Consider the following 72,089-nt stretch of genomic DNA (forward strand, 5'->3'; position numbering starts at 1 on the left):
CAACATGAAAAAGAGGCAAATTATTGGAAATTAATATTCACCGGATAACGAATAATAGTTATGTGGATAATGGGGAAACAAGTGCATATCGTGGTGTGGATTGTTAGCATTAAAGTGTTCGCATCATTTTCTGGTGCATGAAATATTTCGATATTGCAATTTCAGTTTGTCTATAAATTAAGTGGTTTGTGCTTGGCCAGATGATTACTTATTGAAAAAAAAAACACTAAGTTGATCAATATAGTCTGACGGGACCGACCATATGACACTCGACACAACAACAACTGAACTTGAACTTTAAGCGGAATATCGTCATTCCGCAATATCGTCATTCTCATGTGGACAATATTAAACCATATAAATGTGAGTAGTGTCTCCCATGACATGATCGCCCTCTAACATCATTAGAATTGATATCCGATACAATTCCAACTATCCCTCATTCATACAATGTCATCTTTTTCCGGCCATGATTTTTGTTGATCAACTTCTCTACACCGTGTACGATGTCCTGATGATCGGGTCATAACTGTGGCATATAGAGTGACCAGAAAAACAGCATTGAATTGGCCAGACTTTTGTGCCGATTGGTCCATAACTGGCGGCCTGTATTTTGATTACGGATGAATGGATACACTGATCAATTTCGACTCAGCTCAGTCGAAATATGACGTTCGGTACACAAAAATAGCCCTGTTCAACCATGTATAAAAAAGTTCGTTCTCTGCGTTCCCTTTTAGTAAGTCATTTCATATGGCGGTTTCTCATTTGTTCTCTGAGAAAGTGGGCATAAATAATGTAAATTTAAAAAAATCCGTTTTCTGACATTGGATAAAAAAATTTCGACACTTTGTTGGGAGGTACCAGAAGGTTTTCGATATTCTCCATCTCCGAGCTAAGTTTGGATGAGATCGGTTACTTCTTTCGAAAGACATCGTGCGCACCGGATGACTGGACAGACAGACGGTTATTTGTAAATGGACTCCAAATTGTCGAATCGAATTCTGTCCAAAGACACATGGGGTCTAAACGAGTATTTCGTTCAGGGACTTTTGCCGCAATAAAGTACAAATTAAAAAAAGACATTAAAAAAAATATTTAAAAATAAAAATCAATATTGTTATTATTTTTTTTCATATTTCCATACTGCAGAACAGTACACTTTTCAGGATTTGAATAAAATGTAGAACAAAGAGGACCCCTTGCTTTTAATATTTAACGTCAGTGTATACTTTTTGAACTCTTGAATTTTTTCATGATGATCTCAGTTTCTCTTACCCACTTTTTTTTGAGAATTTTGAGTTCCCCTGGTTTAAGATTATTATTCCGTGGCATTGCAAACTCTTGGGGTCACACAAACCTATACATACCCGGAATTATTGACGTGCATAATGACCTACAAAGGCGTCCCTGGACTTATGATGAATTACAATAGACATCCAGTACGCTGGAAATATTGATAAATTATATATCTGTCCTGTTCTCTATTACCTCTCTCCCGCTCATAAATCCCACAAGTACAAATTGAATTCGCGTCCTGTCGATTGTAATGTCTCTAAATTATACTTGATCTGTGGTTTCTAGTCGTTGTACACTACACAACAACAACAGCGGATTAATCTACGGATAATTAATTGTCGAATTAACATGGCAAATGTCGGCTCAACCGCGGATGCAAAGTATGAAGGAATATTGCGGTATCATATGGATAAAAGAGAGCAGCAGAAAGGAGAGCCCTTCGTTAAAAAGGCATTACCATTTTCTAAAGTCAGTTTTGTAAATAATTCGTGATTGTTATTGTAAGGCCGCCAAGCAATGGGGGAGACACTGGCAGCGGCGCGGCAGCGACAAATTATCCACAAAGTAGTTCCGGCTGTGAGTAAAGAGGCATTCGGTTTATTGTTTGACGTTTATTGTCTGCGTGTGTGCGGCAAGTTGGGAATTGTGTTGAAATGAAATTGCTACAATGTTTTCCTCATTTTGGGAGGCGTGTCTCGCAACATGATCGCTGCTGTTGTTTGTCGCATAATGGATTGGCGTCTCTGCCCATAATCGTAGCCCATTGTACAAATCGACTCGCATCTTTGCGTAATTTGCGAAGAGGGTTGATTTTCTGAAGTCGATATGTACGTTAATGTGTTCATGTATGTGTGTGTGCTGTTCATTTTTGTGGTATCAGCGCTGATTCGGTATGGAGGCCACTCACTGGATTCGCTAACGAGGAAGGTTACAAAATATAGGAAGATGAACCGCCGTAAAGTGACGACAAACAGAATTTATGATTTAAATCGCAAAAAAAACAGCCAGGGGTCAGTGTTTATTTATATATTGTCGAAAACGACTCATATAAAAATAATTAAAGGTATGTGATTTTAACATTTTATCCTGACTGTACAGGAGGCCTAAGAATGTTTATAAATTTGTCTGTTAATTTTTGTACCCACATATATAATTTTTGTTTCCCTGCCGCTTTTTCATATATTTAGAAGAGCTTCTAGACTACGGGCAAATATAGGCGTTTTGATTTTGCAACCAAACAGCTGTGTAGCTATATTGAGGACCATTGACGATATGGCTGTAATTTAATTAATTTCCGAATTACAACACACGAAGTTGTAAGAATGGATACATGGCCGACCCACAATGTTCGTAATTGCGGATCTAGCGTCAAAATGTAATATATTGAAAGGTTTTTTTTCATTATATCGATTGTAGACACATTATGTTTTTCCTGTATTTGCACGGTTATTCCCATTTTGAGTATCCATTCCGCAGTTTGTAAGAAATAACGCCCCTGTGTTTACTTCGTTAATTAATCTCCTATTTTGTTTAGTGTACATTGCATATTTTCGGAACATATATGCTATGTTGATTCAGAAAACGATTCAATGTTTAATTTCATTGTAGTGGCAACTCACATTTGAAACTATTGCAATGAATCGTTTTGAGAAATCGCGACATCACTTCCCCTGACTCGCGTCATTCGATTAAACCGCCTGATTAATCTACCCGGGTTTCGTTATTATTATCGATATATATATATGTGTGTGTGTGAAAACAATTTGTCGCATTTACTTAAAAGTCACTTTGTCATCCAATGAACAACAACAAGAACAATGCAATGATTATTAATAGCCCTCCTCACAATGGCACTGTACTGATTCACACATTGGAAATTCAGATCCACAACTAAGAGTTAACTTATGATGTTGCTCACTTTGCGGCCTAGCTTGTGTTGCAGTTCCTGTCCCCGATGCTGTCACAGCTATTACGACAAATTCGAGTTTCCATTTTTCCTGGGGGAAAGAAACCGAGACAAAAGCTAATATGTGAGTGAAAAATGCTCGCAATACCCTAAATACCAGCGGAGTAAGGGTTGGTTTCCATCAAATCGCTGTGGACTAGAGTGCGTGTATGTGAATGGGAATGCCAATTTTCGCCTGTCAACCGACCGTAGGCAGAAAATCAGTTGAAGAGGCGTGACGCGTGATACACCTGGAAAGACTGTTTATATGTTTGTAGATGTTTAATAAATGGACTACGACTAGACTGCTGTGGGTTTCCTCGTTCACTCTCGCCATAAGTGCATGTGTTTGACACGTAAGGAAGGTCCTGGATAATCGCTGTTCAAATGACGGCCAAATCGTAGATTTAATGTCGTTTGATTGTCACAAATTGTACCATTAAATTGTTCCAATTTGACACAGCAACGGTAATGTTCGTATTAGCTTGTTTTCCATGAAGTGGAAGGGGTCGTTGAGAATGTAAAATATCCAACTAATTCGACACATGGTACTTGAAAAGAAAATCCTAAATAGTCTTAATTACAGCACATATCTTTGAAGATCGTAGAATACAAGGCAAAACATGTGAATCTAGAAGTTTGTACTCGTATGTTGTTCGCTATTCCGAATGAATTTGCTTTTTTCAATTATATTGTATTAACGCAAATCTTCTTTGAAATGCTGTCTAGTCTTCAGTGCAACAAACATGCATTCAATTATTTTGAATTAAATTTGTTAATGAAGTAAAACTTTTGTTTGCCAAATGACATTTTCAAATTGTTATTTTCGGACGTTTCCGTCAGTGTCAGCGAAAACAAGTACATAATTGTATTTATTTATTCCGGAGTATTTAGCTGTTTTGTTTAACGTTATATATTATTTGCATATGTATATATGGGAATATACAAACTTCTTTTAAAATTCCATACAAAATTTGAAAATTTTTTTGCGAGCTCATTTTTTCTATGGTTAAGGGAATACGGGTTTGCCTTAATCTTCTAAAATATGCGACACAATCTTTTTCAAATTCTTTTAGATGATTGTTAAATATCGGTAGATTCATCTGATAAGAGTTTCAACTTTAAATACATTGCACTTACAATGCACAGACATTAGCAATAAAAAATCATGGCATTCGCGTATTCGTTGAAATCAGTTTTTGCGCATGCGGTTTTCGTATAAACCGAATCAATCTCTTCCAATAATAATGAATGTTTCGATGTTTAATTTAGGGGACAAAGTGTGCCCCTCGATGCGCTTTACTATGCGAAAAACCTAAAATGGTTAAAAATGACGCAATGTGCATAAGATTTCAGTAATCCCCTATGAAAATACACAAAAGTACACCTATTTGAAAACAATTGATTGAGGGGATGTGCCGCCACAATCAACTTTGGATAAAACTATTTTCAAACAGAATCAGGAATATAATAATATGTACAAACATGACTGTATGGAAAAACAATTCGAAGTAAGACGCGATTATATACTCGAATTTGTCAAAATAAATAAGAATTGAACATGGCTGGACTAATTAGATTCGGCACGTAAAAAAACTAAAATCACGGGGGGTTCAAGCCATTTGTAATCCAATTGCAACGAAGCTACGGTGAGCACATTCATGATATATACACTAAACGAAGCAAAATCACGAGTTCTACAATCCTATTATAAGTTTATTCCATTATCCGGTTGCGCTTCCGGAATATAAGAAAAATTTCAAAAAACACCAATAACCCGGTTTCAAAATGTCAGTATCCTTTTAGGGTGGATGCAATGATTATATCGAAAAATCATATATTAGAACCACATTGTCCATGGGGTATTCTTCAACTCAGTCACTGGTCACATGTGTGTGCGTTGTGTAGTTTAGCCACAAATCATGAAAGAACCGAAAAAAAAAAACTTGTTGGCTTCAGCACATTTTCAACCATTTTTTTTACATTACCGCCATCACAGCTTCCACACAACTTATTATTTATTAACAGTATTTGAAGATTTTAATAATTTAATTTAAATTATATGTAATATGTTTATATTTCGAAAGTTATAAGCTTGCAAACCTCAATTTCAAGGAATTTAAACATTTTTGTAATTTCCCATATGTTTGCAATGAATAATTTTATTAAAATAGCCATTGAAATCAATTAAAAACCCCGATAATCGGGAAAATAGGTAATCCGTATTGCTGTCCACATCCATATGTTTCGATGTGGACAATAAAATCACGATAGCCAAAGTCATTCACAGTAACTATTAAAAAAAGAAAAAAACGATGACTGCATCCGCACCAAACAGTGACTCTTTATGGGGACATTTTCGACTTTTAAGACAATCGAAATGTCGATATATGCCAAATATCGTTTCAATTCCACTTTTCTGAAAAACGGATTTCGGTTATACTTTTACATACAAACGTACGAACAAAATTTAATATAAAAGCTGTATCTAAATCTTAACCGATTTGAACATAACCATATGCCAAAATTCGGTTAAATCGAACAAAAGTTGTTTTTTCAGTGTTGTCGAAAAATATGAAATCGTCGTACAATTAGCCTTCCTTCATGCTTGATTGTCGGAGTCAAGTTTAACAATAATCTATTTGGTTATTTTTTCCAATCATCATCAGCTTTCCATCCAATTTATGTTTCAATTTACGTTCTTACGCCAATGTTGAGTTCTCTGAATAAATGATTATTTCGATGATTAGTGTAATGGCCCTCATACTATTATTAAGTAGTGATAGGCAAATATTCATACATCGTTTTGTACAAATTTCGTTCAAATCATATCACAGTTGAAACTTTAAAGATGTTTAAAGAACAAAATCTACATTCTTTTTTTAAATATATTTATATCGATATGTTTGCAAATGAAGACTATTCACTGAATTTTTATACTGCCTCAATATTTAAATTTCACCCAGATATTAATAAATAATTGTTTTGAATAGATGTACAGAACAAGTTTTAGCAAGTATAGATGAAATTTACCGTGTCGCCAAATGAGTTAAAAATGCTGCACAGCATGTTCTTGGGCTATAGTGTATGGAGTGTATGAATATACGGGTTTTTCTCTTTAACAACTGGAGGCAGGTCCTCCTCCAGCTAGTCCACTTTCTATTACAATAGAAGATATAGGATCATACACCATATGTGACGATTTCCTTGTATTTTCCGTTTAGTTCGATAGATAAAACACGTGGCAAGTTAAGCGAAAGCTTAACACAGCGCCATTTGGTAATTTTTTTAGCCCCGTAGGCGTGATTTAACTCTTTGAATGCGTCTTTCTTGTTAGCCGTCCGAAGACGAACTGATACGGTTTTTTTTATGTTTGGAACTATATTTATAATAAATATTGGGGAACATAGTAATACAGCTATGAAAAATATTTAAGAAGTATTCCTCCACAGCTGTGCCTGCATTCCGTCAAATATTTTTATCTTATTTGGTTAATATTCGCACCGCATATTAGCATCGAACACGCTTTATATCATACTCATATGGCAATAGTATTAATATATATATCGCTCATTTGCCGCAAGACCGGCATAAATCAATAATCGCGATTTTTGAGTTAATGATGCTGAATTGTTCGCCATATCAGAATTCATATTGTGTACAAAAATCAGATGAATATCTGTTTCACACTCTGATTGAGAAGCTTATTGAAAACTTCTAAAGTCTAAAAATCTTTAAAAATAAGTTGATATTTTGTGTAGTGCATGCGTCACAAAAATCGACTAAAAGGTGTTTTATGAAAAGGTTTCGACCGCCAAATACTATTTAGGTTTCCTTCCGCCCATCAATATATTCAGACTTCAATGGCAAATAAGCCCATAACCTTACTTTTATATCCAAGTGATCGGTTTTTTTATTCTTTGTTTTTGATTGTTTTTTATTTATTATTTATTTACAAAAAATGAGGTCTATACTAGAGAAACACAGGGAGAACAAAAAAGGAAATATAATAGAGGAACATGCTTAGAAATCTACCGTGTACAACAAAACCGAGCAAAGATGGCTAATAAATACTACGTGCCAATGACAGGGTGCCCGTTAACGCTGTTAAATTGACGGCTCCGGTAGCGGCAGGTGTGTTTATCGCATTTGGCGGCAACAAAGGCGTACTGGGATTTGTGACATTGGAATTGAATTTCTCAAATCCGCTGTTGTCGGAGGTGATCTTTTTCCTTAAATCGGGTTTGGGACCACTTAGGCACATCTTTTCCATTTGTTGGTGTTGGGAACGGACTGCAAAACGATTTACGTGTACTGGTATGGGCACAACAATTTTCGTTCCAGAGGCACCGTTGCGTCCCAAACCGTGCGATGATAATCCAGCCTTGACGCGTTTCCATTTGGCCCTGCGATTTTGAAACCATATTTTAACCTGACAAACAAAACGAAAAATAAGTCGCTGACATTTTCACATAGCAAATCGCAATGGTGGACACTTACCTGAACTTCACTCAGTTTGAGACTGGTTGCTATTTGGCTTCTCTCCGTCAGACTTAAATACTTTTTGGCGTGGAACTCCCTTTCTAATTCCAAAAGCTGTTCCGATGTGAATGCCGTCCGTCGCCGCCTCGATTTGGAACTCTGGCCACCACTGTTATTGGAATCTTTCTGGCCATTTGAATTGACATCGTCATCAGAACAGTCTTCACTGTCTGTGTGGTTGTAAGCTGAAATTGAAAAAAGGAAGCATTTGTTGACCGAATGAGCTACTACTAATTATTGGCATTTAATTTATCATTTTTAATTAAGGTATATTCATATATCAACCGTGTGTCTTCGATGCCTGCCTATACGTACGCATATTAGCCAACATGTATGAAAGGAACATAGCTGAATACGAAGTTCACGCCTTCATAATTCAGAAATTGTTACGGAATGCCATCAATCAGCCAATATCAAATTTATTGGAATACTAAATTTACATTGATGGGATCTAAAATCCGACGTGCCGTACATAAAATATTGAACTTCCCCAATATGGGAACACACAGAAATGAAGGTGCAAAGCAACGAACAAATATCAGAAAGGGTTTTACATTTTAAAATCAAGAAACCGTAATAATATCTCTTCTTCCGTCTACTTCTATTGCTGACACATAGAGTCGGATAATTCAATCTTATGACCACGAATAAAAGTTCACCACTGTTCCGACTAAAATGCACAGTTATCGTGGCGACGTCTCTAGATATGTCATATTTAATTATGAACATTTCCAGAGGAGAACAAAAGCAATAAGCCATGGCTAAATTAGCATAAAGTAGCATTAAGAACCCAATGTCTGATGTCAATCAAAAAAGATTGAAAACACTGAAAATCAAGTCAAGTACAGGGTAAACGCTTTTAACACAAACCACTGACATGTTGACACACGTTTCACTCTGCCATCAGCAGCAGCAGCACCCCATCACCACCCCACTTTATCCCGTCGACAAACAACCACTTGCCAGGGAAAAACTCTTTCCGCAGCAAAAGTCAACAGCTCAATCTTGGACTGAAGCGCATAGTTCTTTTATTTGAACAGCTTCAGTCAAGCAGAACACAAGGCACGGACGACGGGCGATCTCTTCAATTGTCTGTGGACTGGATACATTAAAACATTTCTTTTCATATTTCAAAACAAGAAAATACAAGGCATAAAAAATTGTGGGTGAATTATAATTGCACAATGGGACCACACTACGTACGTTTTTATCACAAATTTGTATTTCATAATTTCTAAATACTTTAATTGAAATGTAAGGGCTATAATGTTGCAAATAACCCTGAAGTAACGCTACCCCTGTTCAAATAATATTGTTAGCTATCTTTGTAAAACTAAATGATTTCTTTCATCTCGTCTATTAAGTCGAAAATAATTTTATGATATGCAAAGTTGGGTCAATTCGCATTTTCAATTTTATGTTTTTAATTTTTATTAATATTGGCCGTTTGAGTTATGTTTGGTAAAAATACAAGGTTGGAATCAAATCGGATGACCCGTTCCCCAGATTTGATTATAAATTGATTATCCAGCAAATTGTTGACCATTTTGTGGGTGATGATGATGTACAAAAAAAGAAAAAAACAGAACAAAATAATAATTATAATAATAATAGTTTTAACCCACAGTGCGACAAACATAAATTACAGTTTTGTGTTCGAAGAAAAAAAGTAACATTTTCATTTTTGGCCATTTTCAACACAATTCAATGCTAAGCGTCGGGGTATCTTTTCACTGTAGTCTGCGGCAAACACCGAAGCAAATTGATTGAATTTGTTTGTGTATGGAAAATTAAATATTCATAACTGAATTAGAAATGACTGCGTGAAGTATTTATGGCATGGACATGTGTATGTTGGAGTGGGACCCCACCCCCTGAAGGATTCAACGAATATACATCAGTAAACAAACAATTTTCTTGGGATATCACAACAATGACAACACCGAAGAGTCGTCTCTGTGTCGTGCTTTCTGCCATTTGCAGTCCAGTGCTAACAGAAGCCTTCCTCCGGGAACGGGGGTGGATGTAACTTTCGCTGCCAACATCCTTATACAAACCAAGCCATATGGATGCTGTGAGCTGTGTTGAACTTTATTGACGGTGATTAGTGGTTGGATTATGACACAGCCGACAAGTCCACAGAAAACGACACAAACGACGAATATAAATCTCTGTCAGGACTAAGTCAACCGTGTAAGTGCGAACAGAGCAAATGATGTGCGGATACATTTAAACCCAAACTACTTAGGCGAGTTTACTGTTGTAGTTGTTGTTTGACGTTATCCACATCAATGCCCCATACTCATTATTCAGATTTAATAGAACGTTTGAGAATGTTCTGACTCAGGCAATAGGGCATTTGGTGATTGAAACGAATTTCTTTCAATTTTAGACGAACTTATTGCAATGACTTCTTACTATCAGGTGGTGCGATTCAATTAAAAACAGAACTATAAAGTCCTTATCATTAATTTTTAATACACTTTTTGTGTTTTAAAAAATAATGTACTTAATGTAATTAATGTACCAGTTTAGTAATTTATTTATTTTTGATTATGAAAGGATTGAAATGTGTGTGTGTGTTTTTATACCCTACACAACTATGTTGTCAGGGTATTATAGCTTTGTGCAGCCCCAAAAGTTTGTAACGCCGCGAAATATTGGTCCTACACCCACCTTTAAGTATACCGATCGTCATATCTCGACTAGCTGAGTCGATCTAGGCATGTGTGTCCGTCCGTCCGTCCGTCTGTCCATTATAATTTGTAAACACGATACAGGCCACAGTTATTGACCAATCTTCACGAAATTTTGCATGTAGGATAGGTTCCGGCCAATGAAGACCCCTACTGTTTGTGGGAAAGATCAGTTAATATTTAGAGGGTGAAATCGACCAAATACTAAATTTTTGTCGGTTTTTCTGGTCGCTCCAGAGGCCGCAATAATGGCCCGAACATCGTGAAATTTTCCATGGAGAAGGGGATCGGGCCAAAGAATAAGCATGCCTGTTTTTATAGAGATCGGTCAATATTTAGCGGGTCAAATGGACCCTGACTTTTGTGTGGAAAATTACAAAATTTGTATTCTATAGCGTATATATTTACCCCTGAAGGACATAGACCCGAGAAGTTTATATTATATCCAAGAGGAGTGGTTGACCTTTAAATTAATACCAATTATATTGTTGTATGTGCTCGGATGTGGGAGTTACACCTAAATATTTACAGTATTTTCGTATTCCCATTATCACTCTAGAGAGCGGAACTATAGCGCTGATCGCTTTGAAATGTTGCATGAGGTTCCATTTATGGTCAAGGACAACGCGTATAATTTTCGGTAATGATCAGATAATAATTTTGGAATGAAGTGGACCGAAAACTTAATTTTTATTTGTGTTATTTTCGAGTCGATCTGTAGACCAAAAATGAAAGCCGAACATCACAGCACAACGCACGGTGAAGGGAATCTGGACAATAGCTGTACTGAATACTCGTAATATTCGGAAAATATGTCAGTGTGAGGAAGATGTGCTATTTACCTCTAATCAGGCAAAAGGGTGCAAATATCACGAAATATTGCCCAGGCTCGGAATAAATATCCACAGAAAATTTAAGTTCCGTGGTAGTTGTGTAGGGTATCGTATGGTCGGCCCCGTCCGACTATACTGCTCCGCTCACTGTTTTTTTTGTTGTATGGGAAACCCATAGAGCAATCGAATCGAATAAATAAGAATACTCATTTTGTGTGAAATAAACCAGGACCTATCATAATTTGTAGACTTAAGTCAAAAATGTCATCATTTTCCGATTTTCCTTGTAGTTGTATAAATATCTAAGTAAAAATCCCACATGGTATCTGCATAATCGGTGTTTTTTTTAGTCTACATATGTTGCAGACAAATGTTAAATAAAATGTTTTTATTTATTAAATTTATACATCTTGCTGCCGATTTTAGGAAATTGTTATTCGATTCTCGACAAGTGTTAATGTACTCATGTAAACGATTAAAAGCGTTTGTTGTGTAACACGACGCTAAATTCATTTATCGGAGTTTATAGATCTTATTTTAAAATTGAAGTTGTACATTCAACCTCTACTTTACATAGCTTGATGAAATTTTACACACCCTCTAACTTATTTATTTGAAAATTCCAATAAAACTCCTTATGATTTTTTGTTTATTTTTTTTTAAAGGTGATCAATAATCAACGAATTATTGCGTATTCTGTAAAACTTATTATGTATTTTAATCCATTAAAAATGAACAAAATAAGAAAAAATATTTTTGAAATTTTTGTGAAAATGTGTTAGAAATTATTAATGATTATCATTTACATTCCCAAAGCCAAAACAATTATGTATTTCGGCGTTGTGCCAAAATGCAATGAAGTTTGCCGATGTTGTATGCAAGATATGGAATACAGACATATCGAAAATAAAGATATTAATGTGTGGATCATCAATGGATATAATCATTTAAAAAGGTATTGCATTTTATTTATGAACTTTTCTTTGATTGCAATGACGCTTTTTTGCAAAATATTCGGGCCCTGAAACAAACAGGCTATTTACTGAAAGTAGCAAAGAAATACGATTGACAAAAAATTGACAATTAATTAATTTACTCTCCAACGTAATAGTCGATGGATACTCCTCTGAAACAAAAGTAAATAATTGCCAGAGTATATTACCAGCATATTAACCAACAGTGATTTAGTCAATTTAATTTTACTAATATATTGTCACTTTTATATATTTCGTATTGAATATCAAAAATATCACTTTTTAGGTTTTTCCCTTATAATGGAAAAGTTTTTTGTTGTTACATTAAACATAAATTTAGAATTAAAAATATATGCTTTCCATTTGCCTTAACTTTATAGAAATATGGATCTTTTAATTTTATAAAATATGTGTGCTCATTATATCAACAACGCATTATATTTAATACAATTATTAGCTACTCATAAACCTGCTTGCTTTTATAGAATATTGTGTTGTGTCACGTTTTAAACATTTCCTGCTTAACACCTTTCAACATCAAAGTTGTTGTTGTTTTTTAATTTTTTATTGCAAAAAACAAAAAAAAAAAGATAGTCTATAGTTCAAAGAAATCTGACATTATTGTTGAAGATTATTCATGGTATTCTGATATTGGTTCCTGCCGACTTTAGGTGCACTTAACCTATATTGGAAACTCACTTTCGAAAAAAATTAGTTGAAATATAACAAAGGCAAACAAAACTAGTACTGACGATGGATTTCAAACTCATAAATGGAATTCCCGTTAGCAGTAGGGATACGTCCTCACATTAATTCTTTTTTATTCCTGATTTATATTCGACAATTCTACTTGAGTGTTTAGCTTTCTCTTCGCGATTCTTTTCTGTGAATATTAAATAGTTCACTGACAAATTATATCCCGAATAATATTACAATAAAATCTATTACGATGTTCAATGTTTGTATTAAATCGCTTACTTTTTGAGATTCGTAATTTTTCAAATTCCTATCCTACATTCTTATTATCGCCAATGTAAAAAGTGTGTGATATATACCTTTGCTCTTGTCCAGGTCATTTGTATAGTTTTGAGGCGACATGGTAAGACTGATGTCGCTGCACGAATCGCCACTGCAGTCATAATCATCATCAACAACATCTACGGACCCATCTTCAGATTGTTGTTGGCTATTAGCGCATGCACTATCTCGGCGGTCATTATAGGACGACGACATCGTCCTATTAGAGAAATTGCTTAAGACAGCGGTATCGTTGAAAACTTTGTTGACAAATCTCGAATTAATCGACAGATTTTGAATGCTGTCCGTCGTTAGGCCATTTGCCATTATATCCGCGAGTCTTTGGCGCGATGCCAAATCGGTGGCGAGATTTGCAGATTGCTGTAGTATACCTTCGTTTATAGCCACGGTGGGTGGTATCGCGCCTAAACCGAAAGCAGCTGCCGGTATTAGAAATCGTGCCTGTGGCAGTTGTGTTTCATAGTCCGACGAGGGTTTTACATTTGGTGTTGGTGAATTAGAGGATGTTGAGCCGGAGCCATTGGCGGCTAATAGCTGAGAGATTCTATCATGGTTTTGGGCAAAGTATCCATGCAACCAGGGGTTGTATAGTGGGAAATTGGTTAGTCCCAATGCGGATGATGCTACCATTGCTCTGGCACTAAGTTCATCCGATAATTCGGTGCTGTTGGTTAAGCTGGCATCGACGATCGGTTTGTTGCTGTTGTCTTGAGCGGCTTGATGTTGCGTTGCTATGAGGCTTTCAATCGAGAATGGAGTGGGGAATTTGCTAAGTTTTGTGGGTACATCCGATTCCATTTTATTGCAGTTATTCATTCAATATAATTTGTTCTGATTTTTGTTGTTCAGCCAATTGTTAGCTTATTATAAAAATTAACTCTTCATTTACTCATCACCACACACGCACACACACACTTACATAAATAAGCACCGGTTTACAGGCAGATTATTGATATTTCATCCCGGACTATTGATATGGAACTTTTTGTTGTTAACACATTTCCGGATTTTCAATTAAAGATGGATGTCGGTTTATTTGTTTAGTTCGATTTTCCACAAAGTAACTATCGACACACTCCCAAACACACACGAACTAGTGAACCGTTTAAAGGTCTTCGGCGTACTAAACGTATCCGTTGTTTGCACTGGCGTTGCTCACAACACCCGTCACGTTGCAAGTAGAAAATATATCTGTCGTGCTCACACCAATTGTCGAATGCCCCAATGGCAGAAGGTCTATTGGCTACTGGCTGCGACACAACAACCACCACCCGCCAACAGCCTAAAGCGCTGCACTGCTATCACACAAATCACTGACTCCGCCTCTCAATTACGAATCCAACATGGCGCATGCCAATGAATGAACGAGAATTCACTCTGTCGCCGTTCAATGGCAGTGCCCACGTTGGAAAAAGAGGGAGAGAGCGAGAGAGGCCACCTAAAACAATTGGTTGTTTGTTCTGTTTAGTTGCTGACTAATTATGTTTCTGTTACGCTATTGTATTCTCGTTGTTGTTGTTGTTATTGTTATTGTTGTATTTGCTATCATGAATCATTATTTGGCGTGTCATTTTCTGGTTGTTAGCTAGAACATCGAAGAGAGCTTGTAGCTTGTTTACTTAATTGATGTTCTGCATGATTCACCTCGTAATGGCACATCATTGAACACCGCACCCCTGTCATACAATCGGGTATCGTCCAATCGTCCGCTGCACCTAGTTGTGCTTCCTCTTCCACAATTGGTACCAAATTGCTGTATACAGCGGCAACTGGCACGCCCACTCATTATTAACGACTAAGACGAGCTGCATTAAGTGACCAATTTGTAAAGGAACCACAGCGACAACATCGGTTGTCACTGTGGTGGCACTTGTTTAGTCCATCGCATAGCCCCATTAGCAAACATTTGTTAATATTGATCTATACGCGTACATACACACAATGTCTTAATTGGCACAAAATGAAATAAATATGTATGCATGTGCATGTTTCTACATGCATATGCATGTGAGTTTTTCGTTCTGCTGAGAAATACGTTTTTTGGACCTTTCATCATCCGAAAAAGCGATTTACATGAGTAATGAGTCAGTCATAAGTCCGGATTTGCATTAGGCAATTGTAATGGAATCAAATCTGTACTCTGTTGGTGGGCGTTTTGAGGGGAATGACAACCCTTCACCTCTCTCGCCCTCAATCTGACAATTGCCTAATGTAATGTTGGTATAGCGAAAACATGCCTCTCATGAGGAGCAATTGTGTGAAAGTTGTTGGACCCCCATCATATTGATTTTGTGACTCCGTTAGTAACTCCATCTATTGTAATCTCGATATCGTCTAAAGAAATTGGTGGATAGACTGAAATGAAAGGGGCTTCTGTTAGTTCGAAGATGAACGACAACTTCCGAATTTATTGTAAATCGGAAGTCGTCGTTCACAGAATTTCGGAATTTTCATGATATAAATGATCACATTGACACGTTTAGGTAGGGTCCGTAATATTCCCAATTATACTGTTTATAAAACCAAATAAATTCTATTTCGGTATTATACAATGGCCAAGCCTACACTATTTGTGTGTAGATGATCTAGTTTGTAGTGTTTTTAATTGTCTTTTATTCTGCAGATTTATTATTACATACTACCGACAAATTTACATGCGCTTGTTGTTTCAGGCAGTTTTACACCAATACAGTAAAATCTCGCTAATTCGAAAATTTATTGCAGACGCCATCCGGATTGCCAAATTAAATGAGTTAACATTTTTCTTATACAACTACTACTTATAAAATTACTTATATTGCAAAAATACAACTAATATTGCAAAAGAGTTGTAAAATGCAGGCCAGAATTATCTAGATTTTACTGTACTTGCTGTTAGCATTTTTGATTATGCCATGGGGTCAGAAGAAATGTTCCCACCGGTCTTTTTAGTTGACATATACCTATTTTATGAATTTAAATAGTTTTAGTTTGGTACGGGAACACTATTCTATTGTAAAAAGTGTGGTCAAAATATCATTATTTAGTACATATTAGAAACATAATTCAAAATAGTGGCCATTAGCAATGATGGTATCAACATTCTAATTGTAGTTGCCGATTAGCCTAAATGGATTTGCATTTGTACATACGTTCGGTTATATGTGTGTATGCAGGAGTGTAATTTTGCCTACAGTCTTCTCTGCCTTTTAACTTTTTTTATTCATGTGACGTGGCTGACACTACAACTAAACAATTTCGTCTAAACTAAAATAAAAAAAAAACGCAGAAAACACTTCGTACATCTCATCACGAAAATGAACTATCCAGTCTGGCAGTCCTGCTTCTTTCAGATATTCAAAATTATTTCAAATATTCGAGACAATTTGTCAGTAAATAGCATGATGATGCTTTTTCTATCGCACAGTGGATCCCGAGTATATATGTAGGTCCATTGAATGTCTCTTCTCGTGCCAATTGAAATCAACATATGAAATAATAACATCCGTGTCTTTCATTATTAAAATTATGGTATACCATTAACACAGAGCCAGGGTGATTTCACGCATCGACACATTGCATATCGTCGCATTTGTTTCGGAAAATTGCCAGACATACGAATAACGCTGAGAGTTCGGAGTGCAGCCGTATTGGGACGTTTGCATTCATAGACGAATCAAGAAGAACCTGACAGAAGAAAGCCCAGCACGATAAACACTTGCAAATGGCATTACCGACAAACGAACTACATCTCCCAGCAAAGATGTATGGCTAGGGGCGAGACCCCTCTTGTCAACAGCGTTCTGATTTATTTGAGTATATGAAATGCTTCGTTGCCTCTGGTTAATTTGAACACATCCACATATCGGAATATACAGGCCGTAGGCCATATGTATCATCTTCATGCACGCATACATACACATGTGTGCCAGTCAGCCAGCCCCATCGAATTGACGGATCATAAAACTCTTGTTTCCTGCGTGTGATTTGGCATCCAATCTCTTCCTCTTTCTCCACACAAAACGATGCATGTTTTTGCAGATCTGTAAGGGTGATGATGCCAACACATAAACGAAATAAATATAGTCAAATATAGATTCGTGCGACTACTCCTTTGCTGATACATTCAATGTTATTGAAACCCTTTCCGTTCTACCCTACCGCCAAGATGTTTGCGCACTGAGGAAACAAAATACCACAACAACGAACACTTGGACTGGAAAATTCGGCTAGAACTATCAAATAACCTGAAAGAGCGATATCCATCATGAACTGATATGTCCCATTTTCAATACCGAACTGCATTAGCAACATACTTGCACAATTTTAGAGCTCAACCTTAAATATTGTGATTCCTATTGCGTCGAGAGTAGACAGGCTTCATTGAGACTTTACTTTCATGAATAATATAATGCATATATAGGGTCTAACATCGATATTTTGAGGTGTTGAAGACGGATTGTCAAATCTAATATACACTTAACTTTATTATGAATGTGGAGTGTGAGATTCAAACGTATTGAATCTCTTGTTTTGAACAGACCAATTGCTGGTTTCTATATTGATGATTATGTAATTTTTAGTTCAGGTCTTTTGAAGCTAAATCTTTTATGCTCAATATATTCTATCTATCCGTCTGTCTGGTCGGTCGGCTGGTGCGCACGATAACTCTTGAAGGGAGTAACCGATTTCATTCAAACATTGGACATTGTAATATTTATTTCAAACTTAGATCCAATTTTAAGATGGGGAATATCAGTCCACTTCTTCTGGTACCTCCCACACAAAATGGTCAACAGTTTGCCTCATCGAAATATTGATTTTATACCCCAGGTTTCTTTGCGCCAAATCCGTTTTAGACAATTTCGAGTCGATTTATATATGTCCGTAAGTTTGCCAGTGTGTCCCTCTGACTGGCTGGTGCTTACGATAACGCTCGAAGGAGTAACTTTGAACACCGTAATATTTATTTCAAACATAGATCAAGTTCGAAGATGTGGAATATCGATCCACTCCACTTGTGGCATCTCTCACAAAAAATTGTAAAAATGTAGCTGAACATTAATTTTGTAATTTCGTGCGAACGGACCATCCGATTTGAACAAAATTTGCACAACTTAATAATTTAACCATGTCTGTATAATGTTGTAAGATGGGACTTATCGGTCTTCTCCATCTAGTACCTCCTCCACAAAGGGTTAACATTTTGAACATTTTTAAATCTCATATGAGGCGAACAGAGAGAGGCTTTGCACTTCGTAATATGTTTACCTTATATAGATCAAGTTCGAAGGTGGGACCCGTCGATCCTATCCTTTGGGGGAATAGCGCAACCTCTTCTGGTACCTCTACACAGATGGTCAACTCTTTGATAAAAAATATATACCTTTTATAATTCTGTAGACCTCCGCAAACCATAGGCTGAGGGTATATATGTATTTGTTAGCAATACCGACTGATATTTCCATTCCATTGTTATTGAATTGAAAATTTGAAATTTCTTAGTGGGGCGACACGAAGTTTGCCGGGTCCACTGGTTTGTTATAATAAATAAAGCAAAACAGGAAAAAGAGAAGTGAAGTTTTTCTATTTGTTTGCACAGTACACATAACCCTATTGATGATGCATGCCAATTAGTCCACAATATTCCAACTGTTATTATTTGTTGACCTAATCAAATTATCGAAACGCAGTCTCAATGACTATTATGTCCTGAAGGTACACGACCATTGGACACGTTCGTATCCATTACATGCAGGTTCCTCCCTCTGTTGAGTTGGTTATTGAACAGTAAAATTATTGACGGTCATGTGAACGGTGCCATATGACCTTTGAGTGTGGCAAAAGAGTTGGTTGGGTCAACGAAATTTGTGTACGCTGCTGGGACAGTTTATAATTTGATATAATGTGTGTTTATTTGTATCCAATGTTTAACCAACAAACGACACGCCTCTTTTTCTTAGTGTTGGTAGCGATTACCGCAAGTGAACAATTATGAAAGTTTGGACCAGGGTATTTGTTTCAGTAACCACGCCAGTGCACGCTACATGTAGAGCGCGTTAGCCCGACACATTTTACTTACTGTCGTTAAAGGGTTAGTATCGACTCAACGACTCAAGAGTTGCACAGTAATTAGTGGGGTTACGAGGGTAATGTCAATTGTTTACGTAATTTAATTGCCTGTTAATTGAGTTTACATGCAATCATGATAATGTGTTTCTAGTTGTGTAAACCTGACGTATACTTAAGGAATTGACAATGCCACTATTCTGTTAACCAGACGTATCCATTTTTGGCGGGCTACTTTCTATTTTTCTTCTGAGCGCCTATTATTTTTGAAATCTGCCAAAAAATGCACACAACCAGGATTAATAACGATTGTGTCGCACGCGTAAGGGGCATGTATACTTACCGTATTTAAAATCCGCAAATAAAAAACCAATATTGTTCGTAAACTGTTTTTTTACTTTTATTAAATATTATATGTAAATAATATATACATACATTTAAAAAATATATAAATCGTAACGACATATCCGACTTATTTGGTTTCTATTGCAATCCTTCCTTGGTGAATTTTATGATTGAATGAACAGAATAATTCCAAAATATATAATTATCGTTTTAGGCGGGCCTACCATAATTTCAATTTATTTGTAGATAGTTTTTTGTAGTCGAGCCTTTGTTGGGGAGGTTTCAGAAGGAGAGGGCCCACGCGTCCCACCTTCGAACTTGATCTGTGTAAGGTAAATATATTACGATGTGTAAGGTCTCGATGAAACTGTACATTCCCATCGCTTCATATGAGATTTACAAGTTTTCAAAATGTTGACCCTTTGTGGCACTAGAAGCAACATTTTGTATGGGAGGTACCAGAAGGAGTGGATCGATATTCCTTATCTTCGAACTAGATTTAAGTTGGAAACATGATACATAATATATGTAGTAAATTTAGTGCAGGTCGATTTACTGTCAAAGTGCGCAATTTCTACTTGAATTCGTGCGCAATTTCTACTTGACCATGTGAAATATTACAAGGACAAATTTGACAGAGTTGCCATGTTATCAGAAAATTACAGTTTTCTGGTATTCTTTATAACTGCGGAACGCGTAGCGATATGCAGGGACACATCAAACGGTTCATGTCTTAACTAATAATATCTTCATTGTAAATGGGGTTTATTGAGGCTTACAGAAAAGTGAAAACCCATACGTCATCATCAGTCACATCAGTTTTTTAAGCCCAGCTTACATAGCATATAACTTTTGAGCAGATAATCATTTCTCCACGAAACTGGAGTCATATAACGAAAATATTACAGAGAGAAATTGAAAAAAACTTCCAAAAACAAAAAATATGTTTTTTTTGTTGTGTCACCAGAAATTTGTGTTTTATTTTTCATTTCAGGTTTTTATGAATTATATATGCTCGTATGATGACAATCGAAAACGATATACAAATTGTTTGAAAATATGGCAGAACCGCCGATAACGATCAATATATATTTTGGAATTATCCTCATATCTCAATCATAAAATTCCAGAAGGAAGGATTACATTAGAATATAGTCCAAATAAGTGGGCTAAGTTGTTAAGAAAATTATTTCTTAACCCTTTCAGTGTAAAAAAATATTTTGTCGGAATAAAAATTTAAAATTTTGTATTTAAAAGCATATAAGGGCACAGAGTTTAGAAAAAAAAAACAATTTTTATTTTAACCCTCGGACAGTTTTGTCTGTCTTTCAGCAAAAACATCAATTGTAACGGTACATAGGATAACCGAAAAATCGTAAAGAAATACAGTAATTTTAAATGTCGAATATATTCGACAAAAACACTGAAAGGGTTAAAATTTATATTTAATAAATTTTTTAAATGTATCTATTTATTACAACGAATTGTGAATAAAGAATAATGAATTTACTAAAAATACTATTTGTTTTTATTTACGGATATAACAAATATGGTAAGTATAAATGCCCCTACGCGTGCGACATAATTTGGGTGATGACGTCACAATTTTTCATTCACCTGGTTGTATGCATTTTTTGCGCAAATTTCACAAAAATACCAGGCGCTCAGAAGAAAATAGAAAGTAGCCCGCAAAAAAAAAAAATATATATATATATATAATTGCATCTGGCAATGCCGTACACAGAAATTACAAAATTTGTAGCATACTTTTAGGCACTCGATGTTTTTTCACGGGTTGGATGTTTCTAGACCAACATTTTTCGAAATTTTTATTTTTTTGGCGGACAACTTGCTACTTCATTCTGGACGCCTGGTATTTTTGTGAAATTTGCGCAAAATTTAACCAACATTTTGGGATTTTTTTAATTCATTGGGACATTAGGCGTTGTTACTAAGAAACTAATATTGTGAACCCCCACTAAGAGATTTTTTATACGTCCATAAATAGACACACATTTTTAGTATTTTTTAGATCTGTTTATTTGTTTTATTTCAATAAACAAAGAAGGTACATAAAGAAATAACTCAACACATACACTATTTACTTTATAGTACTTAATACAATGGTAGTGTAGAGGAACTAATTGATGAACATTGTCAGGTTCAGCTGGATATTTTCTTTCAGAAATTTCTCAAACCTACCAGGCATCCAGAACAGGTAGATAGAAAATATAACTAATTGAAAACTGCGGGCTTTTAGCTCTGTAACATGTACCAGGTTTGACATTCGGAACAACATTCTTGGGCTCATATATCAGGAAATAGATTTCAAAAAATTCAACATAACTGGTTTGGTAGTCCTTAAAGAAAGATGGTGGCTATAAAAATACACTAAGACTTCTTATTTATTATTTAAAGAAATGTTAAAAAACGGTGATGGTTAATGAAGTAAAAAATTGGTCGTTGGTAGGGAAACGGCAAATTTTATTTCGAAAACTTAGTTAAGGTTCTAAATATTTTTTTCACTGCTGTCGCTAAATTACCAGGTCGTTAAGGAAATTTAAATTGGTATATATTTATATTAATAAAAGAGTAAGCAATAGCCGCTGAAGTGGATCGATTATACAGCCATAACATTGAAGAAACGGACTGTGAACCATTTTAACAAAGCACGCACTTTTATAAAAAAATCAATGATTTGAAAGGGTTGTTTGTTTGTATGACTATTCATCGTTAAATTTTAGCCCGAACTGATGATGTTTGGCAGTGAAACAATACACGAAATATATGTTAACTGTTAAAAACAGAGCTTCCAAAAAGATAATAGCTAAAAGATCGCCCTTTATAACTGTAAAAATATGGAATGGCAGAGTGTAATAAAACTTCAAAATTTCCTCTAACCATATCTGGAAACTTTATAAAAATCGGTTTAATAGTTGCCGAGATATTTGTATTTCAATTCAACGATGGTCCGAAGTACACCTCCTGCTCGATTCTGGTCGCCTATTACCTGAAAATAAAAACCCACACAAAAATCGGTCTTTTAAAAAAGGCAAAATTTTTTTTCATAATGTCTGCTGTTGGATGACAATTATAGCATACTTGTAGGGGCAAAGGGCAGTTCGAGGTGCAATTTCTTGTTGCTTGATATGTAGGTGTGATTGTATGTGATTTATGCACATATGCAATGTAAAATATATTTACTTACACATACACACACTGCAAAAATCCATTTTTGCAAGATCGATTTTTGTGGTGTTTTTCATTTTTTGGTAATAGGCGCTCAGCATCGAGCAGAAAGTATATTTCGGAGCATGGTAGAATTGAAATTCGAATAACTCCGGAGATACTTAACCGCTTTTTATGAACTTTGCAGCAATGGTTAGAGGGAATTCTGCATTTTTATTACACAATGTCATTATTTATTGCACCTATAAAGGTGATGTTTGAATTTCATACCTAAAATGTGTGCTTTATTAAGAAAGTTCATTGCGCGTTTCTCCAATTTTAAGGCTGTATAATCGATCCATTGAAGCGGCTATTTTTTACTCCATTTTATATAGATATATACCGATTTAAAATTTCCTTTACGACCAAACAATTTGGCTAACGAAGCGCCATATATTGATGCCGTAACTGGAAATTTCATAAATGTAGAATTTAATGTCCTGGTTTTTGTCTCATAAATTTGGAACTGCTAGAGGTATTGTAATAAAATTGATGTCATATGAAAGGTAGGAAGTCTGTTTCGTGATCTATTCAAAATTTATAAAGTGTGAAATGTTTTATTTGAAAAATTGTGTAGGAGGATAAATTTGTATGTTATTACCTTACAAAATTTTTCAAAATACAATTTGCCGATTCTATGTCAAAGACCAAAATTTCTGTGGTCACAATCGATAACCGCCTAAGTCGACTTAAGAACGATTGGAGCTAAGTACGCTATCATATTCTCATTACAAAACTTTACATTTACGTAAAATCCTTATTTCTCTAACAATGTTTTTTACGAAGTTATTTGTGAAATTATATTGACCTAAGTCGTAATAACGCCCCATTACATTTATAATATGCACCTAAATTTACTTACAAAAATGTTGCCATAAAGTTTTAATTTATTAACATAGCCTAAATCGACTTAAGCTGTTTTTGTACAATTTTATTTTAGATGAAATGTCGTAATTAAGAGTTTTTATATAAGAGCCAAATTAGAGATAAATGATTATTGCAAATTGATATTGTTAAACACATGCTCTATCTCTACATAAAGAGTTCATGAATTTTTATAGGTCTGATTTAAAGAGAGCAATATCGACATAAGAGACAATTGCAAATGACATATACTCTTAGGTTTGGCCCAAAATACAGTTAGGTTTTTTCAATTAAAGCACACTTTAAAATTGACTTTTGTTAAGAATTTGCAAATTTACAAATCGAAGAAAATGGCATAGGTTAGAGAACAAAAACAAAAAATGGGCTGCATAGTTAATTTAATGCTTTTTTAATAAAACGATTTTGATGATGGCAGTCGCGTGTCTATTGTGGAGAATGGAAATGTTTTGTCAGTCAAGGTCAACGATGAAAGTAGCATTAATTTTGTAGAAAGTGAAGATGACGTAACAGTGATAACTCTGTCTAAGATCCCGACTTCAGAGCCTCACTTTCTGATGAGACTGGGAATATTACAGATATAGAAGATGATGTAGTTCTCAACGAAGCTCCGACCACATCTAAAAGAGTTTATTCGCGAAAAATGCATACGATAGACGCATTTGGAAAATATTGGTCATTAAGCATGTATAATCAGCGAATTTGGTTTATTGAGTCGTTGATTGACATAAACAACAAAAAAACCAAAAGTTGGAAAAACATCCTGAAAAGCCACGTGAACGAAAATTTCAAGCTGCATATCATGTGGAATATGAAGGTCAGAGGGTACAGGTATGCCAAAAAAATTTCCTGCAGTGCTTTGATGAGAGTGCAAGTTTTGTCAAAAATGTTCTCAAGAAGAAACTTAATTTTCTTAAAAATTGTGTGACCAGCATGGATCATGCCGATTTATCCTTAGCTCAAATGTACTGGTTATATTGTGAAAAATATAAATCTGAATCTATAAGTATTTCATCCTACGCTATTGTTTTCACAGGTAAGCATCTTCTTTATTGTCTCCTGAAATTATTTCCTCTTCACCTAGGAATATTTAACAGTAATGAATATAAAATTTAAGAAGCCAAGCCTAATTTCCATAATTGGCTATTCAAATAAATATTGATTTAGAGACTATCGATCATAAATTTTTAGAACCTGGACACACGCATATGGAATGCGACGTAGATCACTCTGTAATAGAGACGAAAAGAACTCAAATACACCATCCACACGACTGGTATAATTTTGTTAGATGTGTAGGTTCTAAAAATGTCGTCGAAATGACAGCAGAAGATTTTTAAAATTTTTCTCTTTTATTGAAAACAAAGTTAATGTGGATGGGGAAAGATTCGTTGGAAAGATATTAGATGGCTAAGATATACAAAGAATAATTTTGGAAAATTGAATATAATATAGTATAGAATTTAGACGTAGATGCTCCTTTTCAAATAATAAATGTGTTGAAACGTCGAATTAACTCAATAACCAAAGACGACATATTTATACTCAACGGAGATGTAAAAATCAGTTCAAAAAAGACCAGTAAGGAAAGTAGTAAAGTCGGACTTTGGGCATATTCAACAGATGAATCCTATCAGACATCGCATTTTTAAAGTACCAGTAAAATGAAATTGAATCCATGAACATGTCATTCTGCAATTCATTACGCTGTACCAAATTTCGTGCAAACCGAAAGATATTAAGGACTTTAGTACAACATTTACCTTAAATCGGACAAAAATATATGTGCGAACTATATCTAAATCTGAACCGATTTTCACGAAACCTAACACACATAATTCTAGACCTAACTCATTAGGCTGTGCCAAATTTCGTGCTGATCGAAAGATTTTGGTGCACCATTTACATTAAATCGGACGAAAATATATATGAGAGCTATATCTAAATCTGAACCGATTTTTCCCAATTTCAATAGGGTTCGTCCTTGGGCCAACTAAGTGCGCTATGCCAAATTTCATCCAAATCGGATCATAAATGCGACCTGTACTTTGTTCACAAAAATACATGGACGGACGGACATGCGTAAATCGACTCAGAAAGTGATTCTATGCTTAAAATTTCTGAATATAATAATTAATATTTCAATAATATTTTGAATTTGTAATCGAACTTTTAGTTACTTAAAATGGTATAATTTCATTATATGGTAAATTTCAATATGCAATAATCGCTTAATTTAATTTATCGCAGGTAACGAATGAAATATTTGTTTCCAATAAAAACATAAGTGGACCTATGTCCACTAATATCGTATTTTCTATTTGCAATAATGAATAATGTTTGTTTTCATCCAATATCTACTAGAAAAATTAAAATTTCTTTGTGTTTTTGGTCTATTTACGTTGCGCTGGTAAGAATCTGTGATTATACAAAAAGTTTTTTTCAATCCACATTCTTAATTTTTTCAGAAACGATTCTGTATTTAAAAAGTGTTTTTTCTCGAAATCATGATTCACGACTTAGGCGGTTATCGATTGTGACCACAGATTTATCCATTTATTGGTGTTAATGGAGCTAGTTAGAGCCATGAAAGACATTTCTGAAGCAAAATATTTTTCTGTTACCGATCATTCCTTTCCATAGAAGACGTTCATGTAGGGTCTTGTATGGTGATGATGACACGAATAGATGGCGCGGACGATGGGTTTATAAAAATTGCATACCTCATTTAATTTTGCTATAACATTTTTCGTATTGCAGAAATTAATAAAAAAATATATGTCATGTGGAAGGTATAATCGTATAATTTCGTGTGAAATAAATCAAATTTCAAAATTAGTTTCAAAGTTGGGTTTAAAATAATGTAATATTACTTTGAATTGGGCTTGTTTTTAATTCATCGTTGCATTTACTTTCAGTCATTAAAGACTTATAAAAAATATTTGTTTATACGAAAAAATACACTAACATCTAATTTCGAACTTACAAACAAAAATATGTATACGAATTAATTTACAACAATACTAAACACTTTTACAAAAGTGCAACACCTTCATAATGTTAATATTTTTTAGAGAAATATTATTAAAATTATATACTCTATGTATACAAAAATAAACATAAAAATATGAATGGAAAACATGTATTACTTTAGAAAACTATTACAAAAAAATAATTAAAAATAAAAATAATATTATTAGAATATACACAGTTATTTTGTTTTTATTTTTATAAAATTACAAAAAAAATAAACTAGATCTTAGTAACAAAGAAATTATATAAATTCCCTAATAACAATTTTAGGTTTCCAGCCCTCTCCGTTACCCACATCCATTTTTATTATTGCATTTTCTATTCTATTTACTATTCGTACGCATAAATTTGAATTTCCAAAGTTGTCTCCATAGCACAATACTACACTTCAAGAGTCATCTAAATTCCAAATCTCAAGATTCAACCAAATCCAAATTGTTCCAAATTTAGCACCATTTAGTAATTTTTATACTCATATATAAGATTTTCTAAAACTACATAAATCCTACACTCTAAAAATAATCTTAATTCCACCAAAGTTCAAACTGTACCAAATTTAGTACTTTTTGTACTCATAAGTACAAATTTCCAAGTCCAAATTTAAAAATTCCAGCTCTGTATGTTCATTAAAAACAGAATTGTACCAGTTTTAGTACCATTTTGTACTTTTCGTAGCCATATTCCAAACCAGCTTTTAAATAGTAATTGTAAGTCCAAATTTAAACTTTTCAGATCTGTCTGTTTACCTAAAGCCAAGTTGTACCAGATTTGGTACCATTCTGTACTTTTCGTATTTATATTCCAAACTTTTCGTAGACGTAAGTGCGAGTTTCTAAAACTTCCTCAATTCCACATATTTGGTACCATTTAGTACTTTTCAATTCTGTACTTTAACAGTAATTTTATTTTCAAACATAAGTTTTCCATTTCTATCCTTCACTCTAATCTAAATTGTACTAAACTTAAAACCATTTAGTACATATAACTACGCATTTTCAAAACTACCTCCATGTCTCATCCTACACTCCAACCGTAATTTTAATTCCAAAATTTAGGTTTCCGCTCACACCAACGAATTTCACCATATTTAGTGCCATTGCTTCCATAAGTACGAAATTCCAATACAACCTTAATTCTGTAATTTTCATTTCAACTGTAAGTTTTCAATCTCTATCCGTTCGCTTAAATACAAATTGTACCAAATTTAGTACCATTTAGTACACATAAAGACGAATTTTCAAAACCTCCGACATATCTCAATCCTGCACTCCAACTGCAATATTAATTAAACAGTGTAGCATCTCATCCCTATCCGTTCACGCAAAAACAATTTCTAAACTATTTGGTACCATTTAGTACTTTTTGTTTCTATAATTAAGAATTTCCTAAACTATGTCAATCCTACACTCCAACATAAATGTTAATTCCAAAATTCTGAAGTCCAGTTCTATCCGTTCACACATAATCATGTTGTACCAAATATGGTACCATTTAGTACACATAAATACTATGCTTCCATATCTAAATTCCATTATTACAAATTTTAGGTTTCCAGTTCTCTCCGTTCACCCAAATCCAAATTGTACGAAATCTATTGCCGTTTAGTTTTTGTACACATAAATACGAATTTCCAAAGATGTCCTTATAGCATGGTACAATTATAAAAGGTAACAGCAAATCCCAGGTGATTTGATTCCAACGTAATACTAGTGTCAATATGAATTTGACAAATTATGTTTTTAAAAATCACCCAACAGGAAAATTGGGAACGCATACAATTTGAAATTGTTCTTTATTAAATGTGCTCCCGTATTCAATTTACTCAATCTGCCTGCTGGGGAAGTTTCAGGAAGCAAATCTTTCTTCAAGGAATAACTCGCTATTCCCAGCATTTTCATATGTGTTATACATATATGTGGCAATGGCACAATTAAAGGAAAGATGTGGACGCGATAGAAATATAAATTTGAAAGATTTTCATTCATGTTTTTCAATTTTTATTTTGAGGATTCGAAAATATTTCATTTTCAAAATAAAAATAATTTGATGATAATTTGTTTGCTTGTTTACATTTTTCTGTCAAATGAGTTGACACTAGTAGAACTTACAACAACAAATTTCCATGTGGTTGTTGTATCGTTTTTTGTACAACAACACTTGCTGTTACCTTCTATTATTATACCATGTCCTTATAGCTCAATCTTCAATAGTAATATTAATTCCAAATTTCAGGTGTTCAGCTCTATCATTTAAAACAAAATCCAAATTGTACTAAAATTGGTACCATAGTACTTTTCGTAGCAATATTTTGCGTAATGGTAACGAATAATTTTAACCTAAAAGTATCGAAGACAGTCCGTTGCCGCTTTTGCGTTACGAAAACGAACTGATTTTTCATACTAAGTACGGACTGCATAACTGATTTTGCTTGAATTGTATTTGTTTATTATCTTTAAAGTGCGTTGTTAAATAATTTATATTTATAAATATTTTGAAGTTCCCTGCCTCTAAAACTTATAAAAATAAGATGTAACAACCATGGTTAAATCTTGAGAACAATGTTCAGCTTTAGAAAATATTTTTTGTTTATTCTATTGAAAATATGCCAATCGAGACACATAAAATTTTAAGGAATTTATTTTTCATATTACATATTTAAAATGTTCCAAAGTAATAAGGGTTGCAATGATCAAATTCTCAAACGTACTAGAAACGAAACGAACAAAGCAAATGAAAAGTTTGTGACTTTGTGCGATTCGTACGGGTATCGTACTGTTTGTTTACGTTCTCTGCAAATGAGACTACCTCTGTAATTATGCCATGTTGTAGATGTTAATAATACAAAATATGAACCCATAGTTGATGGTGGATATGTATATCGTGTGATTGTGATTTCATGTCAACCAAATAATAATTCGTGGTCGGGTGTTCCAATGGTACAATAACACAAGGTAGGGCAGCTTAAGCTGAATAACAAAAAAGCAACTATTTAGGTGATATACGTAAAATAAATATGTTTATAGTATATTTATAATGCTTTTATAGTATATTTATATAAACATATCTCTTTTTTTATAATAGCCAAAGAATTCATTGAGAATAAATGTAACAATAATAATTCAGTATAAAGAAGTACCGCCTCAGCGATACGTATACGTGCCGCTTTTGCGTTACGAAAACGGAGCACGTTAGTGTTACGTAAACGTACTACTTTAGCTTAAGGCTTTGTCACACGAACCATTAATGTGTACTGTCAGTTTTTCTGTACATACGACATTTTGTATGTATGTAATTGCATCTTAACATACATTTTTGTTTAATTTTTTCCTTTCCACAAATCTCTCAGTCGTCCGGAATTCTCTTATTCCGGATTTAATGTTACGGGTTTAATTGCGTATCGTAAAAGCGGAACGTCTTCGTTGTCTTGTATGAAAAATTGACTTCGCCAGCGATTCGTTTTTTTGCCGTTTTTTTAGAGGGGAAGAATTAAAAATATATCACTACCGTCGACGCTTTTCCTATACGAGCGTATCTAGTTGTGCGGCACGTCGGACTTTAGGCTGTGTCCTTACATATCAGTTTTGTGACAGCTAGCCGGCGAACAGCTGGCCTTATTGGACGAACATATACATAGACCATGCAACAAGCCAAGAAGAGATGGCCAGAATGCCAGGCTAAACAACAAACCAAACTGAGTAGAGCTTCAAAAGAGGCATACGTCAACACACCGTACAACAATAGTGACAAAGTGTAGCTGAAAACTGGATTTGTGACTCTGTGCAAGAGTATAGAGGTGTTTTTCTTCGTGGTGCCATACAAAAAAGATCGACGTCTTCATTAATGAAATCACAACGCGTACGCGACCTTTAATAAGAAAAACTGGATAGACGAATGCTCACCAGTCATCTTTAATCGGAAATAGTCCACAAATTCTCGGTCGAAATGGTATTTCGGTTTCGTTCCTTTTATGGCAAAATAATTACCTTTGCCTTAGTGGCGCTTGTATTCATCCTTTACATCAAAGTCATCCAAGTCGATGAACAGGGAAATAATATAATTTCGGGCTTTGAGAATGTTGCTGCCCTGCGCCAAAGTCACCATCGACACAGCGGCAAGGATAGAGAATTGGAGACAGACGAGAATGAAATCCAAAGACCTCCTCCCCCAGCTCAGAAACCAGACACGCCAGAGTTCACTTCCCCTTTTGAGAGCGAAATTCTTCAAGACATAGCCAGACAAGAACCCGGATTAGGTGATAATGGTGAGGCGGCCTATTTAGTAGGCGAAGCTAAACTACGTGGCGAGGAGATTTACAAAAGAATCGCTCTCAATGAAGAACTCAGTGAACACATAAGCTACAACCGCACTCTGGCGGATTACCGACATCCCCAATGCCTAAAACAGCACTACAATACCGGTGATCTTACAGCCAGTATTGTTATTATATTCTTCAACGAACCATATTCGGTCCTCCTAAGAACAGTTCATAGCTCCCTAAATACGTGTAATGGACGTATGCTGAAACAGGTCATTCTCGTCGATGATGGCAGTACAAATGAGGAGCTGCACGACAAATTGGATTACTATATACGGACAAGGTTTCCACCGGGGAAGGTGATAATGGTGCGCCTGAAAAATCGGTAGGTATTTTCATAACATATATATTTTTTTAATTCTTATTGGCCCAGTTACTTCATAATTCCGCTTGCTTACAAGCATGTACACATACATACAAACGGCCGAGGCGATGAAGACATTCAAGCAGATCAACTTTGGTATTTGACTTGACTGCAGTAAAGGCGTCACAGACGAAACACCGAAAGAGTAGCTTGGGTACATCAGAAAACAAGTCTTCTTCTTTCGACCACGTTTTGAATAACGTTAACTTCATTCGCATTAATAAATATTTAATTCTGTTTTGTTGTGTAGAAGCATTTAGTGGCTACTTGGTAGTGGCTTTCTTGTTTTAAGAGCGGTTTTGGAAACCACAGCGGATTACAAGGCCATTTGTTGGCGTTATGAAGAAATAGTAAATCTTTAACACGTTCGCGGACACTAAAATATTAAAGCAACTTCAAAATAGACAGTCATTTTTTTGAAACTAGTCTAAACTAAGTCGAACTCTGTTCAGATATGTACATATGTAAAGAAAATGTGGCTTTAAAATGTGAATGCTATAGCATTCACGTAAATTTGCATCATTTTCAAAATGACTGCTATAATGTCCGCGAAAGTGTTAATAATAGAAAACAATAGTTGAGAAGTCGAAGGAAAACCCCATTGTATCAATCCTATAAATAGGCGTTCGAGAGAGAAAGAGAATTTTACTCTATTGTTTAATCATCCGATTTAGGGGATACATGCTTAACAAACTATTCCAACTATTATTTATTTTGTAGTTAATGTTTATTGTGGACTGTGTGATGCAGTACCATGTTTTATGTCGATTCCAAGATGTGAAAGGAAAAGTATAGTTTAGTAAGATTTAAAAAATAATTTTTTGTTTCTTTGCTTTCGGGAATATATCTGTAGCCGAAATTAAATCAGCTTAATCCTTTTATTGTATTTCCAGGTTGGGTTTAATCCGAGCACGTTTAGCAGGAGCCCGTGTAGCAACAGGCGATGTTTTAATATTTTTGGATGCACATTGCGAAGCGAATATTGGATGGTGCGAGCCATTGTTACATCGCATAAGAGAGTCGAGAACTAGTGTTTTGGTTCCTATAATCGATGTGATTGATGCGCAGGACTTTAAGTACAACACAAATGGCTACAAATCTTTCCAAGTGGGTGGTTTTCAGTGGTCTGGCCATTTTGATTGGATATCTGTTTCGGAGAGGGAGAGGAAGAGACAGCAGCGAGAGTGCAAAGACCTAGACTTGGACGTCTGCCCAACGTGGAGCCCTACAATGGCAGGGGGTCTTTTTGCCATCGATCGTAGTTATTTCTGGGAAGTTGGCAGTTATGATGAACAGGTACTGTAGTCGGAAAATAATAAATATTACAATTTGATAAATGGATGAATTTGCGTAGATGGATGGCTGGGGTGGAGAAAACTTGGAGATGTCTTTCAGAATATGGCAATGTGGCGGCACAATTGAGACAATACCCTGCTCCAGGGTTGGGCACATCTTTCGAGACTTCCATCCGTATAAGTAAGCTTAATAGATGACACTCAGTAGTGTTGCCTGCCTTTCTATTGACAGTCAACTTTTTATGCCACAGATTTCCCAACAACCGAGATACCCACGGCATTAACACGGCCCGCATGGCCTTGGTTTGGATGGATGACTACATAAACATTTTCTTCTTAAATAGACCAGATTTAAAATTCCATCCCGACATAGGAGATGTTACCCATCGAGTTATGTTGCGCAAGAAATTGAGATGCAAAAATTTCAATTGGTATCTGGAGAACATTTACCCCGAAAAATTTGTCCCCACAAAAAACGTGATAGCTTATGGAAGGTAAGTAGCTAATGTTTTACTAATTCTTTACTACAGCATTCTTCTCCTATGTAGAGTTCGTTCGCTCCATGAAAACATATGTCTGGATGATTTACAACAGAACAATGAAAAACCATACAATTTGGGTGTATACGCCTGCAGCAAAGATATTTCAAAGACGCAGTTCTTCTCTCTTACCAAGAGCAAAGTACTGCGCAATGAATTGAGTTGTGCTACTGTGCAACACAGTGACTTGCCACCATTTCAAATAGTTATGACAAGCTGCTTCGAAAACGACGATCACAATGAAAAGTGGCAATACCTAGGTAACCGACTGAGGCACATACCCACCGGTCTATGTTTAGATCATCGCGGTTTGCATCAAGGTGATTACGTTCAAGTTGCACCCTGCGATCCGTACAGCAGGACACAAAGTTGGACGATAGATCATGGCGAAGATTCATATCTACCCTAGCTGTAATCAGACACGCAACAATTGACCCCGACTATAGACTTCTCTATGTGCGATTTCTTGTAAATATAGTTGTTGACATAATTTCTTAATCATTTAACATTCCCGGAAATTGTCACAAATCGATTATTAAATTTAAAAACTTGTCAAGCGCATTAACCAATTATTTTCCTTCTCAAAAAATTTAATTAGATTTCATTAAGAGTTGTAAATATGTTATGGTAATAATAATTGTATATCTATGTGTATGCAATTTAGTATATATATATATATATACTTATGCGATTCTTATTAAAAATATGCCTTGTTTTTTACATCGGTGTTGTAAAAAACGACACATTGTTGTTACCACAAAATATGCTTAGGGATAAATATCAATTTGTTGATATCGATTCGACGCCGTACTAATCCTAATTATAACATCATTCCGTACAAATCCAGATAACGCAAAATATTGAACTTAATTAAGTTTAACGACTGATATGTGCAATGCGTTTTCTCTTATTAATTTCAACGTCAGGTATTATTTGTGAACACCAGTACTTTAATGAACATTTTAACGTGAAATACTAATGCAAATTTATAAAAATGCTTCCTAAAATAGTCACTAGCTAGAAATTTTGTATTAACAAATTTAAACATAAAAATAGATTATATATCAGATGTTAGGAATATTTTTGTAAGCTATGTACAGAGGACACATCAAGCCTACACATTACTATGCAAATAAACGCACTTATTCATGTAAGTCTAGTAATTAAGTAGCTTTGCTTTGTGGTGCAAGTACTGAACATATATATTATGTACTTCGTCAATTCCAGACTAATATATATGTATATATATTATACAAAAATAAAAGAAAATAACAAAACACTTTACAATAAAACAAGTTTTTCATTCTGTGTATAATTAATATTCCTTTATTTAATATGTCCTTTGTTGTTAATGCTAATACTTTTTTAATTTGTATGTTTGTTACCTTTTTCTTATGCAATATCAACTTTTGTATCATTCATTTATTATTCTTTTTTTTAATATTTTGATATCGAAATAAAAGAGGACTCTTGTGTACTTATTATAATTTACAGCACTGTATTTCTCAAGAATTTAAATAAGATTTACTTTGTTCTCCGTTTTATTAGGGTGTGAGTGTGTAGTGCAATTCATGCAATTCTGTGATATCGGATTGTCTGAAAACTTTTGACCAACGACTCAAAGCAATGCCCAAAGCGGAAATATTAAAGAATGTAATTATGGGAAATATAGTTATGTTGTTGGAATTCCCGTGTTTCAAATATTTATTTTGACTCGACATGTTAAATTTGCTATTTTCATTAACACGTTATTGATTACATCGCTAATTTGCTGCAAGAGTGGCATAACTCAAATAACGTGATTTTCGAGTTCATGATGCACGATTGTTCGCTATAATAGACCTCATGTTGTGTAAAAAATCGTATGCATATCTCTTACACACTCTAATTGTGAAGATGTAGAAGTTCCTCTGTCCCATATTATGTATAAATTGAAAACTTAAAACGCATTTTCGGCAAAATGTTTTTTTTTTAGTTATGCCTATCTTGCAGCAAATGAGCGATATATTAAGCAATATAAAGATCCTATCATTCCGTTAAACTCTTTTTTATGGCAGCAGATTTCTGAAAAATTTCAGTAAACGGTTGTAGCTTTGGCAATTGTTGTTAGATGTGTGTTGCTGGTATTTTGTAAGTATCAAACATCGCTTATCTTTGAAAATTATACGTGTTTGAAACTTATAATATGCTCTTTAATACTTTAGCTTTGTTATGCATTATCCAAATATGCACAAAAGGAAAATTATATTGGTGCAACAAAATTGGATTTTTATTCTTTATCTGACAGTGTTATTTGCTGATTTTAAAATTGCTTTATAAAGCAAGAACTAGTTTTGTACTAAATGTCCTGCATAAAACATACATTTAGGAGTAATGAATGGAGCTAAATTATTTCCAAAATTGAATATCTTCCAATTTAATGCATATCCAGCCTTATTCTGGTAGTAAATTCCCGGGAATTTGTTCTTCCCTTTAGAGTTATTCTGAAAAAACAATTCGCATCGATTTTTTCGCATTTTTAATTTCCCCTTATTCTGAATGAAGTTTGACACAATTAAAAAAATTAAAATGTTAAAAAAAAATCAAGAAAAATATTAAAATATTGAAAATTATTATAGAATTAGATTGCAATGGGCCAATATGCAATAAAGCTTAAATAATAATATGGCAACACGAATCTTTTTTTTTTCGACGACTCCTATTCGAAATTTTCCCTTTATATACAGGAAAAGGTAGCGAGCGAAAGCGAATCATTTTCGTTTGAGAAATCACTTCCTTTCGTCCAGAAAAAGGCTGATCATGCCATTTATTTAACACATGCATGAATTAATTTTCAATATTATGAATATCCAGATATCATTGTGAAGAATTAATAAATTAGGTACACCTGGGTTGCAGCTAGTGTAAATACTAAAAACGGAACTATATATTTGATATGAAAACATTGATAATTTAATACTATACAATTCAGCGGCCATTGTTCTGTTGTGGGAGAATGCAAAGTAAAACTATTTACAATCAATTAAATTAGGCATTTTATTTTGGAGAGGAGCATGTGTTTAATCTTCATACACTTGGCTAGACTTTTGCGACACGTTTTATCTGTAGTTTTTGCGTGAATATTAATAAGGGTAAAGCGTGCGTGTATGGGGATCGTGGCACTTTAATGCACTCATGTTGTAAGCTATAATTATATTTTGAGTAACTTGCAAAATTTGTGCTTAACTTTGTTGTTCTGTGTATGCATTACCGAAAACGAAGTTAAAGACAAGTCGACTACAGTCGCGATAAATCTTACATCTTCATATTCATAAGCACGTGTATTTATATATATATATTATTTAGTTTTTCTTCTTATATCAGAAAATCGAAAATTCGGATGTGGAGGGCAGCATACATACATATATTCACGTAGATGTAAATCGACTCTGTCGAATGCATCTGTTCGTGTTGAACATTCAGAGGATTTCCTTAACAATGACCCACAATGTGTTTCATTTTGAGGGTTTCTTCATAACAAATGGTCACTTTTTGTGGCATAGGGAAATTGATTTTTTTTTTTTACTAATTTTACAATTTAGTAGCTGTCTGGATACGGATGGTTAGATTTATTATTGTTTAAGATCAAAATTGCACATTGTACTTGTGTGTGAGTATATATGAATGAACATATAAAAATATCAAGAAATAGAGTGGTGTATAATTTGTAATGCTCTTCTTTAAAATAATGGAATAAAAAACATTTGGACGTTTTGTAAGATTTGTAATTTTTGCGTTTACTTCAATTTTTGTTAAGAGTGAATTTCAAACATGTTTCGTAGACTATCGGAATATTAGTAAGTATTATTTTGTAATACATATTTTTATTGTTTCAGTAGTCAGTTTTTTCGTCATCAACATGTCCTTCACTTTGGATGGATGCTTACGTAAACGGTATTTTCGTATATATTTGGCTTTTATAATTATATTCTCAACATGTTCAAATTTGTGAATGTGATGAGCGATTATTTATTTGTATCGGTTGCCTTCGTATTTAATTGTTATTCAGTGATTAAAGTAAATATTAAAATATGTATTTATATCTCAAAAGTAGGCTTCAAAGGGTCGGAATTACAGTTGTTTCTTTGCTACTCTAGATTTTCTTCTTAATTTGTCATATATTATAGTGTTTAGTTAGTACTCTACAAACTATACGTCGATCTTGCCGGAGATGCTTCATGAAGCTTAACTAGTATTAAAAAGTCACGGTTTTTCATAAATCGCGCTTCATCTAATGGACTAAAACTAGAATGCCTACTCTTATTAGTTCTTACCACTTGTTCTCCTTTTCTTAAAACTATATTTATTTCCCTCATCTATTAGCTACGAAGGGTCGTGTCTTTACGACATACATATCTCAATATTGCTTGTCTATAATTATGGTACCAAACTAGAAAAAATAGTACTGTAAATGGAGTCATTTCAAATGATTTCAAACATAAAAGGAAAACATTACAAAAAAAGAAAAATTGACGGTCAAATAAAAAAATAATAATAATAAAACAAGATAATTTTTCAAAAATAAAAAAAATATATATTGCACTTAAAAAAAAATAAAATGTCAATAGTTTTATTGCAAAAGTAAAAGGGTACTTTTTAAAGTCAACACTATTCGTCTTGACCACAGATCACATTAAATTATATACATACACTTTAGTACACATAATTTCCGTTTAAATCGTAAGAAGGAATTATAGTTAATAATTGGTGGATATAATTGTTCGTACAACTAAAAATGTATAATACTATAAACGAATAATATTTGCTTTACAAACCTAGCGAAATTTGATTTGCTCTACCCCTTACATTTCATACGGGGAGTTATTTTTTTTATTATTAAATGCCTTGATGACGCGTCAATTAAATTTGGTTAGGACGAAAGTACTGATGTTTTATGACATTGGGTCATGTTGAAAAACGACGACGTTCAAATAAAAATCGCTGTTAGAATATTGTCTAACATCTGGCTAATTCGTTGCTTATATAGAACAGAATACTTAATATAAATGGAATTTAAAATAACACAAAATAAAAGCATCACAATGATAGTATGTAACGTAGAATTACATAATTAGAAGATTTACAATCATTAATAAAACAAATAATAATTATTATTAATATAGAAACAGAACATATTAACTCTAAACTATGAAATAGCGTTCGTCAAAAAAAGTTATTTGTTGTTGTAGTTTTTGCGTTGGTACAAAAACTAGAAAACGTATATAAAAACGGAGGTACATAATATTAAAAGCCCTAAACATAATATACAAATTTGTCTAATACACCGTCCAACTTAAAGGGGATATTAATACGCCTAAATATTTATACAATATATTGAAGCTCGTCTTGCTCGAATTAACGACGGAAGGGGAAATGAGCATCAAATATGAGAGAAGTGAGTATGAGGCGAAACACATACGATTACACGACCTTAGAATTTGTATAGCTATTTCGAAGAAAGCGTCACCTATGCTAGTGCATGACAGACAATGTTTGTGTTTAAATCTAGTACAACAAAAACATATATTAAAGACATGTTTTCGCTTGGAGGAAGCGGATTTGTTCTCGTATATAAAGCAATTTACCCTAAATAGATATTGTTTATACTCGGTCTGGTTTTCTATATTTTGTGTGTGTTTCATTGTTTGTAGTTTCGTATTCTGGCGTCGATCTGCATTTTATGTTGAGCATGATTTGAATATGCTCCATTCAAAATGCCGTTGAGCGTCGATTCGGTCTTTTCGTACTGGGGGTGTTCGCATCGTATGTCGGCATTCTCATTATAGAACATGTGCGTTTAGAAGTGGAAATAGGAGACATCGATTCTGTTACAACAGATGTTGTTCGGCGCATATGTGGGAGTTGGTGCTTTTGATTTGGCACGGAAAATCCATTGGGTGTTGTTGGTGTTGTATAATTTTGCCTTGCACTTGCGATAGTTGCCCATCTCTGCATTTGATGCGAACACTTCGGAAATAATCATTTTCGCCCGCCGGTACCACTCATCGAGTTCAAAGCTTCTCCCCTGCTCTTAGAACGCGGTAATGAGCCTGACTCTGGGATAAATTCAGTTTCAGTATATGCAATTATGTCGGCGGGGAAAGGACTACTTACCTTTGGTCGTTTTTTCTGCCTTGAAGGCTCTCATTGCCTTGCCACGTTTGTCCAGAATTAATTTGTCAAATCTGACGAATATTCCATGCTTTGGTTTGCATTGGAAATATTGAATCCCCTGCACGGTGCCGTCGTTCTTCCCTGTGGGTGTGTCAAGTTCCACGCCAATCCAAGTGCCGGCTTGAAAATGTGTAGTGCCAACATAGGATATTACACCACTTGTGTTGTAGGGCCTAATCAAGACAGATTCTCCAACTGTCACCCAATCAGGTAATGTTATATCAACATGTTTCGATTCGTCTAAAAGGCAGAAAATAAAAAGAATCGTTTTTAATAGTTTAATAGTGTTTGGTTTGTGTTCCTTAATAAATATACATTCAATTTTTGGTGATTTTATTTATAATTAATTTAATCAATCTTAAATTAATTAAATGTTATATATCACTCTATGTATTTTTGTAACATACGCCGTTTACTTAGCTTGGTTAAATTTATCTTCTGAGAAGCAACTTTTTGTGCGTACCTTCGATTTCCATACTGGCACTCATTGAAGAGACGTTGAGATGATCATTAGATGTAGCTGTGGTCAATCCTTCCATTTTTGCTATGGACATTCTTTGCATGACATTTGTGCGATTGTTATTTAAAGTTGTCTCATTACCATTGCTACCACCCTGAGGAGGTGTCTTTTTTCTCCGTACAACTTTCCCGGCCGGCAGTACAGTTTTCACAACACCTGTACCTTCTACGATTTCGTTTCCATTTTGATTGTCTGTGGCATTGAATGGCGAATTGTTGTTATTGTTTGGGATACTAACAGTTCTGTCGTTGTCCACAGCATTCTTGTGTATGGTTTCATTTTTACCAACAGTACTGTCTTGTTCCTGTCCTGGTTCATTCAACTCGTCATTCGATGTATTATACCGAGTAGTGGGTTGAATTGTGTCCATGATACCTTGTTGTGTTAACTTCGCGTGAACGTTACTGACATCGGTCACTGCGTCTACTTTTGGCATGTGATTTGTTGTAGAGTCATTAGTGATTATTTGTGATTTGGGTTGTTGTTCCGGCAATCGGTTGTTTGCGAAAACAGTTTCAACCGTCTGGCTACTATTTGGCATGTCCTTGAGGAATGGATTTACACGATGTGTTGCCGCACGGTTTGGCGGAGAATTTGAATTGATACGATCAAAATCTGAAAGCAGAAGAAGTTAGAAGTTAGCCACAGTTATGCTACTAAATAGTATATTCTTTTGGCAAATTTCGCTTTAAAGTTCCCACCGTACATTTACCTGGGGTATCGTCGATACTCATGGAACGCATTGACGCAATATCGTCGTTAGTTAGGTTAGTACACGAGACAGCCTGTAAGTAATATATGATGCTTATTTGTTAAACGATTAGTGTAAGGGAGATTTTATTTACTTGTGAACCATAGCCACTGGACGTGGAAGAGCTCATGCTTGGGGTTGCTAATCCAGTCAGATGCTTTAAATTTGTATTCACATTTGACGTATAGCTCAAATAGCTGTGGTTTGAATGGGAACTGACATCCATAAATGAATCCATAGTTTTCGACGTGGTAAGTCTAGATCGAGGTGTCTGATAGCTGCTGTTTAGTCGGTGCTGTTTATCCACATCATAATCGTGATTGTATTCCGAGTCACTCATGCTGTCTTCGGGTTCTTCAGCTAGTGAGCGATTGCCACCCAAAGGTTCTTCATGCAATGTGGTCATACGCATGCCCATCAACTTGCTTGTGGCTGGTGATGCTACAATTCAAAGAAACCGTAACAATTAGATAACATATCCTAGATGTATTTCACGAAGATATATGATGCAAGTCAACATTTAATAAACCTACGTTTTGTTGGCTGTGTTCTTAGTGAATTTGAATTCAAATTCAAATTTAAGAACGTTGGACGTGCTGCATTCCCAAGGAAGAAATATTCAATACATACAGTTGATTAGCATTTTATTAGTTAAATACATAACACAGTAAGCAGAAACTAAAAACTAAAACACAAACTAAACGACGAGGTGATCTCATTGAAACATATGTTTCCTTAGCGCCATATCAGGATCAGCACAGTGTGCGGATTTCTTTAAAATTAATAGCAATCTAAGTGTACTAAGGCCAAGTGCAAAACTAGGTGCTAATTGTGATTGCTTTACCCTCTCTAAAGAGCATGCCGGTATTAAAAATTTCATAGTATGACATATACTGTCCCCTTAAGTTTCCTACAATGCAGACGTTATTGAGAGTTGCCGATTGTTTTCTGGACCAAAAAGTTCGACGAGTGCGGAAATTTTTCATTTAAATAAAAAAATAATTTTTGGATTATATGGAAAGTGAATACACGGCGTATCATAACTATAGCCGCACCTCTAATTCAATTGGTATGTTAGTTGACAAATAAAATGGACCCATTAAGTTATGGTTCACAATAAAACGATCAAAAACACATATTATTCAACAAAAATAATTAATTTATTCTTTATGGTTTCGCCGAATTCTGCACTTTCAAAATTTCTGGTGTTGCATAACTATAGACGCACCTATACAAAATTAGAAGAATGTATTTTTTAAAACTTAAATAAAATAACTTTTACAAATAAAGAGCCTGCCTCCCTTATGTATCAAATTTTTCATCGATTGACCGCCATTCATCGATAATCACTTCTTGGAGGTAAAATAAACTTTGGTATTGGCGGTTTTTTGCATAGACACGATGAGTCAAGATTACACATATGTTCTCGATTTTCGATAAATTCTCTCAATTGTTAGAGATGAGACAAAATTCTTGGTGATTCAGAGAGTGATTCGAATTGAACAACGAACAAAAGTCGGTGTTCGCTCAGGCAATTTTGTATGGGGAACTAAGTAATTACTTCATAATTAAGGGTCGAACAACGAATCAGTGTATTGATTTGAAATTAAATTGTGCAAACATTGTTTTAGCTTGGTAGCTTCAATGGACGTACCGTTTGATCAGGCGTATATAGCGTATTGACGTACTAGTTATTTGATATCGGACGATAATATATGCGGCAAGATTTATTCAAATCTGAATCAAGTTTTACCAATTCCAAGGATCACACATATAATGTATGCAACAATTGATATCAATAGGACAATAAATTCGGTTTTTACAATTTATATGAAACTGGTTACATACAACCCGCTAATAAAGATTCAAGACACATACTAGGTTTGTTGGATAGTCCAATAATTTGTAGCATTTTGTACAAATTGTTTAGAGTATCTTTTGAAAAAAAAAAATAATAATATATATATATTAACGTAGTTTATCTTATTGATAACTCATCATTTCACATTTAACAGTGGTCTTTTTATATGTTCTCTCAAGTGTCTGCATTAATACCAACCGTCGGCATTGTTTAACAAATAGTTTTACAGTAACTCTAACAAAACAAAAACATAACACTTTCGCCAAAAACAACAACGACAGTTGATAAAGGTTACATAACAAGGGTACATGTCACTTTAGAAGAACAATATATTTAGCATCGTGTTCTAACCTTTACGGTTTCCTTTCTAATAAGTCGGAATAGTAAAATGGCATAACAAGCGGCAAGCAAAAACTAATTATGGAGTTACGATGATCTGATATGAATATGACACAAACTCAAATAATTACATAAATAAGTACAGGAACTAGAATATAGTGCGTTCAGTGCATTCATTTCTATTATCTAGACTTTCGAACACACAAAAACAATAAATCAAGACAATATACATATATATATATATATATGGTAGAATGTCTTATGCAGTACATGGCTGATTGATGTGGTAGACGATGATAGTTCGAACGATTATTTCAGATGAATATATTTGATGGTTTTGAAGCAATGCAAGTGGATGATGGTTTAGATCATGAATTTTCTAGATGATGAAATACGATCGGTAACAACACAATTGGTTAAAACTTGGAAAAAAATTTAAAATTGAACTAAATGACAGTTTGTTAGGTTTTTTTTTATAGAAAAAATACAAAGACAGAGTTCAATAGACATAAACGGAGGGTAACAAACGACAGTGTGTTTTAAGACTGGTTACAACCAAACAGACAAACTCATATATTTTAACTGTGTATACGTAAACAATATATGACCGAGAGCTGAACATGAGCAACCCTCAGACAGGAAAGATGTTTCTCAAAACACAAAACAAACAATTAGGAGGGCTCATTCGTTTCGAGTTCGGAAACGGAGGACCATGTTTCCTTGTGACCCTCTCTGTGGGTAAACAAAACAATGAAATCAAACATAGTGTTTAAGAATAAAAAAAAAATGCAGAACGAGCGTCTCATAACAATGGAACGATTGTAACGAAGAATAAAACCAAAATTGTCCAGTAATAATTTATAGAACCAGTGTTTAGTGTTGCCAACAAAAAAGTTTTAATATGCTTTTGAACTTTGGGTTGTACTGTTTTCTAACAACTTTATTGTTTGTATATTAGATTCATTTTTTCGTCAAATTCTAGCATTTTTTGTATTACCTGACAAATAGGAACCTGTGGTGGTTGCGCATTTGTTGTGAAGTTTTGAGAATTGAGAATATACATAAACATTATTTTATGTCAGAAATAAGAAAGAAAATGCCACCGAGAACAACAACAATCAAAATCCAATACTTTGTTTGTTTGCGTACCGGTGTCAAAATAATAATCAAGGCGATGACAAACAAAATTATAAACAAAATTTAATAACAATAAAAAGTGAAAGGGAAAATTGAAAAATATTTGGATAGGATATCAGATGTGACCTCAGTACCAGATGTGAGTTTATATAGTGAAGCATGAGCAATGATTAGCATGTAATGAGGGAAACGCTCTATCTATAACCTTGAAAAACTGTCGAATTTGTCCGAAATATACTTGTTACTGATACAGATCCAAACAAACCAAAGATTATTTCGAATAAAATAAAATTGGTATCGACAACTACTAAAAGTTACAGAAAGGCAGTTCTGAAAAAAACACTATCGAAATCGCTGAATATGTGAATGTATAGGTGTGCTAAAGTGTAGTGATCTTTCTATCCAATGTTTTCGATCGGGATTTGATTTATTATTATTTAAAAAATTGAGTACATTCAAAAAAAAGCTACAATTGCAATAAAGCAGCCGATTCTTTTTTTAGCGATAGCCGTGTTTACAAAGGTGGTTGCTTAAGTTTTCATCAAAATGAACAAAAGCTTGAGCAAAGTGTTTTTTGGATGTGGCGTTAAACGTACCGAAAAATGTTAGTGTGTATCATAATAATGAGGAAACCAAAAAATAAGAGAATTTGTAGTGCATCAGATGAAGATTCTATTTTAAATGAACTATAGATTCTGCGAAAAAAAAACAATTCTAAATAATATGATCATCTAAATATGATAAAACATTAGACGTTGGATGATTTTAAATATATTTTCAAAATAATGTTAAACTAGGCTATTGTTATTAAGACACGAAAATTTATCCGGTTGAAGAAAAAACTACATACTCGTAAATGCACGTGTGACGCCAGTATTTGTTTATAACTTTTAAAAGTAACAAATCGAAGAAGACAGTTCGGACGTCAAATTTATAATTAATGTGACAAGGATTAAACATATTCAACATGGCCTCTTAAGAATCTATAGTTGTTATAAATGAATTTCAAAAAAGTTACCAGGATAGTATTCAGAATTCGAGTAGTCACAAGACATATTGTATTGTACCATATTCGGTACGCTTTTTTGTGTGACCCGAAGAAAGTCAAGGTTGTCATGCGTTCTACAAGATAGGTGAATTTATATTTTTCAATTTTTGTTTGTTTTGTTTTTAGAATAAAAATAAATACTTTTGAGCATGTAATATGTTAAACAATGTCAATTGAACCAAAACAATCTACTGTTATTGTTTCCACGACAAAGGGGTCTACGATCCGAAATGAACCGAGTGTTTCTCGGCCAACGTCTGTCACCTCAGCCCATTTTGTAGAAGCAATAGGACTGCTACAACAATAACAACTGTTATTGATCTTGTGGTATTCCACAAAAAAAAAAACTAATGCTACCGACATTTCATTAGGACCAATCGTCACTAATATACTTGTTGCTGGCGATGTTAATGGCAAATTAAAAATTTAATAAATGGAATATGCATTATCAGATTATTAATCGTATTATTGCAATTAAGATAATAAGTATGAATATAAAATTTGACAATAAAAAACAAATCAAAAGTTTTTGAATAGAAAACATTGAAAGGAACTTACCAATTCCAAAGGGTTTGCCCGGGGAGTCATCGTTGCTACCTTTACCGCCGAAACTGTGACGGGATCGAGCATTGAAGTCCCGCATACCAACAGGAGTGGTTTGCACTACAAATTTATAGAAAAAAATCAATATTTATGGCCGTTTTATATATAACACACTCCTAAGTGTACATTACCTTGTGGAATAAATTTAGAGCCTAGTGACTGATTCAAATCCACGAATGATTCGGATCGTCCCACATTCAAGAGTGATTCCATAGATGCGTCAAAGCCCATGATCTGTTGCGAAAATTATAAATATACATTTATAGTTTAATCAATTGATAGGAAGAACGTGAAGTGAAACGTGAGAGGAAATGACACGGAAAACAAATTAACCCACACACGGCATAATTTTAAAGAAACAGAGTTGTTATATAAAAGACGGAAATGAAAATTCAAATCAACAAAATAGGAATATGAAAATGTTCTATTAAGCAACTGGTTGGAGTACTTACTGTTCCAGGATTGGGTGTATCTTTAACCGCCTGATCATTACTCATTACAAATGTTATAGTGCGGTTTATTTATTCAGATTTGATTTTGGTTAACGATTTTTGTTAGGGTGTATCAACAACAGATTGGATTAATTTTGACACGATAGAGGTGGTGAGCAGAGGTGAATTTTATAGATCGGGTTATTATCAAATTAATGTTTGATTTGGTTAGATTTGTGGTGAATATTTTCGATACAAATTGGTGGTGGTCACACAACATACACATTGAATATATTATTTGTTCATATGATGAAAGTGAAAGCACAAAAGAAGTGAAAGAAAGAATAATTTCAGAAAAATACGAATTGAGAGTTATGTTTCATTTAAAATATATACGGCACGGTACAATACAAAGAAAATACTCGTAAGCAAATGTAGAGACAGGAGTGTGTAAGTAGAACATTGTGTATAGAAATGTGTTAGGCAGAGCCAGAGATGCGGCGGAGTGATCCGCAGCTGCATTGACGAGTTTCCCACAAACACATGGAGTGGATACATTACCTGCGAAAAGTTAGGTACGCTGACAGTCTTGCGAATGGACAATGGTTGACCATGGGCCGTTTCCAATTCTTTGACCGCCACGTTTTGTCTTAAACGGTCCAGGGTTAGAATACTCTCAACTGCTGAGACGCCTCGCGTGTACTTTTCTGAAATGCAACACGAATTAGCGCTGTACAAAAAGGGTGATTCCTAATGTTTTACCTATATATGTTTCGCCATCACTAGCGGAGCAATCATCTCCACTTGCCGCCAGTTGGGCTAGTGATTCCCGATCTTCCAACTCTTCGGAGGCCTTTGGTATATTGGAAACTACTTCGTATGTTACGCCCGTACTGGGAATTGCAGTGTCGATTCGTACTAGACGGAATTTTTTTAGGCGGTCCGTAATGCTTGGTCCTTTTTTAATGTTGATGCAAAGGCGCTTTCTCAGCACCAAGTCCATGGGAGCGGGATGAGAAAGGCGCACTGTTGTTCGTAAGATCAAGTAGACTCGCTCGTTGGCCTCAGTAACACGATTGAGAGCAGGACTGTCATGCATAGAGGAATCCCAACTAGCAATGGCACACACATCTTTGTCTAGGTGCTGTAGAATTTGCAGAGTGTAGAACTTATGTCCATGTTCCTTGGATAGTATGGAGTTTATGCCCGCAATGGAGAAATCGTCGTTTGTGTTTTGAGCCGAGAGATCGTCAGCGTTTAGATTGAGGAATAAAACGGGGACATGTGGCTCCATTCCTGAAGGTGGATCCCACGAAGCTGGTGCGCCAGGTATCCCCGAGCCCGGTGCAGGAACTAATACTGCATTACGCTCCTCTGTCAGCGATACCCATTGGTGAACTAGACTTAACTCACGCTCTCGTTCCTCTTCTGTCTTGTCCTCTTTTTTAATAAGCTTTTGAATTTGTTGATCTAAATATTGACGCCTACGACCCAGGGCTTCACTCCATTTCTCTCGCAGAATAGTCAAATCTTCCTCTTGGTACGAATCCAGTGGACGCTGCAAACGCGAGCGTACACTTACACTTCCGATCGATATGTTCACAATGGATTGACATATAATAGGCAATGTTCCGGAATTCTGAACAGGCTTTACACGGACATGGACGCGTCGTTGCTGCCCTTGACGCAATTGGTAAATGCCGCCAGTGAGGACTTCAGTCCGGTTACTAACTTCAACTGGCCCGTATTCTCCGTTATCGTTCAATTCGTGAATTTCAACCCACAATTCAATTTTCCGTGATAATTCTGCCCAGCGATCGACTAATGACCGGGCTTTGGCTTGCTGCTGCTCAACTTCCCACCCCTTCGACTTTGAAAATCCGGCACTTCTATGTCCCCACACTTCGATGGATAAAGCCCCCTCTATACAGTGCTCCAGAAATTCTTCATTTATTGGTACCGTGAAGTCTTTGGTATGATCAAACTTAAAGACCATATTTTGATCTCGGGGTGTGGTCTCAGCGTTAATTACCGGTACCACTGTTTCTTGATGTCCCCAGAACGTGTACTGACAGAACACAAAATTCGACAACGACAGAGGCAAACCAGAGGCACATTTAATAGTCACCCGGCATGTTATCTGATTTGCCATTGGATCAGGAGCATCGTCGTAGTCATCACGCGAATCAGACGATGATTCCGAAACGGATTCACACATTCGGTCTTGTGGCATTTGCCCAGCAATACGTTGTATTTCGACTTGAAGTCGGCCAGCAACTTCGCCTTGTTGACTGATGATGGGAGTGTGGTAGTCCAACTTAACATCGTGGAATAGAACCTCGAGGAAGATGTTGGCAACTCCGATCAAATTGTGGTTTTCCTGCGACTCGTAGAATGGATCCAACGACTTGGAGTTTTCGTTTTCCTACAAACAAGTTAGAATAAATTCTGTTTAGATACATTCAATACGGGGCTCAAATTAAAAAGAGATAAGCTCATGTTGCTTTTGAATTACCTCGTCCGAATCTTCCTCATATGAGAATGTCTCAATAAGAGTCTTTTTGGTGAGCAATGATTGAAAGAGAGTTATATGTGAAAACATTGTTGTTGTTATATGTTTGTGTTCAAGGTGTTTAAACCGGGTGTTCGATAAATTGTGCATATAAAGAGTGTTAAGTGTTTCATGCCATTAGTTTTGTAAATCACGGTTGGTCCCCATTATTTACATATGATTGGACGCGCCGTGATATACAAGATAATGATAAGATTTATAAATTTCCTCACTTACCAATCCGTTGAGAATCCGCTCCTTGTGTTCCTGGTACATTTCTCGCATATCAATTAATTTATTTTCCAGTTTTTCCATACTCCAGATCTGACTCCCAGAATTTGTCCGTTTCACTAATATTGCAGGTTCGCTGACAAAAGCGCCACGCTAAAGGAACATAATGTATGTCAGCACATTGTATAGAGTTAAATCCATACACTTACCCTACGGTTGGGGCTAAGATTTGCTGGCGGTATTTGAAGTGTGACAGAAAACTTAGTTTTCTTCTCCATTTCTTCGGCAAGGAAATTGGCTTCTTGAACTAATGCATTTGCTCTCATTATGTCATTCTTTAATTGGCCCAGTGATCGTTTAAACATCTCGTCACGCTCCTGTGCCCATTTCTCCACTCGCATCTGCGAAGTGGGGGTGTTTGGGGTAATCTTGCCCAAGCGCAGTGGGTCATACGGTGTATATGGAGCGTATGGTGTGCTGGGCGAAAGGATGTTGCGCAGTTGTTGGAATTGCCGCTCGTATTCCTGAGATAAAAAAATACACTGCCACACGTGAATATTTTAGGGAAGATATCAATTCATACCTGTCTTTGTTTTTCTAAAGCAACTTGTTTATCCTCTTCGTGCTGTTTCTCCAGTCTTGCTATTGCAGTCTGAATGGGGTCGTTGCTTAGTTCATTTTGCATGATTTCGTCACGTGCAAAATTATAGTCAATAAGTTGAGCTGGTGTTTGAGGCTCCGAGTTCATGTTGGCACTCGCTGATTTGGGACAGTTGACACGGAAAAAGTGGTGATTGCCCCACAAAATCCGATCGCCATTATGCAGCGGCACCTTATCTATGACAGCTGTGCCATTCACAAAGCAACGTGCGCCCGGGAATGGCTCCAAAAACAAACCACCATCAACAATGGTGATGACACAGTGCTCTGGCTGAATACCCAAGCCGGAGAGTTGAATGTCGGGCTGGGGACCACTCATGGTATGTCCACCAATCAAAGTTCTTTCTTTAAGGTAGTAAACTAACAACTCATTGAGGGACGGATCCGCATTTAAATTGACCAAATAATATTTATTCTTCTCAACCATTATACCACTGGCCTGAACACTTATACCCATTTTCTCCAATGCTTGTTGACGTTCGTTTTGTATGCGCTCTGTTGTCACAAGTTTCTCTTCCCAAGTTTGCGAGATCTGTTTCATCAAATTCTCGCTTTCAGCCAATTTGTCATTAATATCGCCCACGGGCGATCCTGTAGCATGCTTAAGCATGTTCCGCAGTGTTTCAACCTCATGGCGCAATTCGCGAATAATACGTGCATTCGGATCTTCATTGACAACTGCGTGATTGACAATGCGCTTAGCACGGTCCGCATACCGTAGCGTAGAAAGAGTTTCTTCGAAATTGTCCGCAGACGGAGAAATGGTAGCAACCATAACTGTTTTTGAATTGCCGCCCAAATTGTCCTTTAAAAGCCATGTCAGTACTGAGTCCCTATAGGGAACAAATTTATCATTTGCTCCTTTTTTCCCATTGGACTGATCGGCAAGTTTAGAAATGACCAAACCGAGTGTAGTCAGCGATCTACGATGTAATATTTTAAAAATGATATTTAAATAGTCTTGAATTGCAGTTTAAGCTTTCATTCTTACTTGTTTATATTTGAGCCCTCCTTGAGTCGATCTCCCACAGCACCAGTTTTGACCGCTCTTTCCGAGCCGGCTAAATCGACCAGGGACATACGGGATACCTTTTCGCCAGTCACGCCAGATGCCTGATCAGTCAGTATCTGTGTTAAAACCACCGAGAAAACAGCATGGGATCTGGAGGATTCTGCATTCATGTTCGTCGCAGCCACCGTTCGTGATTTATTACCCTCGGTCATCAGATTATCGATGTCCATATAGGACGCAACGGCTAGTTGTGACAGACCATCAACGTACGGTCCCATGACATTGTGTTCCCGAACTTTCAATGATTGCTTGTTTGGTTTCGGATCCAAAAGGTCGTGTACCTTTTCATTGTAAATTTCCATATAGGAGACTTCCACCTTGTACATTAGATCTTGAGTAGTTTTACTAGCAATGGCTGAGAACAAATTGTCACACAAGCGCGGGATGATGCCCTTGGATTCTTGTGAGCCCATCATTGTGTATGATTTACCAGACCCTACAAAACAAACAGATCTGCAATACAATCAATGACGGTTAAATATTTGTGCGCCTTACCTGTCTGTCCGTAAGCGAATATACAAGCGTTATAGCCTTGAAATGCATTATCCAGAATATCCCGACCTAGGCAATCAAATACGGTTTCTTGTGATGCATATTTCTCGTCCTCGGGATTTAATGAGTAAAAACAGTGATCAAAGGCAAATGTCTTTGGTGGTTTCCGGCTACAAAATAAAAATTCTCTATAAGTAACATTGTGCCCTTGAATTATATATTGTCCAAACCTTTCAATTTTATCTATCGCCGGAGGATTGTGAAGTATGGTCTGGTGTTTGTCCATCTCTACAATGCATTTTGTTCCAAGTTCCAATTCTAAAAATACGCAATTAATCTCGATGAATAATAAATACAGTGACAAAAAATGTAGATTGTATTTTTAGCATATATATATATATATATAAATACAAAATTTACACATGCGATGCCAATACATCTTTGAACTGTTTCTTTAATAATCCATATGTGTACGAATAGGGAAAGGGATGTAGACAAGAGAAATAAAACTGTAACATAGTTGTATATGAAAAGTGATACTAAGATTCATCGTATACCAGTGTAATGAGAAATATATGCATTTAAATGTGGAACAATACTGTCTGCTATCGTCGTGTTTGAATGTACCTAAGATCAATTATAATTAATGTAAACACAAACAACAAATTTGGTAATTCCTGAAGTCGCACATAGTTCGAATACATAAATATTACCAATTGTTATAAGCTCATAATAAAGTACTAAGTCCGATAATAAAATACAACTTGAGTGGTGCTACACGTTAGTAGTCATGATTTTACCTTAACATCTTTAACCTTTATATTAACCCGGGCAACAATACGGGAACAGATTAAGTCGGAAGCGGATTTTTTTGTTTAACATTATTCCGTCCATAGGAATAGCGAATAGTTGACTGTATGTAAATTATGTCGACTACTGCTACATGTAGCCTATACCAATTGCGAACGGAAGTGAACGTATGAAACTGCATTGTGCTAAAATTAATTTCTAAAATTGTAGACTTTTCTTAAGATATTTGCTTAGAATCATTGTAAGAAATCGACTGATTGTATATAATGTCATTAACATTTGTATTATAGACATAGCGATTAACTAATAGTTAGCTGAAACACTTCAAACTCATGGATGTTGTCACTTTGGGGGTAATCAAATGGCTTCAAATAACCAATTGCTTACTTTAGTAATTAAGGAGCGTATATATACCGCTAAACACCACCCTAAAACAATGACTATCTAACATGAAAGTAGAAAAGGTTAAGTAGTGTCAATAAAAATTTCTATTGTTGACCTGACCAACCATCACTACTTTTGCGTTATAATGCCCATGGCGGACTCTTATGGTTTGAGTGAATACCATATTTAAATGAAACAAAAATATACTGTTATCACAAAACAATAAGTAGAAAATAGAAAGTGTGTGTAGAGTTTCCTGAACGATTTTTATTCATTGCTGTAGTTTCTTCTCATTAGATCTCGATGTTTCCCAGCAAGCAAAAAATGTTTCACATGCGTGTCATCTAGTCGTTGGACAGGTAGGGCAGGTCGTCTAGGGATGGGGGAATTGTAGTGGAGTTTCTGTTTTAATCTTATGGACTCTCAAATATACATATATATGTAGATGATACCAACAGTTCGGCTATTAAAAAAATATTATAATGACTTCTCTTCTACTGTGTTTTGCATAAACATAATACATAGTAAAACAACAAGAAAAACCTGTAGTTTTATATTCTGGCGATAGACCAGCTCTAAGACACAAGAAAATGACAGAAGAGCCCAAAATTAACGGACAAGAGACTCATAAGAAGTACACATTTGTGTTCATCGGACACAGATCAGTTCGTTGAGTCAATGGTCGCGTCGCTGGTGTGTAAGCAATTATATCACTAATGGTAATGTCAGCCAAAACTCGTCATCAGATTCTGATATATTTGTAATCAGAAGTGTATGTTACTGTCACTGATTGGACGATTGTTAATCACACACCGTATCAACCTGCTGATATCACCTCCGCAGGTTGGAGGTCATTGAAGAAACAACTTACAAACTTATTGTGAAATGTTTATAATAAATATTAGTAATGTTTTCCGATAATGTCCGTTTCAGACAAACAAATTTTAAAATATGAATTAACTTGTAATATTATGCGAAAATTGTTCAAATTATATAATGGGATAAGGTTCCAATGTCACAGTCCTTAACACTCAAGGAAACGATATGACTCGGTTTGAGTACTATTTATGATTACTAAAATAACATTCAATTTTTATTTTTCGAATTGTTCTTTTTTTACTATATAGTTTTTTATGTAAGAAAGAATTTTAAGTATTTCTGTAGGATTGAGTGAGTGTTTTTGGATTACATTGTACTATAATTTAAATATTAAAAAATGTGCTACCGGATTTAAAAAACTGTTAAAAAACTCTCCGCAGGGCTCAAAGCGCTCACTTTAAAAGTTAAAGAAAGAAGTTATTGAAGATTATCCAAGGTATATATATTTCGTTCAAAGGATTTTTAAGTTATGTTTAAATGCAAAATATAACGACTACTGTTATATGTAAAGCGACAAAATTATTATTAGTGTTTCAAAGTGAAAACATGTTGGCAGTATTTGCAAATTCAAATTTTCCTCATGTATTAGATTGAATAATACAATTTGGTGTAATTTACATCTTGTTTTAGTTGTTTCAAAATCTCCAAACATTCAGCCAGACGACTGACTGCTTCTGGATATAAAATATGGTCATAAACACACATTTATTTTGCAATTATATGTTTGAGAATATAGAAAGACTCCTAACACAATCGTAACATCTTCCAACAAAAGCTGAACAGAAAAGAAGAGCAGCAGTTAAGTCATCCACTTTCGTAACATTACGAACGAACGTACAAAAAATAAATACTAGTAATGAAAAATATATATTTTTTTATTTTTTCGCTACTAATGTATGTTGGTTTGCTTTCGGAATTGTACAAATATGAATGTTAAAAGTTTTCATTGCCATAACATTTCATAGTTTTGGACTGGGAATAGAGATATTAGCTAACAGAGAGCGCGACAAAGCCCGCGATTAATGCACAATGTTATAAAAACACGAACACACACACAGCGATAATAAAAAACGAAAACAAAAAGTACTTTTCGTGGGAATGATCGTTTCGATGGAGGCTCCTCCGTCATATGAATGAGATATGAGTCAGTGTGTTGACGTTTGTACGCGTTTGGCTCTTTTGTTTTTGTTTTGTTGGGTGTCACAGCCAGTGTGGCCAAAACTTCGTTGAGGAAAAATGCTAGATATTGTTGAAAAAAAAATGCTAGAAAGTGCTAAAAAATTTAAAAAAGTGCCAGAAAAAAGTGCTAACAATTTCTAGAACAAAATTGTGAATATTTAATAATGAAATAATCAGAAACCCCATTTATTCTTAACGGTTATTCGTTGTCGATTTAACCATGTCCGTCCGATTGAGGTCGCAATATTTAAGACAGAGAAATGGAATACATCGGTCGTTTTTGGGTACACCATACCCCAATATTTGTTTTTTAAGCTTTTAGGCATATTTTTCAACCTAAATTACTGTATATTTGTATATTGTGTTCTACCTGGATATATAGTCTTCTTACTAGAACTTATCAATATTGGTCCACTCTTAAGGGTAACCCTCATCAATTGCATTGGTTTTAATTTTGTTGAGTAAAAAATCTCCTTATCAAAAATTATTAATATGGGTCCATATTTAGGGGTAGCCCCCAGAGAGCGGTACCCTCCCCATTATTCGACATTTTGGGAACGTCGGACACGCAACCGAATTGACTAAATTGTTTCTATTTTTGTTTTGATGGGGTTTGAAGTCTTCCTACTAAAATATAAATACTAATAATGTCAAAATTTGGTTAAGGTAAATAGCTGTAATTTCACATTGCGTACAAATATGAAGACAACTATCAATTTTCGCCCTATTTGCGTACTTTTAAGTTAATATAAAAAAATATGTTTGCCGGAATTTTTCTATTTTGGTCTTTATTCTGGCACAATCCCAATATAAAGGGGTACGCTCGCCTTTTCGGTAATCTAAAGTGGTTATACCTTGGCATTCATGATTCCCGCTGAATTAAAAACTTGTTTTCAGAAAGTTCCAATATAATTCATGTTCATTATTATTACATCGCTCTCATAAAATGTACAACTTAATTTAGTTTTTCATTTTCCCAAACAAACAATCTACCAACAGATAATGTCATAGTCACCCCATGAAGTACCCGACCATTTTTTAAGAAATTTGGAATGCACGGCACATGCTGGATAGCATTGGAAAATTAAATTCATCGCGTAAAACATAGCGAAAATTCAATGTGTCAATATTAAATCGAAAAACGGGATTTTTTTGGATTGAAACCAATTTTGTAAAAAAATTCCAAAAAAATTAAAAAATGCTAAAAAAAAAGTGCTAGGTGCTAGATCAATTTTTTTGGTGCTAACCGAGTTCAAAAAGTGCTAAATTGGCATCACTGGTCACAGCACAGAACTGCTAGTTTCAAGACCATATCGCAAATCACTTCAGACATGCTAAGTTAAAGATGGTAAATTAATTTGAGACTATTTTCTGGAAAACTATAAAAAATGATATGATATGTGGTGTATTGGGAAGTATTTATTTGAATTTAAAAGCATCCCATTCCCTATAGTTCCCGTTTGGCAGAAAACTCAAGAAATCTGACATTTTTTAAAATAATAAAATAACAATATAAGTGTAAACTGGAACTTACCACGGCGGTTAAAGGGTCGCACCCTGACAGCTACTTTGATCTTATCTGTTGACATTGTGAATGGCAAGCTGGCGTTGCGGGAGGAGTTATGTTCAAGATAGATACGTACTTGTAGTAGTTTTTATATACTAGGAAATAGTGTGGAAAATAGTGGTTAGGATAGGGTATGTCTAGCGTGCAAAAGGCATTGAGTACACATAAACAAACAGTCTAATTTTTCCTTTCGTATATAGTCTCACTAGGTGACGGTGTATGTTCATTGGCGAAATGAGACGCCACTCAGCAAAGACCCAAAACACGAATGAATCGACAACAAATAAAATGTTTCCTCTCCCTTCGTATTAGCCTCGCCGAACGTAGGACTTCTTGTCGGGCATGAGAAAAAAAGCACACACACACAACTCTATTCGTTTTTGCTTTCCTTCAATGATTTTCTTTTCCGTTGTAGCAGTTTTCTAAGTAGGACGTGTTGTTTTTTTTAGTTTCTGTTATTTTGCTGCGAACTACGATGTGATAGTGTGTGGTTGTTGATGGCTTCCGTGGTCGGTTGACTGGTAGTTTTATTCTTGCCCCCAACAAAAACACAATTCGTATCGTTATTGTTGGCTATTTTCCTGGATTGAAGTTAAAAAACGGTTGTCGCTCTCTTTAAGGTACACAAATTGACAGCTCCGCGTCTCTGCTGCTAAACCGAGTCCCAATGAAAACGTTATTAAATATCGTGATAGGCCGGACGACTGTATTGTCAGAAATCATGTAACCCCCAACACAGGAAGTTGTAAAGCCGTACAATGGATAGGGACTCGTGAACACTTTATAGCTCCCAGTCTGGCAACGTGCTGCACGCACCTGATCTGGCAGATTGTACGTTTGTCGTTGCGCTGTCTGCAAAAAATAAAATGAGTCAGTCACTCGGTCTATAGATTCCTTCTTGTATCCATTCGTTTGTGGCTCCTAAACAATGGTTTTCGGTTCATTGGTCATCAATATGTTCAATAAGATGCATTAGTAGTTTGTCACTTGGGCTTTTTTTGTTTCTAGTATATCTTAATGTCGTTGTTGTTCTTGTTGCTGCTGCAGTTCTCGAATGATAAATTATGTCGACTGCCATAAACAAAAATGCTGGCTGTTTATTCGAATTGGAAATGTATTTTGTAATTACTCCAAAGAAAACAGCGTTTTTTTGCTTGCTTCCAGTACCGAGCCCTCTGTTTGCTTTACATTATACTTCATTAACGAGAACAATTAAATTTATTATTTACAAATCAACGTAACCTTAAATTCCGTTAAATACATCCATTCAGGCACTTGACACTCTACACACATGCACAGCTCAAACAACACAACAACAACGCATGACAAAACACACACACACATATTTATGTACATTATAATTGTTTGTTGACTGGTTTGCTTTGCTCACTGTTCTTGTATAGACAATGAGGGACCTTGATGACATTAAAGGACGAGGAGACTTGATAGCAAGAGCAAATAATTGTGAAGTAAATAATTGGGACCATTGTTGTTTGTTTTGTTTCCATTTCAAATTTAATTAATTATGAAATGCGTCCTGCTTTATTCCTTTGTCTCACATATATTTTTTTGGGATATTCTATTCACATACATAAATCATTCGCGTACACACACACACACTCAGACGTTACACAGAAATTAAACTAATCCCCCCACTACACATAACTACTTTTTAGTCAAGTTCGCTTCGCTTTGCGCAATTAGAGCATCTAATTAGCATTATTCTGTAGAATTCCATATTTTACAATGCGAGTTTTCACTTTTTTCCACAATATTGGTAAGATATGGCCGTCGATGTTTGGAGTGTTTTTTTTTTCTGTATAGGTTTGCTCATTTCTACCATATACATAACCAACCATTCGGACACAGCACAACAACAAAACCCAAAACTGAACGAATGACTGACGTTTTCTGATTTTTTCTTTTTTTCTTCATATGTAGATACACACACACCACGACACACAATAGCTTTGCGAAAACCTTACTTTTTTGTTATAGATTTTTACGAATCGCGGATTAAGAAAATTTCCATTTTTTGCGTATTTTTAAAACTAAAATAATACTAACGGCGTATTATTGTTACCGAGTTCAACACAGCAATGCTTAGTATTTTACTTTTATTCGTTTTTTGCAACAATTTCTACAATATCTTCTTCGAAGTTTCTCTCGTCAAGTAGTCACAGACGTACAACGTACAACAATCATAAATACTTGACAAGACGCATTTTCCAATATTAGTGTCAAATTTGTGCTATAGAGGGCTACAGATTAGACTGGAAAATTCACATTTTCAGTTCTTCCACCAAAAAATACTTAATAGAAATGTTAATTATTCTGAGAATTAAGGTTACGAAAGTGAAGTTTGAGATTGTATGAAATAATTAATATTATTATTTTGCTTGCTTGCTTTATTTGAGAAAAAGTGGTTATATGTGGAACGACTGCGCGAAATGAAAAATCGGAACTATTTCGAACTGGTTCATTTATCAAGTTCCTTTAGTTGAGTTCATAAAAAATTTAACATAGCGAAATATGGATATTTCGTTTAGAAAAGACAGTTATATTAATGGTGTTTTTACACTATATGTATTTTACATATGTGCTGTCACTTTTTTCATCCATATGTAATTCCTTATGTGTGTCAAAATTTGCAGCGTACACAAAACTTTTATTTTTTGTGTTCAATTCGGCATATGTATTTTACATATGATATAACCTATAAACAAAAAACACTTTTATTTTTTCTTAAATCAAAATAATTTTTTTATTAAACACCAACAAACGAAATAATAATTTGTAATTGTTGCCTTTTCATCCTTTTATTTGACTTGTAATAGAAATCTTTTCTTCCAACAATGTGTTTCATTCAAACAGCTGATTTCCTTATATTTCCTATTCGGAAAAAATACATATATAATTGCATATTGTTTTGACATTTTTTTACATTGAAATTTCCGTATGTTTCACATGACGAGTTTTATATATTTGTTTTTTTCTTCTCGTAGAAATATCCACTAGGAAATGAAAACATTTTCGAGAGATGGGAAATTTTAACAAATCAGTAATAAATAGTTAAGGTGAGGTATTCTATACTCCAAAACGGCATTTTTTACTACGTAGTTCATTTCTTTTCCATGTATAACGTATTTGTTAAAAATGAGGTATCGCATAAAAGGGTGAATCCTGAATCCGATCGGATCTTCCAGGAGAAAACGAAATTACAACAAATTCCGATGAAAACATGTAAAGAAACGAATATGGGGGTACCTTTATATGGAGCTATCCCGAAACATGAATCAAAACGCCAAATTACCCAAAATACAGCCAAGTTATTTCGAGGTATTGCAAACAAAATGACAATTTTAATATACACTCCAACTTATGGTGAAGGGTATAAACGTCAAAAAAAAAAAAAAAAACATTCCATAAACACATGTTCTGGAGCAGACCCAATGTCAACTCTCGAAGGTAAAAAAAATTAGGTAATATGCATTTCACATCTTAGTACCAAACATCCATCTGTATAGGAAAATGAAAACAACTTAATTTCATTTTAGACATCACTTTTAATGTAGCATATTGGTCATTGGAAGATAAATACCAAGAAATGCCAAATGAGATATCAAACAGCGGTGTGGTCTGCACTTTTTGAAGACTGGTATTATCATAACTGCAGTTCATTTTTTTCTCATTTAAGATGGTCTATTCTGAGTGACTGCGTTTTTGTTCACCCTTGTTTCCGATTGTATAATAATTTTCTCTTCTTGTTTTAAAATTGTAAATATTTAGAGAATTTGCTTTATAAATATATATACAGTGAGTGTAATAAGTATTTTGCCTCAATACAAATTTGACAAATTTCTAATATATACGCCTAAAGCCATCATACTAAAGATGTAAAATGAATTATGTATGATAGGATATGTTTGTAGACATATTTAGATCTTATTTCTGCAAGAATCACTGCGAAAGACCTATTGGTCTCGAAGATATCGGCCAAAATCTATACCATCCCAAAAATGATTATCACAAAAAAGTATTTTGCTTTTTATTATCATTTTTGAAAAAATCATTGTATAATACACGCTTTGTCTTTTTATAGTTACCATTGCGGGTAACCACATACTAAAAGCGATTAGGCGACGATTCCAATAAACCAAGGCATTTTTTCGCGAATATTTTCTCATAATTTACGTTCAATACATTCTCTAGCAATTTTTCATTTAATATATGGTTATTTCTCGTCCTAATCTTTATGGTCAAAACATCCCAAATAACTTTAGAATTAAAAAGGAGGTTTTGCAAAATATATCGCGAGGACAATATATTAAAACCAAAATCCGAAAAACAAATTATTAAAAAAAATATCGGCAACAACTTTGAAAACTTTATGGTCCATTAATATTGATCTAGGAACCAATATATGCGATGAAAATAGCAATAAGAAGGTCAGATTCTATGATATGAACGGTTTTGTGGCAATAGAAATACAGCAAATTTCGAAAATAAATAGATCGACCAGTTTATTCACTGATGCATTTTATTCGCAACTGATGGTGTTAAACGGATGTAAAATATTGACTGCGTATTCGTCACCAGCTACCACAGTTTTTTAAAACGCAATACTATTTGACGAAGAATGATGTTTTCTCCCAACTACATGTAATGCTTGTAGTTTCTGTTGTTTTAGAACTGTTCATTTCTTTGAATCTGACCACCTTATTGCTATTTTTCATCGCATATATTGGTTCCTAGATCAATATTAATGAACCATAAAGTTTACAAAAAAAAAAATGGGGTTTCGCGATATTTTTTTTAATAATTTGTTTGTCGGATTTTGGTTTTAATAGTTTTTAGGGTCCTGTCCTCGCGATATATTTTGAAAAACCTCCTTTTTATTATTCTAAAGTTAGTTGGGATGTTCTGAAGCCGCGACGACCATATCTAATACTCTCATTTTGAGATTAGGACGAGAAATTACCATATATTAAATGAAAAATTTGCTGGAGAATGTATTGAACGTAAATGTGAGAAAATATTCGCGAAAAAATGCCGTGGTTTATTGGAATCGTCGCCTAATCGCTTTACCCGCAATGCTAACGATAAAAAGACAAAGCGTGTATTATACAATGATTTTTTCAAAAATGATAATAAAAAGCAAAATACTTTTTTGTGATAATCATTTTTGGGTTGGTATAGATTTTTGCCGATATCTTCGAGACCAATAGGTCTTTCGAAGTGATTCTTGCAGAAATAAGATCTAAATATGTCCACAAACATATCCCATCATACATAATTCATTTTACATCTTTAGTATGCTGGCTTTAAGCGTATATATTAGAATTTTGTAAAATTTTTATTGAGGCAAAATACTTATTACACTCACTGTATATATATATATTTTTGGTTAAAATGCACAACTGGGTGAGAATATTTTTCATTTTCGTATCTTTAAAATTTCCTTTTTGGTAAAAATTCCAGTGCATTTCAGAGAATATAAAAATCATTTCACTCAAAAATTATCATTATGTTATGTCACCATATTGTGACATAACATAATGTTATACCACACCGACATCTATATTTCATTTGCGACTATAAAAAGTCCCATCTTATATATTTTATGTCTTTGTTTACTTTTTGTCGATTCATTTGAAACTTATTTAAGGAGTTTTATTTTTTCAGTCAAAAATAAACTCTTTTAGGGATTTTGATTTTTTCCGTCAAAAAAAAAAAAAAAAACTCATTTGAGGAGTTTTATTTTTTCCGTCAGAAAATAAAACTCTTTTTACGTAAATAAACATAAAGAGTTTGTTATATAAGCTATGACCTTATATTCAGGGGAATGTTTCTTTAACTAATATTTTATACACTAAACTAATTTTTAAAATTGTATTACAAATATTTTTACCTTCGATCTTGATCACTTATGTGTATATTTATTGTAATAAGAACAGTGATTTATAAATTGTAATTTTATAACTGATAAGAAGTTGTAAAAGTTTATTTACGTAAAAGGAGTTTTATCTTCTGACGAAAAAAATAAAACTCCTGAACGGATATTTATTTTTGATGGAAAAAATAAAACTCCCCAAACGATTTACATTTAAATGGCAAACATGTTTTGAGAACAATTTTAACATATCACTCAAAGTTGGGAGCCATATTTTTTTCTGAGAGAGCTTTCAAAAACTACATTTTTTCCAGTCGACTTTAACACCATCTATAGCAAAAACTTGGCATTTTAATGGCAAATGCATTTTGTCCAGTCTTTGTCCAAAGACATGGAAACCGTAAAAACTCGACAAAATGCATTTTGACAAAATAGTTTAAGAAAAAAGAGGAAAAGCCATCTATTGGAAATTGTTTACGTATCGATTGTCGTATCTTTATACTTTTATGTCTTTGTCGTATCTTTATACTTTTATGTCTTTGTCGTATCTTTATACTTTTATGTCTTTGCTTTCCATTTTATGTCTTTGCTTTGAATTATATGTCTTTGCTCGTGTCTACGATAGCATTGCCATATTAAAATTTAAATTATAGTCCGAATACTGTGAATTCGATAGGTTCGTGTCTACACTAAATTTCCAATGACATATGTCGACGTATTATATTGTCTACAATTGCAAACATTACGAAATTACGACATTACGAAATTAGACAAACTGTTATAAAACTGTTATACTATTAATTTTCATCAAAATTTTTTCCAAAATTAAGATTTTTTGATTGATTATTTTTTTGATTTTGTTGATTGATTTCCGCGAAAATTGGATGGAAAAACAAAAAAAAACAATGTTTTTTGTTCACGGATAAAAAAATTTTCCGCGAAAATTTTTATTATCCGTAATTAAGACACCAACTTTATCCAACATTTTCGATAAAATTTTTTATGAAAAAATCGTCAGGTTACGGTATCGTATATCGACGATATTATCGTATTTTTCGAATTTTTGTCTTTATTTTTATGTCTACAAACAGTTTATTGTTGCAAACAGTTAAATTAAATACCCAAGCGATTAGAATATCAAAAACTTCATACACGATTAATAGGTAATCTCTAAAGACCGATATTATTATATTCTTTAATTTGCAGTGCAAGATGTGGAATTTCATCCGTTGCTTAAATTGCCTCTGGGCCGTTATACACATCGGTTGTTTTGTCAGTACACTCACCGTCTGCGATTCTACATCGGATGGTGCACGGTGACTGGTGCGGAAGACTCTCACTTACACACCACAATGGTTTGGCCAAGGGCCTGCTTCAATTTATAGCTCATTAGGCAGATGCCCGCAAATTAGGAACGTCTACTTCGTTCGAAACATCAATATGTTCTCTTCGGAGAGTGGATGACTGCCGCTCAGCCCATTTCACATGTCGTTGTTAAGTTCAGAGTGACAGGGCGTTGTGAGCAGAGCGTCGTGTGGCGGATTGCAGACCATGGACCGCTGTTGATTTTGTTAAAAACTTTACACTTGTGTTCAATGAAGCACATTTGCTCGAAAGACGTCGTGGAGATAAGAAGTAGTTCGCCGGTATCGAAATCGTTAATAAATCGAAATATATGCGCAGGCGCATGATACGCGGGAATCGAATGTAATTTTGAATATTTAAAAAAATTCATGTGCTTTGCCAGACACCAAAATCAAAACAAAATCTAACAACGCGTCAGTAACCCAGTCAGCAAGTTATCGTCGACGACCACCAAACCCTACAAGCAGTCTCCTCCAATCACTAGCTCAATACAACCTGAAGGTGTGTAAATGCGTAAAGAAAGAGGAAACCCACGAAAGTTGATAAACAAGCACCCAAAACTGTCGAAGTTTTCGTGTACTCGTAACGGCACCAAATGACCACATTCGGACATAATTTAATTAATCTTAAAACAAAATTTTGCTGAAAACAAACGAACAAAAGAAAAAAAAAACGAAATCAAGTAAAAACACAACGACCGAATAAAGTAAAAGTGTCCTTGAAATAATTAAAGTACATTGCAATACTCGAAAGTGAAGGTGGTATACAATTTTCTACCGTCGTGACGTAGTATGTAGACAAATTACAAAATTAGATAACAGTTAGATTTTCTTAAATTTTTAATTTTTAAAAACAAATATTGAGTGAGTAAGAATATACATTACGATGTTTTTTGTTTTTAATTTGTGCCCTTTTCGGAATTATCTGGTAAAAATGGATTTCTTCGGATAATCGTATTTGTGTAGCGTTGGAAATCGAATGCCTGTGGTGTGAGGTGTAGCTTACAATAACACGAATTTGAATACTAAATAGTTTGTAATGTGGGGCGAATGCCATTGCACAAATTCCGCGTTTTAAGAACTGTTGCATCCTTCAGACTTAGCATATGTGGACAACAATTATATTCACCAGTTTGATAAATGGTTCGATTCATTTGGTATCTATCACACAGAATTGGGCCAGAAAAATGTCAAGGTCTCCATGAGCACACACAAACATGCAACCCATTCAAATATAAATTTGAGATCAATTAGGTTGGTGTTAGCTGCCAGCAAACAAGTCACTTTATTTTCGATCAATATGAAATTGGGTCTCTCACTCGCCACAGCAGCAGCAGCAGTAGCAGCATCACAGTCCACATCCCTCATTATGATGCAAACTCGTAAAGTAGATACATTTAAATCTCAAAAATCTACCATAGTTAAAAGCACCACAACGACAACAACAACAACAAGGAGCGTGCGAAAATAGATGGCCACAAGTGATTAGTGTAATATCTCATTTAAATGTCCATATCAATTCCATAGCTGTATGTATGAACATACATGCATGCTTTTTTTTTTGTATGTATTGGTATTATTTAACAGTCACATTGAAATGAAAAAGACAAACAAACAAACAAACCATCTCCGTTTAGGGGCAGCAAATAACGAAATCGATTGAAATGGGGGAAAACCGGGGAATAATTTAAGTAATAACACTAAAGATTGATTGTTCGTCAGCTGAGACATAGAAATTTCGGTAATCGTCGTCATCCCCATATGAGGCCTTTATACATTGGAACACGGGAATGTGGCAAATGATGGAGAACAATTGCCTAGCTATATAAAAAATAACAAAGCTCGGAACAACCAGGTGACAATCAAAACAAATCATTTTCCAAAATGCATTGCAAGAGTATACTAGTAAACGTTCAACAACCTTTAACGATTTCCTAACATGTGAGGATAAACTTCAGTTGAAAAATAGGACGAAATTTGTGATCATATTTTATGGATCCGATTTGTTTAATTAATGCCACTATATGTAGAACATTTTTGTTAATCCGTCCTTCGCATTAGAGCTTGCTTTGTTCGATTTTTTGTATTTCTCAGACACATTGATAGAACACCCTAGAAATATGTTTTTTTTTGTATTTTCAATGTAGGCGGTATAAACAGATATCAATACAATTTATAACAATGGACACAAATTCGTTTGAAGGTGCAGCCTCAATTCGAGAAAAAAATACCGGTGTTACCGGCATTCAATAACATCAATTGTTGTAGAACGAATGGGAATTATTACCTATGGTTTGTAAAATTGCTAAACAATTTTAACCCTGACCATACCTAGGTCATATATACATACGCCTAATATACAAACAAACCCCATATACGTATGTATAGTTAGATACAAAGGTATCGGGTAATTGATTTTCAATGTCAGATAGATTTCGTGCAAAACAATTTCAAGATTTATAAACAACTTTTGACCCTGATTTGAAATTCTGTAAACTATGCGTTACAATAGGGTGTCTCTATAATGTTGTGGACCGTTTAAGTGACTGTTCTATTTTATGAAAGCCCCAAACATAAATTCAGCCAATAATTGAAGCCAATTTTGTGACGTGACGTATCATTTGCAAATTGACTCAAGTCTTTGTGAACACGATGGCGATTCGTGACCTTGAAAACCTACCAAATCTGTGTTTATTTTTTCTTTTATTACGAATGGTTGCTGCTAAATGTGAACAAACAAAAAAATACTTCAGAGTATATTTTGAAGGTTTTATTGGTTTTATTTTGAGCTGGGTGTGAAATTCGTTACCCTTGATGATATGAATGTAACCGAATTTGGATACTTATACAGTATTATTCAACGAAACATAGTGCATTTCTCCGATTTGAATGAGATCGAATATTGATTTAGAACTTACGGTCGTAAGTGAAAATAGATATCATTTCCAAAATTCGCTAAAAGAACAAATGACAAATATTGTTTTTCGTTGTACTTATTGACTTAAGCTCACATAAATAAATATAATTAAAGAAAAAATACAATACATTATTATTTGAGGGCCAAATTGCAATTATAAAATTAGCGTAAACAGTTGATTCTACAAAAATGTATGGATGCGTATAGAAATTTAGGTTTATAAATTGGGCGCCGTTTATATTCAACGCTTGGAATAGCGAATGATATATTGTCGTTAAAGTGAAAAGCGTGAAGTTTGGTAAGCTGCAATTAATATAACAATAATTACAACAACATTTCGCATTTTTACAAGGTAAACGTATTATTTTTTGCATAATTCATTATGCCTAGTATACAAACATGGAAAACGTTCGTTATATGCGGTAGTCAGTGTAAAAACGCAAATATTTTGCACATTCGTTATACCAGAAATCGTTAATTGAACGAACATTCATAGTGAAGGAATCCAGCCAAGAAAAAAACTTTCAAGGACAATGCTTGGAATTGAATTTCCAATTACGTAGCTAATACTCCGATGTCCATTGTCATCTGAACGTTTGGAAATTGATTTATAATTACCACGACATTTTTGTTCTTAATGTTATAAGACAACATGAAGATCGCTGTATTGCTTGTTCCGATACATCGCCACAAATTAGACCGATTGATTGCCTGACAACAGAAATATCGATCATTCGTTTTGAAGATAGATGGCGGTTGTTATTTATCAACATCGTTCTTAGGCGTACGTGAAAGATTCTCTTAAATCGTGGGGAATTCTATTCGAGGAATTGGCGTTCGCAAGTTTAATCGTCGAATCGGTTTGTGTACGGTCGTTTTCTAATTTACAAAAATATGCACAAACAATGAAATGCGACTAGACCCAATGGTGGTGGGGTGGGAGTGTGTGAACATCGAGATTAGTCTGTGGCTTTTTTCCGCAGTGATTAATTAATTGCCTGCAACGAGTGTGCATTGACAGCATTATCCAAAAATTGTTGAGTTATGCAATAATTTGTCACTGGATAACTCAAAATAATTACGGGTTTTGCATATACGACTGGCATTGTGAAAAGTAGCCTGCCAACGAAATCAAAAATATACCAATTCGAAAAGTAACCAACCCTAATGTCCACAAACCATCATGATGAGCTGAACACTTTTTTGTGGAGAAAGCTAACAAATTGGTTGTTGAGACAAATAGACGTAAACAAACTACGGTCTCTTAATATATTTGGACCTTATTAATCATAAAAGGAAGAAGTTAATTTAATGCTCCAAGCCATGGAATGGAAATTTGCCAGCCTGGCGTAGTAATAACATAGCTTATCTTCTGAAAAAAATACACACACACATCGTTGAGCAAGAAATTGATACAAATTTGGAGTTGTATTCATTCGCCTATTGGCCAATGCTTGAATTTAAAAGCATTTGGGTTGTTACTCGCCCGGTTCTAAGATCGCAAGGGCGGCATACGACCCTAAAATATTGGCTTCTTGTAATGTCCAATTCAGCCATACTTAGTTAGTCGTTACCAAATTAAGTTATTGAATATATATATTGTGTAAATTGACTCTGAAATTCTGCCCTCGTTGCATTCTACTAGAATTTAGATCTTGTTTAGCAATAGAGCAGAACAATTCTGTGCAAAATGGTTCGTTATTGCACCATCACATAATTGGCAATAGTACGTTAATGCCCCATCACCTTAAACGTAAAACGTTTTGTTTTCTTTGCAAACATTTTAAAGGGTGTTTTTTATCCATTCGATGGCCCTGAGGTGCAAAAGTCGGTGTTAGTATTAGAAAACAATGTTTGACCCAGAGAAGCAATGATACACTGTCGACCTTTACGTGTTGCCTGGCACCATTTTTTCCGAAGTGTGGTTAGTTTAATATTCGATTAAAACAACGCTTTAATCGCCTTAAAGTGATAGAGATCGTATTTGGGTCGATGTTAATTACCAGCAGAGCTAGTCTGCTCCCTACAAATACGAAGCGTCGCGTAAACGAAGACAAGCCATCTCTTTCAGTTGCGTCCACAAATAAGGTTTCCACATCAAATACTCAAAGAGCCAAGATACTGCAATCGATTTGGTCTATGAGGTGCACAGCTTGTTCGCCCAAATATAAGAAAGAAAGAAAGAAGCAATCATCGTCAACAGCTCCAGCTTGATGTCGTAATATTGACAGTGGCCAGATCTGCTCCCCCATTATAGATACTTTTAAAGGGTGACTAACCGGTTTTCATCGAAGACAGCGAAAGAAATAAAAACGCTTGCTCACGACTTCTTCGCAGCTGCGATGGATGCCCTACAGCGATCCAATGAAATGACGTTTGTTGGTCCGATCAAATGGTAGTCGAATTCACCAAACGAATGTGCGAAACAGTGTTTGCTCCGCATCTTTTTGTGTATGCGTTTATGTGTGGTCTGTAAATATTAACGAGGTGATGCTGTTGCTGGTGCTGCCGCTGTTCGGCTCGAATCTTTCTTCAGCAAATTCAAGGTCAATTTAAATGAGATCGAGTTCGAATTCCATTTGGTACATTTCCAAGTTGATTTAAAGGTGGGATTGAATGGGTTTTGTTGTTTGCGGTTAATGGCCAGTCAGCCATCTGCATAAATGTAAATTGTGTTTTCTTCATCACCGAAATGAAAACAAATATTGGATTTATTAATTTACAAACATACATATAAAGCTACAACACTATCTAGCCAAATGCACGTCAGTATAACCTGGTCATAGTTCAACCTGGACTTAAATACTTCGAACTACAAGTTTAAGTACACATGTCAATATGTGTATTATTCCCAGTCCAAATTTGGATTGTCAAACTCCAGCTCCCTCCGTAATACAAATAATTTGATATGGTCCATATATATATATATATTTTTTTGATAAAATATGCTTTGTACTACTACGATCTTCCCCACATAGTACAAAAATATACCGATCCTCTTCAATAAAGCCTTCCAAAATCAAATCGTTCATTTAGGTCAATTCCCACCTTTTCAGTTTTTATTTCAAATATTAATAATTTTAAGAATTATTTATTGATATCTAGTATTTTCAGAAATTTCTGGTACATTCGGACCCATACTGTCTACAATAAGGGTGGCTTTCCGAATGTTAGGTGTACTGCACAAATTGTTGCCGATATATGTCGATTTTACAGATTTTTTAATGTTATCTATGAATGGTTTTATCAAAGCTGTTCTTTCAAAATTCGACGATGTCTTAATTACGTGGCTACTTCAAAATCGTTCTTTTTTACAGAAAACCCGTTGGATATAATAGTTTTCTATCTTCACACTATTTCTCTTTCTCTAAGGGGTTTGAAAAAAAAATAACTGATCAAACCATTTTTACCGGTCATAGTCATGTTTTAACCACGTGACAACCACATACATATTATGCACGTCGAAGTAACCCCTGTACTATTCGTCCCTTATTGCAGATTAACTTAGATAGTAACATAAGGATGGGTAGACGAACGATTTGTGCAGTTCCATTGTGGATCACAGCGACAACATTGCTATTTACAAGCTATTCAGCATATGCCCTAAATAATCGGCAGAACGTCAGCTTACTCTTGAACCAAAACAGCTCCGTATTGGAATCGTATGCGGACCCGAAAAACGACACATTTGAAAGTGCCTCCAACGTCATGCACCAACAGACAGCACCAGGAGAAGATGTCATAGATTACAATGTTGTAGCTCCCAGATTCGAGGATCATTTGGAAAGGTCGTCGATAATTTATGGCCTGGTTAAGGTAGCCAACGAAAGTAATGTCAACCCCAGTTGCCACCGACATTTGAAGAGCATTCGCAGAGGGATACTACGAAAGGAGCCCTGGGCCATCAAGGGTAAGTATGTGTACAGTACATGTGTAGCTATATGTGTGCCAACTTGTCTATTCTCACAGCTTTGGATGCATCCGGTACCAAACCGTCGGGTTTTCTCTTTGGCCACAACTATTGGTTCGGCAGCAAAGAAGGATGTGGGGCTGTACAGAAACCTGTGGGAATTACGTTGTCGGCTAACCATCCGCGAATTATGAAGCAGGGTATAATCAACGACATCGCTCCCTTCAGCATGGACTACCGAGTGGTGTACTTGCGGCATAATTCGCCATGGCAAGTGGAAATCAAGCTGATGTCCGAACAAATAATTCATGTTGGCCTGTGCCTGCCATCGTCTTGTGACACACCGGAAATACAGCATCTAATGGCTCATTACATCAGAGAGGGCCTTTTCATTGAAAACGACATCTACGACATTCAGCCCGAGCTGGTGTACATGAAAGATTTGAAAATTGCACCGGACTTCTTTGAAAGGGAAAGCTTCAAACTTCTTAGTGTGTTTGTGGCTTTTATTTTGGCGATGGCGCTGATGGCCTCTTATCTCAGAAGTCGATCTCAGACCGAAACGGAAAGCCAGACGAAGTCACTCAATAATATGGATAGCCCGACGACTCCAACGGCGCACGGCCTTGATGAAGAAGATTTACTTTCGCTTTGGAATTTTCCGAAAGTGCGCAATTTCATCATGTGCTTCGACGTGCAGGAGAATCTATCTAAGATGTTTAGCGTGAGGGACACCAAGCCGACTGAGATTCCCATAATCAATGGACTGCGCTCCGTCTGCGCTGTGTGGATATTAGTGTTCCACGTTTTGTGGTTTATGTATTTCACCGTTCACAACAAGGCTTTTCTGATCTCCTACGCGGAGAAGACATTCTTCCAATACATTAGCTCTGCCGCATTGTTGGTCGATGTATTCTTTACCATAAGGTGTGTAGTCGTTCCTGCGACGGGGCTCGTTGTCACCTTCCATTAAGAGATGTCCGTAACTATTTTCTTTTCATCATTATTTCAGTGGTTTTCTGCAGACCTATAACTTCTTCAGGAATGCCAAAAAAGTAGAAACGATCCGCAACAACACCTTTTACCAGAATGCCAAGCAGTTCCTCAAAATGACATTCCACCGCTATCTTCGGTAAGTTGTAGCTCAGTGTAGCTTCCCAGCGTCTAACCGAAATACCGTTCCCCTATTTTAGTCTAGTCCCGCTGTATTTGGTGGTAATGGCGGCTGTGGACTTGCTCTTTGCCTACATTGGCAAGGTTTCCGTCTATGACATACACGACAAATTTGATGAAAACTGTGCCAACTATTGGTGGCGCAATATATTCTTCATCCAGAACCTGTTTGAGCACCGCGACATGTGCGTCAACTGGACTTGGTCACTCGCATGTGAAATGCAATATTTCCTATTGGCTACCGCTTTGCTCTTCATCTACACCAAGTAAGTGTTTGGCACGTGATCCGTCCTGCAATGTGCTGACTTCCACATCTCTTTTCAGATACCCGCGGTTCGTTAAGGCAGTAACCATGGCTTTCTTGGGCGGCAATATTCTCTGGTCGTATGGCATCGGAATGAGCACCAAGTTCCAGTTATCGTTCGATACTATGTTTGCCACGGGCACTGATATCTACATCAGCCCCTTCGTCCGCATTCTACCGTACATTATCGGGGCCATAGCCGGGTGGGCTTTCGTGGAGTACAGACTACGGCCGGCGGATCTCAGTGAAATGCAAGAGAAAAGCTGTTGGCACCTGTCCATATCAATATTCTTCGTGTGCATGTACTCCACAATCAAACGGGATATTTCCACCATCATGGCAATTACCCTGTTCGTTGTTGGACGGATCCTCTTCAGCATGGCTATAAGTTGGATGATAATTGGCAGTGCCACTGGTCGCAGAA

The 72,089-nt window shown here is 35.1% G+C and overlaps 4 protein-coding genes across 4 annotated transcripts in view; 2 read left to right on the forward strand and 2 right to left on the reverse strand.

Moving 5' to 3' along the window:
- Positions 1-7,307: 7,307 nt before the first annotated feature.
- Positions 7,308-14,125, reverse strand: LOC133337007 (homeobox protein unplugged). Its single transcript, XM_061545272.1, has 3 exons — positions 13,345-14,125; positions 7,745-7,971; positions 7,308-7,676 (listed from the first exon to the last, which is right to left on the reverse strand). Exons 1-3 carry the CDS (start codon positions 14,123-14,125, stop codon positions 7,308-7,310), a joined length of 1,377 nt encoding a protein of 458 aa, XP_061401256.1.
- Positions 14,126-30,802: 16,677 nt separating this feature from the next.
- On the forward strand, positions 30,803-33,785 carry LOC133337050 (polypeptide N-acetylgalactosaminyltransferase 1). The gene is made up of 5 exons (XM_061545314.1): positions 30,803-31,503; positions 32,436-32,838; positions 32,897-33,018; positions 33,089-33,331; positions 33,386-33,785. The coding sequence occupies exons 1-5, from the start codon at positions 30,806-30,808 to the stop codon at positions 33,783-33,785; spliced, it is 1,866 nt and encodes a 621-aa protein (XP_061401298.1). The 5' UTR covers positions 30,803-30,805.
- A 5,427-nt stretch (positions 33,786-39,212) lies between these two features.
- On the reverse strand, positions 39,213-56,173 carry LOC133337008 (kinesin-like protein KIF13B). The gene is made up of 17 exons (XM_061545273.1): positions 56,072-56,173; positions 51,516-51,603; positions 51,289-51,455; positions 50,713-51,229; positions 49,645-50,644; positions 49,271-49,585; positions 49,068-49,214; positions 47,042-48,704; positions 46,841-46,986; positions 45,980-46,082; positions 45,804-45,908; positions 41,394-41,456; positions 40,955-41,301; positions 40,822-40,894; positions 40,053-40,724; positions 39,530-39,829; positions 39,213-39,364 (listed from the first exon to the last, which is right to left on the reverse strand). The coding sequence occupies exons 1-17, from the start codon at positions 56,124-56,126 to the stop codon at positions 39,213-39,215; spliced, it is 5,913 nt and encodes a 1,970-aa protein (XP_061401257.1). The 5' UTR covers positions 56,127-56,173.
- Positions 56,174-64,661: 8,488 nt separating this feature from the next.
- The window catches only part of LOC133337009 (uncharacterized), a 16,970-nt gene continuing 9,542 nt past the window's right edge, over positions 64,662-72,089 (forward strand). The window contains exons 1-6 of the mRNA XM_061545274.1: positions 64,662-64,820; positions 69,777-70,188; positions 70,248-71,115; positions 71,201-71,320; positions 71,382-71,627; positions 71,686-72,089. The exon at positions 71,686-72,089 is cut by the window's right edge and continues 143 nt beyond it. Of these exons, the coding sequence (XP_061401258.1) occupies positions 64,662-64,820; positions 69,777-70,188; positions 70,248-71,115; positions 71,201-71,320; positions 71,382-71,627; positions 71,686-72,089 (2,209 nt within the window). The remainder of the gene's footprint in view (positions 64,821-69,776; positions 70,189-70,247; positions 71,116-71,200; positions 71,321-71,381; positions 71,628-71,685) is intronic.

This window comes from Musca vetustissima, unplaced genomic scaffold, assembly GCF_032173495.1.
Source record: "Musca vetustissima isolate MV318-11 ecotype Yass unplaced genomic scaffold, APGP_CSIRO_Mvet_v1 utg6013, whole genome shotgun sequence".
In the NCBI taxonomy this organism is placed as follows: Eukaryota; Metazoa; Arthropoda; class Insecta; order Diptera; family Muscidae; genus Musca; species Musca vetustissima.

Excerpts from the sequence above, each read along its gene's own strand:
- LOC133337007 (XM_061545272.1), bottom strand. The coding sequence starts at position 14,125 with ATGGAATCGGATGTACCCACAAAACTTAGCAAATTCCCCACTCCATTC. Across the intron at positions 7,972-13,344 it reads TGACCTGGACAAGAGCAAAG|CTTACAACCACACAGACAGT; the intron begins GTATATATCACA and ends TTTCAATTTCAG. Across the intron at positions 7,677-7,744 it reads TCAAACTGAGTGAAGTTCAG|GTTAAAATATGGTTTCAAAA; the intron begins GTAAGTGTCCAC and ends TTTGTTTGTCAG.
- LOC133337050 (XM_061545314.1), top strand. The coding sequence starts at position 30,806 with ATGGTATTTCGGTTTCGTTCCTTTTATGGCAAAATAATTACCTTTGCC. Across the intron at positions 32,839-32,896 it reads TTGGCAGTTATGATGAACAG|ATGGATGGCTGGGGTGGAGA; the intron begins GTACTGTAGTCG and ends GAATTTGCGTAG. Across the intron at positions 33,019-33,088 it reads CGAGACTTCCATCCGTATAA|ATTTCCCAACAACCGAGATA; the intron begins GTAAGCTTAATA and ends TTTATGCCACAG.
- LOC133337008 (XM_061545273.1), bottom strand. The coding sequence starts at position 56,126 with ATGTCAACAGATAAGATCAAAGTAGCTGTCAGGGTGCGACCCTTTAAC. Across the intron at positions 49,215-49,270 it reads ATCTTAGCCCCAACCGTAGG|CGTGGCGCTTTTGTCAGCGA; the intron begins GTAAGTGTATGG and ends ATGTTCCTTTAG. Across the intron at positions 39,830-40,052 it reads TGCCAGTATGGAAATCGAAG|ACGAATCGAAACATGTTGAT; the intron begins GTACGCACAAAA and ends TCTGCCTTTTAG.